General features: G+C 48.6%; 1 protein-coding gene and 1 long non-coding RNA gene across 3 annotated transcripts; both read right to left on the reverse strand.

The window, feature by feature from the left end:
- Window positions 1-15,119: 15,119 nt before the first annotated feature.
- LOC134943622 (uncharacterized) lies at window positions 15,120-23,842 on the reverse strand. The gene is made up of 4 exons (XM_063932365.1): window positions 23,467-23,842; window positions 23,251-23,376; window positions 22,083-23,176; window positions 15,120-15,193 (listed from the first exon to the last, which is right to left on the reverse strand). Exons 1-3 carry the CDS (start codon window positions 23,834-23,836, stop codon window positions 22,485-22,487), a joined length of 1,188 nt encoding a protein of 395 aa, XP_063788435.1. The 5' UTR covers window positions 23,837-23,842; the 3' UTR covers window positions 15,120-15,193; window positions 22,083-22,484.
- A 104-nt stretch (window positions 23,843-23,946) lies between these two features.
- On the reverse strand, window positions 23,947-37,908 carry LOC134943623 (uncharacterized). 2 transcript variants are annotated; one of them, XR_010181641.1, is made up of 3 exons: window positions 37,544-37,908; window positions 25,073-25,256; window positions 23,947-24,906 (listed from the first exon to the last, which is right to left on the reverse strand). It is a non-coding gene; the product is annotated as an uncharacterized LOC134943623 (long non-coding RNA). The 2 variants fall into 2 exon arrangements; XR_010181640.1 differs by having other exon boundaries at window positions 37,587-37,891.
- Between the last annotated feature and the right edge of the window lie 34,181 nt (window positions 37,909-72,089).

Below are 72,089 nucleotides of genomic sequence, written 5' to 3' on the forward strand. Positions count from 1 at the left end.
CTGTCTGCCGTAATGTGTAAAAAAGGGGACTGTCTGCCGTAATGTGTAAAAAAGGGGGAATGTCTGACATAATGTGTAAAAAGGGGGTGCTGTCTGCAGTAATGTGTAAAAAGGGGACGCTGTCTCCCGTAATGTGTAAAAAGGGGACGCTGTCTCCCGTAATGTGTAAAAAGGGGACGCTGTCTGACGTAAAAGTGTAAAAAGGGGACTGTCTGCCGTAATGTGTTTAAAGGGGACTGTCTGCCGTAATGTGTAAAAAAGGGGACTGTCTGCCGTAATGTGTAAAAAGGGGACTGTCTGCCGTAATGTGTAAAAAAGGGAGACTGTCTGCCGTAATGTGTAAAAAAGGGGACGCTGTCTGCCATAATGTGTAAAAAGGGGACTAAGTCTACCGTAATGTGTAAAAAGGGGAAGCGGTCTGCCATAATGTGTAAAAAGGGGAAGCGGTCTACCGTAATGTGTAAAAAGGGGAAGCGGTCTGCCGTAATGTGTAAAAAGGGGGACTGTCTCCCTTAATGTGTAAAAAGGGGACGCTGTCTGCCGTAAAGTGTAAAAAGGGGGACTGTCTGCCATAATGTGTAAAAAAAAAAAAAGGGAGACTGTCTGCCGTAATGTGTAAAAAGGGGGACTGTCTGCCGTAATGTGTAAAAAAGGGGACTCTGCCAAAAATGTGTAAAAAGGGGATGCTGTCTGCCGTAATGTGTAAAAGGTGGACTCTGCGGTAATGTGTAAAAAGGGGATGCTGTCTGCCGTAATGTGTAAAAAGGGCTCTACCTGGTGTAGTGGTGCTACTGTGTGGCGTAATTTGAATAATGGAGATTACTGTGCACCATAATATGAATTGGTATTATTTTGTGACCACACCCCTTCCCCATGAATCCATGCCCCTATATTTTTCCCGCACGCCTACAGCATGCACTGCCCCTATTGTACATAAAGGGAGGGGGGGGGGCGCGCTGATGCCATTTCTTGCACACAGCGATAAAATGTATAGTTACGGCGCTGTTGCTAGGTATCCATTTCCCTGGCCCTGAGCAGGTCACCCTCAACAGATCCTCACCAGCACAGTGCCCCTATTGCATCCAAATAATCTCCACATCCTAAATCTGGGACACATCCACATCCTAAACCTGAACGGATCCCGTCTGTATGTGTATCTCTACCCTGTCATGTCATACTGTACTTTGCATCCCTGAGTGCCGCTGAATATTGTGTGTGTGTGTGTGTATATATATATATATATATATATATATATATATATACACACACATACACCTGTGTGGCCAGCACGGGAGCATGCAAAGAATCCCTAATTTGGAGTTAGGGGTGAGGGGGTGGATTTGGACGGGATGAGAGGGTGGGACCCAAAGCATTTTGTTGCACCTGGGCCCACTGCTTGCTAGTTCCGCCACTGTATCTTTCCACTCCAGTCCCCTTACTGTGAATATTGGCCAAGCTAGATTTAAAGTCCAGGCAGTTAGAAAATCATTGTTTAATTTTTTTGATAGTGCAGGCATTTAGTTGTTAGTCTAATTATGTGTCATGCTGGTGCTGCACTGTTACTCTGCAGGCTGTACCCCACTGAGGTCACATAAATATAAGACGTGACTCTGCAGCGTCAGTTGTCATTTGCAACAAAAATTAAGTTAATAAGTAAAAAAAACATTTTTGTTGTTTGTACAACCTATGTGCACTGTCCCCCACAAGGTTACTTAAATATAAGCGGTGTGATGCCACAGTGTCCGTTGTCATGTGCAAAAACCGTTGTCGTGCACAGTCATCCACTGCGTTCACATAAATATAAGCAGTGTAAGTTGTCATTTGTGGAAAAAGCCCCCAAAAATGAAATAGTTCTTTTGTTTATACAACTGGTGTGTGTTCATTGATACGGATAACAACCAGACGAGAGAAGAGCAGGAGCAGCAACCAAATACTAGAGCTGTAGCTGCTGCCAGTCATGATATAGTACATCTATTAAAGGTAATCCAGGGGGCAGAACATTTAGGAAAGGGCACCTGAAGTCAAAATCTTTCAAAATGTTGAAAGTGGTAGAACTCTTTTGGACTGCATCTAAACCTGTTTTGAGGGGACAGATTATGGAATATATGGCCAGGAAATGCAAGAAAATATATGCTAAATTGGAGGAATTTAGTCATAACCTAGCCAAATCTTATGATAATCTATTATTGTATAATACCTCTGATATGCGTCACGTTTATCTTGACGCTAACCATGCTTATGATGCGTTGTGTACAGAACGCGCTCGGATTTCATATGATGTTCAACTGAATAAATATTTTCGGGGATACAAAAAAATCTGGCAGGCTATTAGCTAATTTGGTCCATACATATTCGGCCCCTTCTCATATTTTATAGTTGAGGGGTACTCCTTCTGGTTTGGTTACGGAGTCTCTTGCTATCTCAAACTTATTTCTAAACTATTACAAGCATTTGTATACTTCTCCTCCTGATTCTCCCATATTGGGTATGCAGTTTATAATTGCCGATACTGACAGAGGCGGAAAGAGACTACCTGATTACACCAGTAATAGAATTGGAACTGCAGTCTATCATTAAATCCTTTTTAAAAGGTAAATCTCCCGGACCTGATTGTTTCACAGCAGAGTACTATCAACTTCTATCATCTCATGCTACATTTGTTAACTTTATTCAATATCCTTTTAACTGGCCATTCCCCACCGCCTGGTTTTACTGAGGCAAGGATGGTTGTATTTCCTAAGCCAGGTAAGGATACGGCGTTTGTTCAGTCATATAGGCCTATCTCATTGCTGAACCAAGATCTTAAATTGTTCACAAAAGTGATAGCGCAATGCCTTCAAGGTATCCTTTCTTGAATATTACATCCCACACAAAATGGTTTTGTCAAGGGCCATACGTCTGTACATAATGTTCACATGTGGCTTGCAGCCATGATTCATAATAAGCAAATTGTTAATAAAAAGGCTATTGTGGTCAGCTGTGATGCGGACAAGGGGCCTAATTTGGAGTTGATCACAGCAGCAAATTTGTTAGCAGCTGGGCAAAACCATGGGGGTCTTCAGACCTGATCACACGCTATTTTTTTTTCCAGTTCTGCGATCAGGTCAGAACTGCGCATGCCTATGCACCGCAATGCGCAGGCACATCGCACGGGTTCAAAGCGGATCATTGCAGTGCGATGGGTTTTACAAAGAATCTGTCCGCACAGCCAATCGCAAGGTGACAGGAAGAAGGCGTTTGTGGGTGGCAACTGACCGTTTTATGGGAGTGGTTTGAAAAAATGTAGGCGTGTCCAAGTGTTTGCAGGGCAGGTGGCTGACGTCAATTCCGGCCCCGGACAGGCTGAAGTGATTGCAGCGGCTGAGTAAGTTGTGGGCAACTCAGAAACTGCACAAAGTTTTTTTGTACTGCTCGGCTACACATGTGATCACACACTTGCACAGCTAAAATACACTCCCCGGTGGGCGTCGCCTATGCGAACGCTGGACTGCAAAAAAATACTAGTGAGCGATCAGGTCTGAATTAGCCCCCATGTGCACTGGGTGGGGGGAGGGGCAGATGTAACATGTGCAGAGAGAGTTAGATTTGGATGGGGTGTGTTCAGACTGAAATCTAAAGCAAAAGTGTAAAATAAAGCAGCCAGTATTTACCGTGCATAGAAACAAAATAACCCACCCAAATCTAACTCTCTGCAAATGTTATATCTGCCACACCTACAGTGCACATGGTTTTGCCCAACTGCTAACAAATTTGCTGCTGCGATCAACTCTGAATTACCCCCATGGTCTTCGACAGGGTTTCCTGGTCACACATTTTGAGGGTGTTGCATGTTCAACAATTTGGTCCACAATGTACTAGTATACAGGCATTTAGAATGCTCTAATCTGACAACAGCTTTTCTTAACAATTAATATGGTTAACTCCCTTTGTTTGCGCTCCACAGAGGTAGTAAGCAGGGTTGTCCTCTTAACCATTGCTTTTTAATTTGGCTCTAGATTCTCTAATACATACTTTTGTTAGTGATACTGCCTGGAAAGGGATTTTAGTTGGTACACGTAGTTAAAATTTCTGTTTTTGCGGATGATCATCTCTTATATTTTAGTGAACCAAAATCATACCTTCCCTCTTTACTCAAAACACTGTCTGACTTTCGTGATATCTCGGGTTTTCTAATAAATTTTGATAAAACTGAAGCATTAGCTTTCTATGGAGATGCCAAACCAGGATGGAGGGGCAGTTTTTCTTTCAAACGGGCACAACATTTTTTGTCATATTTGGGTCTACGAATTTTTACCTCACCGGATAGTCTTTATGCCGCTAATATTCCATACTTTATTCAGCAAATGGTGGCATATTTTGATAGATGGAAACACCTTCCTATTTTATACTTGGGTTGCTGTCAATTATATAAGATTGTATCCTTTCCTCGTTTATTTTATATCCAGTTTAGATGTTGCCCTTTTTAATAACCCAAAGAGATAGTAAAACTATAGATGCAGGATTGACCAAGTTTGTATGGGCAGGCAAGTGTCCTAGAATATCTTTATTTAAATTACAACAATCACTAAATTTGGGTGGACTAAACGTCCCTTGTGTACAGGATTATTCATTGGCTGCTAATTACAGGTATGTTCTGGACTGGATAGGGGGTGGTGACCATTTTGTATATATGGACCTGGATCAAGCCTTTAGTACTACTTGCAATTTGATTTCTTTATTACATAAACCATATACCCATCTTCCCTTGATGGTGATAGAGAATCCCCTACTTTGTACACCTTGTGCGGCTTGGAGGATATCGAAGAAGCGACAAGGCCTTTCTGTTACTAAAACTTTATTTTCATCCTTGGTACATATCCATGCCTTTCAACATGGTGATTCTGCTGGGGTAGTTCGGTTTTGGCATCTCCGTGGTCTAAATATGGTACATCAATCTACAAATGAGGACTGCTCCGTGGTCTTGACACTGTCTCACTTCCCCCTTTTAAATTTCCCTTTATTTGTATACTTCCAACTTAGGAGTTATATAACAAAATTGTTGTCGTGCCTTGGCCCAGTGGACAAAAATAATCTGCTAGATGCCATAGTTTGGCAGGGATTTTTCTCATTTTTCTACATCCTTCCTATATATGCACACTAGACGAACACTGGATCTTGACAAGATTGACGTTGGTTTGGCTAAATGGAAATGTGTTTCCCGAAATTCTTTTAAAAACTATTATTGCTGCCTGTGTTGTTTTGAACAAAAAATTGGTTTCAGCCCCTTATGCTGAGATGCAATATAAATTACTACACAGGCCTTATAATACTCCAAAGCTTCGCTTTTTGACAGGGGCTTCCGACAACTTGAATTGTTTTAAATGTACTTCTCCAGGAGCTGATGTAGTTTATTGCATGTGGGATTTCACAGTAGTAATGGCCTTTTGGGCGGAGGTGCAATCCTTTCTCACTAATGATTTGCATATTTGCTTCACGATACATAAGGCTTGACGCTGTGGAATTATCACCCACCCTCTACTACCCCTCGTTTATCGAAAGGTACACGTCTTTTATTAGACAGAATTGCTGCTATGTCGAAAAAGTCTATTCTGTCACAATGGATCAAGTCTGATCCTATTCCATTATCCCTTATGACTGGTCGTCTCACATTCCTGTATCAGATGGATTGGATTGAATATTCATTGGATGCAGAATCTATAGCTCAAAAGTATTTTTTACATTTGGCTTCCCTATTTAATTACCTTACCTTTGTAAACTAGAGAAAATGTTCTTCAGGTTGTGCGCTTGATGACATGGTATAATATGGAGGTGGTAGAGAAAGGTGTTCCTCCTTTTTGATTGCTTATGATCTTTCAGCTTTTTCTCTGATTATTATACAATGCCTACTGTTGTTTTTCATTTTTTGACTCTCATTTTTGTGATCTTATATCTATTGTGTTCACCCAGTACAGATCTAAGCTATTGATTGTTGTACCTGCTTGGCCCCATGCTACATTTTTGTATGTTACTTGTTATTTTTGTTTGAATAAATATGTTTTAAAAAAAAAGGGGGTAGAGGTGTCACCTTAGAAAGCAACAAATCAGTGGCCAAAAAAAAGAACACTAAGGCTCCTACTGTGTTCACAAATTCCTGAGAAGAGCCTACAGTAGCAGTGGCCAACCCACTCTTTTTTCAAATGTGGCTCCCGACACTGGAGGCAAGGTGACCGCAAAAGATCCGGAAACAGCTGCGCTTCAGCCGGGCATGCAGCACTACGGGGACTGAGGGGACTACAGGTACCTTTGCACACACCACTGTAGGTTTGGAGCGGGGACTGCTGTACACCAGTGATGTGCGGTGTGGCGAGGCAGGTGAGGCAGAGCCTTTCCTGTCATACTAACATTTGTGCCAGAGTATATGAAAAATACAAAGAAAATGTTAGAAATATCTTCTTTGTATTATTCTAATCATTTTTATAGTCAAAACTCTGGAGTAAAAAGTCCATGGCACTTTCTACACATCTCTGATCTAGAATCAGCAAATTTCCAGGAGTTTATGCCTCTGCACCTATAAGTGGTACAAACAAAAACATAAAATTTGTACGCACATTTATTCTTTACCATTTTTTTTGTATTGGAGGAGGTAAAAGTTGATGGAGCCAAACATACATGCTAGCAGGAAGTTAACAGACCACTTGATTTTTTTCTAATCATTACTCTTTCTAGATTCCAATCATTCTCTTTTCCTGCAGATACAATAATTGCCAGCCAGGCAGAATGTCTTTAGCAGGAAGTAAACTGACCACTTGATTTTTTTCTAATCATTACTCTTTCTTGATTCCAATCATTCTCTTTTCCTGCAGACAATCCAAATTACAATGTTATTGATACATATCTTAGCTTTCTTATCTATACAACATTACAAGAAGAACACAATTGAGTTGCGTAAAAAGCTTGTAATATGTTGGCTTTGTTTTGTTTGAAAAACATTGTCAAAATGAATGTCAGTATTGTTGGGACATGTTTGTGTGTGTTAAAAATTAGTAAGAATGTTTTTACACATGATGCTGACACAAACAAATATGTACTTTTACAACAAAAAACAAAAAATGTGTATAATAATGTATATGTGTGGCAAACTGTGTATTTACTTACACATCATCAAGTTTACAGCATCAAACATTAGGAAATAAATAATTCCTGATTACAGTAAGTTTGTGTGTCTTAAATATGACGGTGAATCACACATAGGGACACATGTATTCCTCAAGGCTAACATATTATATGTTGAGGAGTGTTTTTTGGGAACACAGGTTCTCAAACTCGGCCCTCAGGAACCCACACAGTGCATGTTTTGCAGGTCTCCTCACAGAATCACAAGTGACATAATTAGCTCCACCTGTGAACCTTTTAACATATGTCTGTGAGTAATTCATACACCTGTGCTTCTACTGGGTTACGTGAAAAACATGCACTGTGTGTGGTCCTGAGGGCCGAGTTTGTGAACCTGTGCATTAGGACGTTACACACAATAATAAAGTGAAATACTAAATGGATGATGTGGGCTTGTAAGAAATTATCACTGCAAGTTTACGAACACTTATCCAGACTTAATGCATGCCACTCATAATCTGTTGTTTTGAGAATAAAAATACACACAATACACATGCGACATTTGTTTTTCATATAGCGAGGGTATGTTTGTATGTGTCAAGGAGACAGACACATTCTGAGTAATGGTTTTTGGGAAAAAAGGTAAAACATCTATTTATGATTACACAACAAATGAAATAAGCAAACCAAGCTTACCTTAGAAATAGCGATTGATGATCTCTTGCCTAACCTGCCTCCCTACGTCAGTACTCCAAGTATCACCAGATGTCTCTAATTCCTCTGCTTGATGGCTGCATTCTTCCTCCTCCTCCTTAACATGTGGCAGATGTTGTTGCAAACACATGTTATGAAGAAAGCAGCAGAACACAATTTGAGTCACCTTGGAGGGACTATACAACAAAAGGCCACCAGACTTATCCAGACACTGAAACCTAGATTTCAGCACACCAGAACATCTTTCTATCACATTCCGCATGGACTTATGTGCATGATTGTAATTGTGTTCAGCAGGGGTATCAGGTTGGGACAATGGAGTTAGAAGCCAAGAGAAACAGCTATATCCTTCATCACCTAAAAGACAGATATAGTAACGTGATTCATGTTAAGATACAGCAACACATAAGTAACACACTGTGGGGCAGATGTATTAACCTGTAGAAGGCATAAGGAAGTGAAAAACCAGTGATATGTGCAAGGTAATAAAGGCAGCAGACAATCTGTTCCTAAATGTTCATTTACATATTGGAGCTGATTGGCTGGTGCCTTTATCACCTTGCACAGATCACTGGTTTCTCACTTCCTTATGCCTTCTACAGGTTAATACATCTGCCCCTGTATTTGGACAAAGTATACGCAGGCCTACACATATCAAATTACATACCCAGCAGCCATCCATCTGGCATTTGTCCGTCCTCAAACTTATCAAAGAGGGATGACTGACTGAGGATGAAGGAGTCATGGCAGCCCCCAGGGTAACCAGCAACAACACTCATTATTTTGAGATTTGCATCACAAACCACCTGCACATTTGTGGAGTGTTCGAAATGGCGGTTTGTATATATGTGCTGCCTGCACCTAGGTGGTCTCAGCTGAATGTGTGTGCAATCTATGGCTCCAAGCACATTGGGCATGCCAGCCAGCTCATAGAAATCTACCCTGACGGCATGCCACTGAGACTCCTGGGTAGGGAAGCAGATTGAGGCCTCGATGTGGGGCTGCAAAACAGCCAACACCTGTGTGTATATTTTAAAGAACAATAAACATGAGATTTTAGGACAGAACCGGCCACCGAGAAATTAAAACAAACACAAAACAGAAGAGGTAGTTAGAGATACAGCACCTGTGTTAAGATTCTGGAAAATGAGGGCTGTGAGATTCCTATGACATCCCAAGACACAGCCTGAAAGCTACAAGTAGCCATAAAGTGCAACACAGCCAGGAGTTTGTGCAGGCCTGAGACAGAGCGAGAGCGTGCTGTCTCAGGGTCTAGGCCCAGTTTGACAAGGTCATACAGACGGAAAATGTTGTTACGATTTAGACGGAACATCTGTATGACCTTATCATCGGACAATCCTTTCAAGTTTAAACGCCCCCTAAAAAAACGAGGCCTGCGCAGCCTCCGCGGAACCTGTACAACCTGCTGACCATGTTCAGTTTCTTGGCCCTGGTTACTTACAGGCTGATGTCTGAGTCTGAGGAATCCCACAGCACACAAAAGATCACTGGCCCACAGTCCTGCTGCCATTTCTGAGTGTAGGTGTATTGAAATGGGCCTAACATCCTTTTATAAGCATCCTAATTCAGGTGGGAGTGATTTTTTACACATGTAAACACGACTGAAAAAAGTAGGTCTATTTTTTTTGCCGCTTTTTTTTACGAATCGCAAAAAAATATGACCGCATTTGAGCACTCAGAGACTAACACCCAAATACGAATGAATAGTGAATTCCCGTATTCTATGTAATAACAGCAGCGTTTGACCGATGGTCTATTCATTCGTATTTGTGAACGTTGTCATTCAAACCATTACGAATAGTCCAAACACTGCCGAGATTTGTGCTTAGTGAATTCCCGGATTGGGACTTAGAAAAAAAAACACAAATCGGACAAACTCGGATTCTTAGTAAATACTGGCCCTGGTCTGTTTACAGCCCCTCTGTTGACACAACAACAAATGGCCTTATCAGCCCTCAATGTCCAGAGCTTGCAAATCTCTGCTTTTGATGTAGGAATGTCATCTCAACTTTATGGTCTGCAGATCTCTCCTGGCCTGGACCTATTGGGGTCAAATACAGGATATTGCATGTCATCCATTTTGTTACATCTGGGCTGAAATAATACAAAATAATATATATACAGTCACTTGAAAACATTATTGGTGATTATTCCTGCAGGTAATCACCACACCTTAGATCACATATAATTTGTGATCCTCCTTTCTGTATTCAAACGTGACACATGGTGGCACATTTCTAGCATGCACACTGAGGCTTTCTTCTAACTCTTTGGACAGCATTACAGTATGTTTCTCTATTTTTTTTCATATGCTCTTTGGTGGAGAGACGGAACAAACAAACCCATTGTGAACATATTCTCAAAGATATACTATTTGAATTCAGATTCCATTGTGGCGACCAGATAAGGACTATTATGATGTATTTCATTTTTATCTGGCTCTGTTTACATGCAAAAGACTTATGAAAGCTAGCTAGGAGAGCCACATGTAAACACATGCTACATTGTCCTGGGATTATGTGCATGTAGAAAGACTGGTTAGAATAGGCTTTAAATAAAAGCCTGCTTTTTTGTTTCCTAAACTGCTCTAGTGCATTTTGATCCAAGCAGAGGAACAGTGAACATTTATTTATGGTAAACTCAATATATAATTTTTAGCTGGACAGACCTGCCTACATATAATGATACATTTCTTCCACATAACGGTGGAACTAAGGCCTGTGCTTTGTTTTTTACTGTTAGCTGAATACAGACGATTATTTCCTTCAATGACTCTGTTCACATTTCTTCTGCAAACAAGATGTGACTATTAAATAACAAGACTGTACTTGTAAAAAAACGTCATACTGAGTGAGTTAAAAGGGAGTGGGGGAACATTGACCTTGGACTATTCCAAAACGGTTTTGCAAGTTTCACCCCTCTCACAAAGACAGTTAGCTGTCACACAGCATTAGAAGAGGTTGTGTTTTTCCCATGAGTAAGAAAAATGCTTACTTCAAAAGTAGAGAAACGTGTTACCTTAAAAAATTTTGTTCAGTTTAACAAAATGCTTACCGAATCATTCCGTATGCCAGGCATGTCCAAACTGCGGCCCTCCAGCTGTTGTGTAACTACATATCCCAGCATGCCCTGACACAGTTTGGCTGTCAGAGAATGCTAAAGTTGTGTCAGGGCATGCTGGGATGTGTAGTTTCTCAACAGCTGGAAGGCCACTGTTTGGACATGCCTGCCGTGTGCTAACCGAGGTTTATGGAGCAGATTGTATGCCTGGTGCACGTGTGATTGAGTGACAAAAAGATTTAACGATGGTCATGAGGATGTCAAAGACGCCCCTGAAGTCCTTGCCATCGAACAAAAATGTGGAAAAATTTAGAAAATTGTGCAAACTGACTGTCAACTCAGCATCTGAATGGTAGCAGAAAAGGTAAGCTTCAATAAAAAAAACTGTTAGTCAAGTTTTGCATAAAGATCTTAACATGACAAAAGTTTGTGCTAAGATGGTTTCAATGCTTCTCACTGCCGAGCAGAAAGAAAATCGAAAGTGGCTTTGTACAGACACTCTGGAACAAATTCAAGCAGATTCACATTTTTTTTTAGATAAAGTTATTACCTGTGATGAAACATGGATCTTACAGTATGATCCTGAGACAAAATGCCAGTCCCTGCACTGGAAAACACCATCATCACCAAGAATGAAGAAAGCATGTCAAAGCAAATCCAAATTAAAAGCCATGTTGTTTCTTCAAGGGTGTTATTTTGGCAGTCGTGGCACCAGAAGGTGCAACAGTAAATCAAAATTATTACACAAATGTTCTAGAGACTTTGAGGGAAAGAATCAGAAGAAATAAGACATAGTTATATATCTTTCCTCCATCAGGACAATGCACCAGCCCACACTTTCTGAGAAGTAGTTTTTGGCCAAGAAACAGATTGCAGTACTAGAACACTCTCCATACTCGCCAGACCTTGCATCGTGGGATCTCTTTCTTTTCCTTAAAGTCAGCTCAGTACTCAAGGGAACCTGTTTTGCATCAGTTACTGAGGTAAAGAAGAAAACGACAGAGCTGTTGAGACGGGATGCAGTTATGTGACCGGCAGTCAGGGACTATTTCCACTCGTGAGTATCCATGACACCCATAGAGCAGGAATAGAACCTGCAGGGAGTGCAGCTCGCCAAAAACCTGGCATGGGGTTTGTTGCGCTCACCCCTCCCCCGCCAGCATTCAGCCACTGGGATCCCGTGGTCGGTAAGCTGACCGCCAGGATCCCCAGTGGCTGTAACGCATACCCGAACTGTTGAGATGGCTAACAGATAATGAGCTACAGCACAGCTTTGACCAGTGGAAAATAAGAATGCAGTTGTGTGAGCATGCAGGCGGGGAGCATCCATCTCATTATTTAATAGCCACCCTTTGTACTGTATAGGACCTACTTCAGAGATGTACGCAAATGCCTCCGCAGTTAATGTGTGAAAACATGCAAATGCTACTGCCATCTGGATTTACATTGAAGAGGCCCACCAGCAGCTTTGAAGATCCCAGTGGCTGTGTACAATGATTCAGTGTCAGTTGCAGATCAGTCAATTAATGAAGTTCTGAGTAGTCCTGTGGGTGTATAGCATGGCCTCAGGAAGTAAGTCGCTGGAGACATTGCAGCTGAGTTTGGGATCACAGTCAGGGCAGCCATCAGGGGCCTGGACAGAAAGGGGGCCCGGGTGGTAGTGGTGAGGATTAGTGGTAGCAGCAATCAGAATGAGCCAATCAGAGCTTTCGGACTGGCAGCCAATCAGAAGCTGCTATGGCCATTTTTCCAAAGCCCAATCACCAAATTCATAGGCGGCACCATTTCGGGCAACCCGTCGGTGCAGCACTGCTAATCCTACCTGCTTGTGACTTAGGCACTCTCATATCCCAGTTACAGCAGCCACAGTGATTAAATGAGGGAGGAGAGAGAGGACATCTTGTTGTGTTTAGCGGCGGCCTATGGAAGACCCGGCATTCAGGCGACTGGACGATAAGTCAGTAACCTCCCAGAGTGATGTCATCAACAATGGACCACTGCTGCCGGGGGCTTGGGGACCACGTGCAGCAGGAGCTGCTTATGGGAATGGGTTGGGATCGGGATCCCCAGGCACTTGAGATGCCAGCAGTCAGAATACCGAAAGCGGCATCCCAACACCAGGAAGATAAGTATGCTAACCCCCCTCTTCCACTCATCTACACCCCTAACCCTCTCTTCCCACAATTGCTCCCCCCCCACAGCCTAACTCTAACCTTCCTTCCCTCCCCCGCAGCCTATCCTTAACTCTCCCCGGTGGTGTCTAAACCTGTTTACCCCCCACCCCCCGGAGACTAAACCTAACCACAGCCTAACACCCCCCCCTCCTTCTCGCAGCCTAACCCTATCCCTCTGCCCTCAGCCAAAGCTAACCTCCCTCCCCTGCAGCATGACCATAAGGAGCCCCGGCAAACTCGCGTTTGGGATGCTGGCAGTTGGGATTTTGTCATCTGCATTTTGATATATGTCAGAATCCCAAAGTCTGCATTCTGACCAGTGTTGGGATTCTGGCATTTGTATTCTGAATGCCGGCATCCCCAATAACGGTATGCTGACCGGATTCCATGGGAACGGTATATGCAATTGCGGTCGAATTCCCGAAAATGTCGAAAAACGGGACATTTTCGCCCCCCCAAAAAATTCGACAATGCAATACAGTACTTTTCGCCAAAAAAACGGCCATTCCAAATTCGACTGAAGATTCAATTGAAGATTGTAAATTCGACAACAGTGCTTTTAGACAGTAAATTCGTAATTTTCAATCCGCCACACTTTGCTGGCGGAATCTAATAAAAAAATGTAAAAACATGTTTTTTTGTGTTTTTTTTTTATTGGTAATAGCATATCTATTTATATTAGAAAGGATTAGGTACTTGGTTTGTCTATTTTGGAGGCACAAGTATTATTTATATATTTTTAAAAATATATATATATTTTTTAAATGGAATGGTAAAAATCTGAAGAAAAAAAATGCGTGGGGTCCCCCCTCCTAAGCATAACCAGCCTCAGGCTCTTTGAGCCGGTCCTGGTTGCCAAAATACGGGGGGAAAAATGACAGGGGATCCCCCGTATTTTAACAACCAGCACCGGGCTCTGCGCCTGGTCCTGGTGCAAAAAATACGGGGGACAAAAAGAGTAGGGGTCCCCCATAAGTTTTGGACCAGCACCGGGCTCCACTAGCTGGACAGATAATGCCACAGCCGGTGGTCACTTTTATACAGCGCCCTGCGGCCGTGGCATTAAATATCCAACTAGTCACCCCTGGCCGGGGTACCCTGGAGGAGTGGGGACCCCTTCAATCAAGGGGTCCCCCCCAGCCACCCAAGGGCCAGGGGTGAAGCCCGAGGCTGTCCCCCCCCATCCAAGGGCTGCGGATGGGGGGCTGATAGCCTTGAGTAAAATGTAAGAATATTGTTTTGTTTTTTTGCAGAAGAACTACAAGTCCCAGCAAGCCTCCCCCGCAAGCCGGTACTTGGAGAACCACAAGTACCAGCATGCGGGGGGAAACGGGCCCGCTGGTACCTGTAGTTCTACTGCAAAAAAAAAAATACCCAAATAAAAACAGGACACAAACACCGTGAAAGTATAACTTTATTACATACATGCTGACACACATACTTACCTATGTTGACACGCCGACTCTGGCCTCGTCTCCAATGTCGACATCCGGGGTACCTGAAAATAAAATTATACTCACCTGATCCAGTGTCTGGTCTTTTATTATAATCCACGTACTTGGCAAAAAAACAAACCGCATTAACCCGAACCAGACGGACTGAAAGGGGTCCCATGTTTACACCTGGGACCCCTTTCCCCGAATGCAGAGACCCCCCCGTGACTCCTGTCACAGAAAGGTCCCTTCAGCCAATCAGGAAGCGCCATGCGTCTGAGCTGGCAGACAGCCCATCGCACAGCTCCCTCCATTAGTTTCAATGGTGGGAACTTTGCGGTCAGCGGAGGGGTTACCCGCGGTCAAATAGAAGGGTGACACTACCAATATCTGGAACCTCATACTATTCTCTTCCACAGGTCTTGCGGAGTATCCTTCCCAAGTGGCTTGAATCCTCATGGATGAAAAGGGACACGACAGTTCCCCTGCTGTACCATGGGCGACCTAACAATACCACTGCATCTCATATTTAACATTGTATTTACTAATAATTTAAATAAAAACCACAGAAAACTTCTCATTTTAAAAATTTATTGAAGAAATATATAAAATTGTATTTTATTTTTGAAATAAAAAATGAAATGTAATAAAACTAAAAAGTAGTTTGTTCTTCTTTACATTCTTTTCTTGTGTAGATATCTGTGGGGAAAAAAAACCATATTAAGTAAAGACTAGAGATGAGCGCCTGAAATTTTTCGGGTTTTGTGTTTTGGTTTTGGGTTCGGTTCCGCGGCCGTGTTTTGGGTTCGAACGCGTTTTGGCAAAACCTCACCGAATTTTTTTTGTCGGATTCGGGTGTGTTTTGGATTCGGGTGTTTTTTTCAAAAAACACTAAAAAACAGCTTAAATCATAGAATTTGGGGGTCATTTTGATCCCAAAGTATTATTAACCTCAAAAACCATAATTTACACTCATTTTCAGTCTATTCTGAATACCTCACACCTCACAATATTATTTTTAGTCCTAAAATTTGCACCGAGGTCGCTGTGTGAGTAAGATAAGCGACCCTAGTGGCCGACACAAACACCGGGCCCATCTAGGAGTGGCACTGCAGTGTCACGCAGGATGTCCCTTCCAAAAAACCCTCCCCAAACAGCACATGACGCAAAGAAAAAAAGAGGCGCAATGAGGTAGCTGTGTGAGTAAGATTAGCGACCCTAGTGGCCGACACAAACACCGGGCCCATCTAGGAGTGGCACTGCAGTGTCACGCAGGATGGCCCTTCCAAAAAACCCTCCCCAAACAGCACATGACGCAAAGAAAAAAAGAGGCGCAATGAGGTAGCTGACTGTGTGAGTAAGATTAGCGACCCTAGTGGCCGACACAAACACCGGGCCCATCTAGGAGTGGCACTGCAGTGTCACGCAGGATGTCCCTTCCAAAAAACCCTCCCCAATCAGCACATGATGCAAAGAAAAAGAAAAGAAAAAAGAGGTGCAAGATGGAATTGTCCTTGGGCCCTCCCACCCACCCTTATGTTGTATAAACAAAACAGGACATGCACACTTTAACCAACCCATCATTTCAGTGACAGGGTCTGCCACACGACTGTGACTGAAATGACGGGTTGGTTTGGACCCCCCCCAAAAAAGAAGCAATTAATCTCTCCTTGCACAAACTGGCTCTACAGAGGCAAGATGTCCACCTCATCTTCACCCTCCGATATATCACCGTGTACATCCCCCTCCTCACAGATTATCAATTCGTCCCCACTGGAATCCACCATCTCAGCTCCCTGTGTACTTTGTGGAGGCAATTGCTGCTGGTCAATGTCTCCGCGGAGGAATTGATTATAATTCATTTTAATGAACATCATCTTCTCCACATTTTCTGGATGTAACCTCGTACGCCGATTGCTGACAAGGTGAGCGGCGGCACTAAACACTCTTTCGGAGTACACACTTGTGGGAGGGCAACTTAGGTAGAATAAAGCCAGTTTGTGCAAGGGTCTCCAAATTGCCTCTTTTTCCTGCCAGTATAAGTACGGACTGTGTGACGTGCCTACTTGGATGCGGTCACTCATATAATCCTCCACCATTCTATCAATGTTGAGAGAATCATATGCAGTGACAGTAGACGACATGTCCGTAATCGTTGTCAGGTCCTTCAGTCCGGACCAGATGTCAGCATCAGCAGTCGCTCCAGACTGCCCTGCATCACCGCCAGCGGGTGGGCTCGGAATTCTGAGCCTTTTCCTCGCACCCCCAGTTGCGGGAGAATGTGAAGGAGGAGATGTTGACAGGTCGCGTTCCGCTTGACTTGACAATTTTGTCACCAGCAGGTCTTTCAACCCCAGCAGACCTGTGTCTGCCGGAAAGAGAGATCCAAGGTAGGCTTTAAATCTAGGATCGAGCACGGTGGCCAAAATGTAGTGCTCTGATTTCAACAGATTGACCACCCGTGAATCCTTGTTAAGCGAATTAAGGGCTGCATCCACAAGTCCCACATGCCTAGCGGAATCGCTCCCTTTTAGCTCCTTCTTCAATGCCTCCAGCTTCTTCTGCAAAAGCCTGATGAGGGGAATGACCTGACTCAGGCTGGCAGTGTCTGAACTGACTTCACGTGTGGCAAGTTCAAAGGGCATCAGAACCTTGCACAACGTTGAAATCATTCTCCACTGCACTTGAGACAGGTGCATTCCACCTACTATATCGTGCTCAATTGTATAGGCTTGAATGGCCTTTTGCTGCTCCTCCAACCTCTGAAGCATATAGAGGGTTGAATTCCACCTCGTTACCACTTCTTGCTTCAGATGATGGCAGGGCAGGTTCAGTAGTTTTTGGTGGTGCTCCAGTCTTCTGTACGTGGTGCCTGTACGCCGAAAGTGTCCCGCAATTTTTCTGGCCACCGACAGCATCTCTTGCACGCCCCTGTTGTTTTTTAAAAAATTCTGCACCACCAAATTCAAGGTATGTGCAAAACATGGGACGTGCTGGAATTTGCCCATATTTAATGCACACACAATATTGCTGGCGTTGTCCGATGCCACAAATCCACAGGAGAGTCCAATTGGGGTAAGCCATTCCGCGATGATCTTCCTCAGTTGCCGTAAGAGGTTTTCAGCTGTGTGCGTATTCTGGAAAGCGGTGATACAAAGCGTAGCCTGCCTAGGAAAGAGTTGGCGTTTGCGAGATGCTGCTACTGGTGCCGCCGCTGCTGTTCTTGCGGCGGGAGTCCATACATCTACCCAGTGGGCTGTCACAGTCATATAGTCCTGACCCTGCCCTGCTCCACTTGTCCACATGTCCGTGGTTAAGTGGACATTGGGTACAACTGCATTTTTTAGGACACTGGTGAGTCTTTTTCTGACGTCCGTGTACATTCTCGGTATCGCCTGCCTAGAGAAGTGGAACCTAGATGGTATTTGGTAACGGGGGCACACTGCCTCAATAAATTGTCTAGTTCCCTGTGAACTAACGGCGGATACCGGACGCACGTCTAACACCAACATAGTAGTCAAGGACTCAGTTATCCGCTTTGCAGTAGGATGACTGCTGTGATATTTCATCTTCCTCGCAAAGGACTGTTGAACAGTCAATTGCTTACTGGAAGTAGTACAAGTGGGCTTACGACTTCCCCTCTGGGATGACCATCGACTCCCAGCGGCAACAACAGCAGCAGTAGGCGTTACACGCAAGGATGCATCGGAGGAATCCCAGGCAGGAGAGGACTCGTCAGAATTGCCAGTGACATGGCCTGCAGGACTATTGGCATTCCTAGGGAAGGAGGAAATTGACACTGAGGGAGTTGGTGGGGTGGTTTGCGTGAGCTTGGTTACAAGAGGAAGGGATTTACTGGTCAGTGGACTGCTTCCGCTGTCACCCAAAGTTTTTGAACTTGTCACTGACTTATTATGAATGCGCTGCAGGTGACGTATAAGGGAGGATGTTCCGAGGTGGTTAACGTCCTTACCCCTACTTATTACAGCTTGACAAAGGGAACACACGGCTTGACACCTGTTGTCCGCATTTCTGGTGAAATACCTCCACACCGAAGAGCTGATTTTTTTGGTATTTTCACCTGGCATGTCAACGGCCATATTCCTCCCACGGACAACAGGTGTCTCCCCGGGTGCCTGACTTAAACAAACCACCTCACCATCAGAATCCTCCTGGTCAATTTCCTCCCCAGCGCCAGCAACACCCATATCCTCCTCATCCTGGTGTACTTCAACACTGACATCTTCAATCTGACTATCAGGAACTGGACTGCGGGTGCTCCTTCCAGCACTTGCAGGGGGCGTGCAAATGGTGGAAGGCGCATGCTCTTCACGTCCAGTGTTGGGAAGGTCAGGCATCGCAACCGACACAATTGGACTCTCCTTGTGGATTTGGGATTTCGAAGAATGCACAGTTCTTTGCTGTGCTGCTTTTGCCAGCTTGAGTCTTTTCATTTTTCTAGCGAGAGGCTGAGTGCTTCCATCCTCATGTGAAGCTGAACCACTAGCCATGAACATAGGCCAGGGCCTCAGCCGTTCCTTGCCACTCCGTGTGGTAAATGGCATATTGGCAAGTTTACGCTTCTCCTCCGACAATTTTATTTTAGGTTTTGGAGTCCTTTTTTTACTGATATTTGGTGTTTTGGATTTGACATGCTCTGTACTATGACATTGGGCATCGGCCTTGGCAGACGACGTTGCTGGCATTTCATCGTCTCGGCCATGACTAGTGGCAGCAGCTTCAGCACGAGGTGGAAGTGGATCTTGATCTTTCCCTAATTTTGGAACCTCAACATTTTTGTTCTCCATATTTTAATAGGCACAACTAAAAGGCACCTCAGGTAAACAATGGAGATGGATGGATTGGATACTAGTATACAATTATGGACGGGCTGCCGAGTGCCGACACAGAGGTAGCCACAGCCGTGAACTACCGCACTGTACTGTGTCTGCTGCTAATATATAGACTGGTTGATAAAGAGATAGTATACTCGTAACTAGTATGTATGTATAAAGAAAGAAAAAAAAACCACGGTTAGGTGGTATATACAATTATGGACGGGCTGCCGAGTGCCGACACAGAGGTAGCCACAGCCGTGAACTACCGCACTGTACTGTGTCTGCTGCTAATATAGACTGGTTGATAAAGAGATAGTATACTCGTAACTAGTATGTATGTATAAAGAAAGAAAAAAAAACCACGGTTAGGTGGTATATACAATTATGGACGGGCTGCCGAGTGCCGACACAGAGGTAGCCACAGCCGTGAACTACCGCACTGTACTGTGTCTGCTGCTAATATATAGACTGGTTGATAAAGAGATAGTATACTCGTAACTAGTATGTATGTATAAAGAAAGAAAAAAAAACCACGGTTAGGTGGTATATACAATTATGGACGGGCTGCCGAGTGCCGACACAGAGGTAGCCACAGCCGTGAACTACCGCACTGTACTGTGTCTGCTGCTAATATATAGACTGGTTGATAAAGAGATAGTATACTCGTAACTAGTATGTATGTATAAAGAAAGAAAAAAAAACCACGGTTAGGTGGTATATACAATTATGGACGGGCTGCCGAGTGCCGACACAGAGGTAGCCACAGCCGTGAACTACCGCACTGTACTGTGTCTGCTGCTAATATATAGACTGGTTGATAAAGAGATAGTATACTCGTAACTAGTATGTATGTATAAAGAAAGAAAAAAAAACCACGGTTAGGTGGTATATACAATTATGGACGGGCTGCCGAGTGCCGACACAGAGGTAGCCACAGCCGTGAACTACCGCACTGTACTGTGTCTGCTGCTAATATAGACTGGTTGATAAAGAGATAGTATACTCGTAACTAGTATGTATGTATAAAGAAAGAAAAAAAAAACACGGTTAGGTGGTATATACAATTATGGACGGGCTGCCGAGTGCCGACACAGAGGTAGCCACAGCCGTGAACTACCGCACTGTACTGTGTCTGCTGCTAATATATAGACTGGTTGATAAAGAGATAGTATACTACTAATATTATATATACTGGTGGTCAGGTCACTAGTCACACTGGCAGTGGCACTCCTGCAGCAAAAGTGTGCACTGTTTAATTTTAATATAATATTATGTACTCCTGGCTCCTGCTATAACCTATAACTGGCACTGCAGTAGTGCTCCCCAGTCTCCCCCACAATTATAAGCTGTGTGAGCTGAGCAGTCAGACAGATATATAATATATATAGATGATGCAGCACACTGGCCTGAGCCTGAGCAGTGCACACAGATATGGTATGTGACTGACTGAGTCACTGTGTGTATCGCTTTTTTCAGGCAGAGAACGGATATATTAAATAAACTGCACTGTGTGTCTGGTGGTCACTCACTATATAATATATTATGTACTCCTGGCTCCTGCTATAACCTATAACTGGCACTGCAGTAGTGCTCCCCAGTCTCCCCCACAATTATAAGCTGTGTGAGCTGAGCAGTCAGACAGATATATATAATATTATATATAGATAATAGATGATGCAGCACACTGGCCTGAGCCTGAGCAGTGCACACAGATATGGTATGTGACTGAGTCACTGTGTGCTGTGTATCGCTTTTTTCAGGCAGAGAACGGATTATAAATAAAACTGGTGGTCACTATCAGCAAAACTCTGCACTGTACTGAGTACTCCTAATGCTCCCCAAAATTAGTAAATCAAGTGTCTCTCTAATCTATTCTAAACGGAGAGGACGCCAGCCACGTCCTCTCCCTATCAATCTCAATGCACGTGTGAAAATGGCGGCGACGCGCGGCTCCTTATATAGAATCCGAGTCTCGCGATAGAATCCGAGCCTCGCGAGAATCCGACAGCGTCATGATGACGTTCGGGCGCGCTCGGGTTAACCGAGCAAGGCGGGAAGATCCGAGTCGCTCGGACCCGTGAAAAAAAACATGAAGTTCTGGCGGGTTCGGATTCAGAGAAACCGAACCCGCTCATCTCTAGTAAAGACACTAATGATGTCATGTTCACTCCTTTCCCAAGAACATTTGTGGAACCACACAGCCCAGCATGACCCATTGCTGGGCTGTGTGGTTCCACAAAGGCAGGCGGTCCAAAGTGGAATAGTGGTGTCAGCGGTCAGCACTTTGACACGCCTGCACTTGTGGAACCACACAGCCCAGCATGACCCATTGCTGGGCTGTGTGGTTCCACAAAGGCAGGCGGTCCAAAGTGGAATAGTGGTGTTAGTGGTCAGCACTTTGACACGCCTGCACTTGTGGAACCACACAGCCCAGCATGACCCATTGCTGGGCTGTGTGGTTCCACAAAGGCAGGCGGTCCAAAGTGGAATAGTGGTGTCAGTGGTCAGCACTTTGACACGCCTGCACTTGTGGAACCACACAGCCCAGCATGACCCATTGCTGGGCTGTGTGGTTCCACAAAGGCAGGCGGTCCAAAGTGGAATAGTGGTGTCAGTGGTCAGCACTTTGACACGCCTGCACTTGTGGAACCACACAGCCCAGCAGGACCCATTGCTGGGCTGTGTGGTTCCACAAGGGCAGGCGGTCCAAAGTTTCTTGAATATATACATTGAAACATGGCTTTACTCACCTTGGTACGCACAACACGAACTATGCCGTCCACTTCAATTTTCCACCCAATCCTATGAATAAGCCAAAAACAAACACTAGTGAATAGTAAATTCACACAACAGTGAAAGCCTATTGTACACCAATACAAAAAGGATTTTTTTGATAAAAAAAAAAAAGTGGTATCAGAATAGCTCTTTGGCCCATCATACATGTAGCCACAAGGAGCTTTCATCCGTTACCACACGCGCCCGCATACATGCCCGCGCATGTATGCCTAGACATAAAGCTCCTTGGTAGTACCCGGTCACGGGTGGGGGAGCCCAACACAAATATAAAACAATAGTAAGAAAAAAAAAATAATGGGAGGGGGAGAAAGGGATACATGAAAAACATAACAGTAAATAAAACAATGCGACCGGGCTTATGGTGGTTGTCTGTCCGGATACTCTTCTTCCTCCTGATGAGGCGTCGATGCCCTGGGCGGCTGGGGAGTGTGTTGACTTGGCCTCGGTGCCCGTGCGGGTGTAGATGTTGCGGCCGGTGTTGGTGGTGGAGACATCTGGTGGGTGGGGTACATCCCTGTATATCCTTGGTACAGCTGTGACTGTCTATACCAGGATGGTGGTGGAGGAAGGGAAGGAGGCGTCCATATCGCTTGTGATGACGGAAGTGGTGGATCACCAGCGTGTTGATGAGCTGGCTCTGGGAGCTTATCGTACATCATCTGCAGTGTGGTTGCGATGATCTGTTGGCTGGATGCCGAATGTCGTTGGCTCTCCGACATGTTGTCAGTGCTGTGTGCCAGGCATGATGTGTTTTCCACCAGCCGGTTGATGGATGTGGCCAGAATGTGAAGGATGTCCATAGTCTCCCTGTGATCTTCTCGTCTGGTCTTTTGCATTTCGGCCGTGCTGTCAGCATGAGCCTTTTGCATTTCAACCAGACTGTTTGCCATCTTCTCCATTGTCTTCTCAATGGCGTCCAGTCTGGTTTCAACGACACTCGTGTAAGTATCCTGGCGGGAAGTAATCTGGGATGCCAGGGTGTGTACCCTCTGAACATTTGAGGGATCCTGCCCTTCCTGTACGTCGGCCACCAATTGCATTTGTGCAGCTGAAAAGAAAATTAGAAATTATTATACACATTCATACATTTGTTTGAAGGCTCACAAGTCGATATTTACTTACACAGGGATGTAGAAACAGCAGGCTGCTGCACTTCCACCTCGTCATCCTCTGATGAATCCTGTAGGAGATCCGGCCTGTAGAAGTGACCAATCCCCGACGCAAGTCCTCTGCTGGTCCGTGGCACCTCTGTTTGCAATAGAATTTTTTTTTTTACGTTAATAAACTATACAAAACTGGTGCACCCCCCCACCCCCCCAAAAAAAAGTAAATACAAACCTTCTCCATCCTGAGGTGCCGCTGCTCCTGGAGCTTCGCTTGTCCTCAATTCTGGAGACTTTTCAAGGGTCCGGCTGGATACTTCTGCACGGCTGTCTTCAAACCCAAGAAAAGTCTCATCCGTTAACCCTGTAGACTCAAACAGTTCGGGTGATGGGTCCACAAGGGGGGTGGTCTTCAGTATGCCAACTGACGGGATCCCGGCGAACAGTATACCGGCGCCGGGATCCCGACAGCCGGCATACCGACACTTATTCTCCCTTGTGGGGGTCCATGCCCCCCCCTGGAGGGAGAATAAAATAGTGTGACGCGCGTAGCGCGACACCGTGCCCGTAGCGTGGCGAGAGCAGCGAGCCCGCAAGGGGCTCATTTGCGCTCGCCACACTGTCGGTAAGCCGGCGGTCGGGCTCCCAGCGCCGGTATGCTGGTCGCCGGGAGCCCGACCGCCGGCATATCGTAGTGAACCCCACAAGGGTAGTGTCTTGTTGAGGCTCTTCAGTCACAGTCCCAGAGCTCCTGGAGAGATGAGCTGGTGATGGCCTGCGCGCAGGAGCTGTAGTTTGGTGCCCATCTGGTGGTGTGGTCGCCGACGGTGTCTGGCGCACAGGTGACGTTCTGCGCGCTGATGTCAGGCGCGCAGGTGATGGTCTGCACGCTGACGACGTCTGGCGCGCAGGTGACTTTCTGTGCGATGACGATGTGTGGCGCACATGTGATGATCTGCGCGCTCCCGATGCTTGCTGCGCAGGTGATGGTCCGTGCGCTGCTGTCGATGCCTGCTGCGCAGGTGATGGTCTGCGCGCTGGCGATGTCCTGCGCGCAGGTGATGTCCTCTGGGCAGGCGTGTCTGTGGGGAAAAAAAACACATTAGCAAATACAAAAAAAAAAAAAAAAGATTTAGAACAGCTCATCTGAATGTATTCTTATGATCAGGCCTCCTTTTGTATTGCTTGTCTCCCGCCGTCTTCTGGGCGGTTCTTCCTCCTCTGGAAAGCCAGCAGGACGGCTAGAGTCCACACCTCCGTGAACTCCTTCGACCATGGCAGGGTTCATGCGCCTTCTAATAACGTTCTCCCAGGGTAGCCACTTCAGATTGAGATCCGGACCACCTCCCGTAGCTGTCTCATGTCGGCGCTGAATCCCCATCTTCTTCTTGGTCTGTCTGCGGCAATCACTGTACCGCTTCATGCAGTTTGTGGTGCTCCGGCGGTTTGAAGATACTGCAGTGACTTGTCTCGCGATGGCATCCCAGATGTTTCGCTTGGTCTTAGCTGCTGTGGTCTGTGCCCTTGGTCCATACAGAACGTCGTAGGACCTGTCGACGCCATCCACTAGGGCACAGTTTTCCGCCTCAGTGTATCTGGGTCCACGCGGCTTCTTCGGTCCTGCATCTTCACCAGAGGCTTCCTCCTCCGACTGCTCCTCTGGCTGGCTTCTTGCCTTTAGGGATTAAAAAAAAAAACATGCTTTTACTAAGATCGGTATGTACCTGTGAGTGTCAGTATCCCTGGCAGTGCGCAGATACCTGTAGGTGTGCATGGCAGTGCGCAAACTAGGGTGTGTCAAGTTGGATGGTATTGTGTATGCAGGTGTTGTCAGTATTTACTCTTTCTAGGCTTTCTTTTTCTTTGACTTCTCCATTTGGTCCCTTGACGACCGCGGCTGGTCACTGCATGCCTGGTCGGTCGTATCCTCCTCCTGGGTCGGCTCCCACTCCTCGTTGCTATGCAGGGAAATTTCTGAGGGGTGGGGGGAAGGGGGGGATCGGGCCTGCTTGTCCCTGGACATCTCTGTTGTAAAAAGAAAAAAATAAGAATTTACTTACCGATAATTCTATTTCTCATAGTCCGTAGTGGATGCTGGGAACTCCGTAAGGACCATGGGGATTAGCGGCTCCGCAGGAGACTGGGCACAAAAGTAAAAGCTTTAGGACTACCTGGTGTGCACTGGCTCCTCCCCCTATGACCCTCCTCCAAGCCTCAGTTAGGATACTGTGCCCGGACGAGCGTACACAATAAGGAAGGATTTTGAATCCCGGGTAAGACTCATACCAGCCACACCAATCACACCGTACAACCTGTGATCTGAACCCAGTTAACAGCATGATAACAGAGGAGCCTCTGAAAGATGGCTCACAACAATAATAACCCGATTTTTGTAACAATAACTATGTACAAGTATTGCAGACAATCCGCACTTGGGATGGGCGCCCAGCATCCACTACGGACTATGAGAAATAGAATTATCGGTAAGTAAATTCTTATTTTCTCTGACGTCCTAGTGGATGCTGGGAACTCCGTAAGGACCATGGGGATTATACCAAAGCTCCCAAACGGGCGGGAGAGTGCGGATGACTCTGCAGCACCGAATGAGAGAACTCAAGGTCCTCCTCAGCCAGGGTATCAAATTTGTAGAATTTAGCAAACGTGTTTGCCCCTGACCAAGTAGCTGCTCGGCAAAGTTGTAAAGCCGAGACCCCTCGGGCAGCCGCCCAAGATGAGCCCCCTTCCTTGTGGAATGGGCTTTTACAGATTTTGGCTGTGGCAGGCCTGCCACAGAATGTGCAAGCTGAATTGTACTACAAATCCAACGAGCAATAGTTTGCTTAGAAGCAGGAGCACCCAGCTTGTTGGGTGCATACAGGATAAACAGCGAGTCAGATTTCCTGACTCCAGCCGTCCTGGAAACATATATTTTCAGGGCCCTGACTACGTCCAGCAACTTGGAGTCCTCCAAGTCCCTAGTAGCCGCAGGCACCACAATAGGCTGGTTCAAGTGAAATGCTGAAACCACCTTAGGTAGAAATTGAGGACGAGTCCTCAATTCTGCCCTGTCCGTATGAAAAATTAGGTAAGGGCTTTTATAGGATAAAGCCGCCAATTCTGAGACACGCCTGGCTGAAGCCAGGGCTAACAACATTACCACTTTCCAAGTGAGATATTTTAAGTCCACAGTGGAGAGTGGTTTCAAACCAATGTGATTTTAGGAACCACAAAACTACATTGAGATCCCAAGGTGCCACTGGAGGCACAAAGGAGGCTGTATATGCAGTACCCCCTTGACAAACGTCTGAACTTCAGGAACTGAAGCCAGTTCTTTCTGGAAGAAAATCGACAGGGCCGAAATTTGAACCTTAATGGACCCTAATTTTAGGCCCACAGACAGTCCTGTTTGCTGGAAATGTAGGAAACGACCCAGTTGAAATTCCTCTGTAGGGGCCTTCCTGGCCTCGCACCACGCAACATATTTACGCCAAATACGGTGATAATGCTGCACGGTTACATCCTTCCTGGCTTTGATCAGGGTAGGGATGACTTCATCCGGAATGCCTTTTTCCTTCAGGATCCGGCGTTCAACTGCCATGCCGTCAAACGCAGCCGCGGTCAGTCTTGGAACAGACAGGGTCCCTGCTGAAGCAGGTCCTTTCTTAGAGGTAGAGGCCACGGGTCCTCTGTGAGCATCTCTTGAAGTTCCGGGTACCAAGTCCTTCTTGGCTAATCCGGAGCCACGAGTATAGTTCTTACTCCCCTCCTTCTTATGATCCTCAGTACTTTTGGTATGAGAGGAAGAGGAGGGAACACATACACTGACTGGTACACCCACGGTGTTACCAGAGCGTCCACAGCTATTGCCTGAGGGACCCTTGACCTGGCGCAATACCTGTCCAATTTTTGTTTAGGCGGGACGCCATCATGTCCACCTTTGGTTTTTCCCAATGGTTTACAATCATGTGGAAGACTTTTGGGTGAAGTCCCCCCTCTCCCGGGTGGAGGTCGTGCCTGCTGAGGAAGTCTGCTTCCCAGTTGTCCACTCCCGGAATGAACACTGCTGACAGTGCCATCACATGATTTTCCGCCCAGCGAAAAATCCTTGCAGCTTCTGCCATTGCCCTCCTGCTTCTTGTGCCGCCCTGTCTGTTTACGTGGGCGACTGCCGTGATATTGTCCGACTGGATCAGCACCGGCTGACCTTGAAGCAGAGGTCTTGCTTGAAGTGATGTCTCCAGGCTTGACCACAAGCCCTGGAAATTTTTTCCCTGTGTGACTGCTCCCCAGCCTCTCAGGCTGGCATCCGTGGTCACCAGGACCCAGTCCTGAATGCCGAATCTGCGGCCCTCTAGAAGATGAGCACTCTGCAACCACCACAGGAGAGACACCCTTGTCTTTGGTGACAGGGTTATCCGCTGATGCATCTGAAGATGCGATCCGGACCATTTGTCCAGCAGGTCCCACTGGAAAGTTCTTGCGTGGAATCTGCCGAATGGAATTGCTTCGTAGGAAGCCACCATTTTTCCCAGGACCCTTGTGCACTGATGCACTGACATTTGGCCTGGTTTTAGGAGGTTTCTGATTAGTTCGGATAACTCCCTGGCTTTCTCCTCCGGGAGAAAACACCTTTTTCCGGACTGTGTCCAGGATCATCCCTAGGAATAGAAGGCGTGTCGTCGGGATCAGCTGCGATTTTGGAACATTGAGAATCCAACCGTGCTGCCGCAGCACTCTCTGAGATAGTGCTACCCCGACTTCCAACTGTTCCCTGGATCTTGCCCTTATCAGGAGATCGTCCAAGTAAGGGATAACTCAAACTCCCTTCTTTCGAAGGAGTATCATCATTTCGGCCATTACCTTGGTAAAGACCCGGGGTGCCGTGGACAATCCAATTGGCAGCGTCTGAAACTGATAGTGACAGTTCTGTACCACAAACCTGAGGTACCCTTGGAGAAGGGTAAATTGGGACATGTAGGTAAGCATCTTTGATGTCCAGAGAGACCATATAGTCCCCTTCTTGCAGGTTTGCAATCACTGCTCTGAGTGACTCCATCTTGAATTTGAACCTTTGTATGTAAGTGTTCAAGGAGTTTAGATTTAAAAATGGTCTCACCGAGCCATCCGGCTTCGGTACCACAAATAGTGTGGAATAGTACCCCTTTCCCTGTTGCAGAAGGGGTACCTTGATTATCACCTGCTGGGAATACAGCCTGTGAATGGCTTGCAATACTGTCTCCCTGTCTGAGGGAGACGTCGGTAAAGCAGACTTTATGAAAACGGCGAGGGGGAGACGTCTCGAATTTCTTGAGACGGGCCCCCACCGTGCCTGAGACCGCTTGTAAAGCCCCAGCGTCATGCTGAGGACTGTGCGGAGGCGGGAGAGGGCTTTTGTTCCTGGGAATTTGCTGTTTGCTGCAGCCTTTTTCCTCTCCCTCTGCCACGGGGCAGAAATGAGGCGCCTTTTGCCCGCTTGTCTTATGGGTCCGAAAGGACTGCGCCTGACAATACGGCGTCTTCTTAGGTTGAGAAGCTACCTGGGGTAACAATGTGGATTTTCTAGTGGCCACCAGGTCTGTTAGACCTACCCCAAATAACTCCTCCCTTTTATAAGGCGATACTTCCATATGCCTTTTGGAATCATCATCACCTGACCACTGTCTTGTCCATAACCCTCTTCTGGCAGAAATGGACAGCGCACTTACTCTTGATGCCAGTCGGCAAATATCCCTCTGTGCATCACGCATATATAGAAATGCATCTTTTAAATGCTCTATAGTTAGTAATATACTGTCCCTATCTAGGGCATCAATATTGTCAGTCAGGGAATCCGACCAAGCCACCCCAGCACTGCACATCCAGGCTGAGGCGATTGCTGGTCGCAGTATCACACCCGTGTGAGTGTATATACATTTTAGGATATTTTACTGCTTTCTGTCAGCAGGTTACTTAAGGGCGGCCGTATCCGGGGACGGTAGTGCCACCTGTTTAGATAAGCGTGTGAGCGCTTTATTCACCCTAAGGGGTGTTTCCCAACGTGCCCTATCCTCTGGCGGGAAGGGGTATGATGCTAATAACTTTTTAGGAATTAACAGTTTTTATCGGGGGAAACCCACGCATCAGCACACACTTCATTTAATTCCTCAGATGCAGGAAAAACTACCGGCAGTTTTTTCTCACCCAACCTAATACCCTTTTTAGTGGTACTGGTATAATCAGAAATGTGTAAAAACATTTTCCATAGCCTCAATCATGTAACGTGTGGCCCTACTGGAAGTCACATTCGTCTCTAAATCGTCGACACTGGAGTCAGTATCAGTGTCGGCGTCTGTATCTGCCATCTGCGGTAACGGGCGTTTTAGAGCCCCCGATGGCTTTGAGACACCTGGACAGGCACAGGCTGAGTCGCCGGCTGTCTCATGTCATCAATCTTTTGTAAAGAGCCGACACTGTCACATAATTCCTTCCATAAGCTCATCCACTCAGGTGTCGACTCCCTAGGGAGTGACATCTCTGTTACAGGCAATTGCTCCGCCTCCACCTCATTTTCCTCCTCATACATGTCGACACAACGTACCGACACACAGCACACACACAGGGAATGCTCTGATAGAGGACAGGACCCCACTAGCCCTTTGGGGAGACAGAGGGAGAGTATGCCAGCACACACCAGAGCGCTATATATATATATACAGGGATAACCTTATATAAGTGTTTTTCCCCTTATAGCTGCTGTATTGTTATACTGTGCCTAATTAGTGCCCCCCTCTCTTTTTTAACCCCTTTCTGTAGTGTAGTAACTGCAGGGGAGAGCCAGGGAGCTTCCCTCCAACGGAGCTGTGAGAGAAAATGGCGCCAGTGTGCTGAGGAGATAGGCTCCGCCCCCTTCTCGGCGGCCTTTTCGCCCGTTTTTCTGTGGAATCTGGCAGGGGTTAAAATTCATCCATATAGCCCTGGGGGCTATATGTGATGTATTTTCGCCAGTCAAGGTGTTTTTATTGCTGCTCAGGGCGCCCCCCCCTAGCGCCCTGCACCCTCAGTGACCGAAGTGTGAAGTGTGCTGAGGAGCAATGGCGCACAGCTGCAGTGCTGTGCGCTACCTTGGTGAAGACAGGATGTCTTCTGCCGCCGATTTTTCCGGACCTCTTCTTGCTTCTGGCTCTGTAAGGGGGCCGGCGGCGCGGCTCTGGGACCGAGCTCCGAGGCTGGGCCTGTGTTCGGTCCCTCTGGAGCTAATGGTGTCCAGTAGCCTAAGAAGCCCAATCCACTCTGCACGCAGGTGAGTTCGCTTCTTCTCCCCTTAGTCCCTCGATGCAGTGAGCCTGTTGCCAGCAGGTCTCACTGAAAATAAAAAACCTAAAACTAAACTTTCACTAAGAAGCTCAGGAGAGCCCCTAGTGTGCACCCTTCTCGGCCGGGCACAAAAATCTAACTGAGGCTTGGAGGAGGGTCATAGGGGGAGGAGCCAGTGCACACCAGGTAGTCCTAAAGCTTTTACTTTTGTGCCCAGTCTCCTGCGGAGCCGCTAATCCCCATGGTCCTTACGGAGTTCCCAGCATCCACTAGGACGTCAGAGAAATATATATTTTTACAAATGTAACACATTACAAAATTACATGCAACCACACGTCATGCTGCTGGGACCCTAGTTCTCAAGCAGGAGCAAACACACACAAAAAAAAAAAAAAAACAGCCAAATAAGCCAAAACCCCCGTACAAGCATCCCTGCACATACTGGAGGTCAAAAATGGCTGACACACACAAAATGGCTGACACACACAAAATGGCTGACACACAAAATGGCTGACACACACAGTCACCCCAAACAAGCCAAAAAGCATCCCTGCACATGCTGGAGGTACACCAGTGCTAAAATAGGAGCAATAAAACATGTTTGGCAAACAAACGACATGACATGTCGACCGCATGGCCGACACAAACTTGCTCCAAGTCACCCCAAACAAGCCAAAAAGCATCCCTGCACATGCTGGAGGTACACCATTGCTAAAATAGGAGCAAAAAAACATGTTTGGCAAACAAACGACATGACATGTCGACCGCATGGCTGACAAACTTGCTCCAAGTCACCCCAAACAAGCCAAAAAGCATCCCTGCACATGCTGGAGGTACACCATTGCTAAAATAGGAGCAAAAAAACATGTTTGGCAAACAAACGACATGACATGTCGACCGCATGGCTGACAAACTTGCTCCAAGTCACCCCAAACAAGCCAAAAAGCATCCCTGCACATGCTGGAGGTACACCAGTGCTAAAATAGGATGAAAAAAACATGTTTGGCAAACAAACGACATGACATGTCGACCGCATGGCTGACAAACTTGCTCCAAGTCACCCCAAACAAGCCAAAAAGCATCCCTGCACATGCTGGAGGTACACCAGTGCTAAAATAGGAGCAGACCCACATGTGGTACTTACCTAAAAATGTAGAAATAGCTCCAAAAACGACTCTCCTCCGGGGTAACAGGTATCCTCTTATCTGTCCTGGATTAAAACCTGCTGGGTGTCCAAACGATACCACAGCAAACAACCAATTTGCTAGCTCTGCACCTCCACACACCTCCCTGCAGGTTCACAAAATGGCTGCTGAGCACGCCGCAAACAAGCCCTAATAAAGGGCTGCAAACGGCGGGAAGTCGAATTCAGGACGCCCACTACTCGACGATTGGTCCGTTATTCGACAAGGGGAGTGTCGAATGAGTTTTGTATTGCATATGGTGAATTCATGGTCCCGGCGGGAGGGCTGCGGCTGTCGAGTACAGTCGAATTTTAAAACGGACGAAAAAAAGGCGCAATTCGTCCGGAATTGCATATACCCCATAACATCTACTCCTGGCTCACATACTGCCTAAGAGCTGGGGCCCTGATTTTTGCTGGAGGAAAAAGACTTTACCAGCTGAAGTTGTAAGGTAGGGGCAGTTAGGGAAAGCAGTTCACCATCTCACTGGTCTAATACAATCATTGACACTGCAGTCACATCTACTATATAAAGGAGCTATAAGCATTTGTAATTCATTAGTGTTTTAACACTTTCTTTTTTTTGTAGGTGCCACTGCCATCTTTAGCGCTCTTTATCTTTTAATTATTATTATTATTATTATTATTCGAATTGAGCTGCTTTACATTTCAATATCATATTTACCACCCCTACAGCCCAAACTTTGTCAATTTTTACTGGTTTACGCACCAATTGATATTCCACTTCCACTGTAGCTCCACCAACATTATCCACTGCTCCTCCCACCTCTGTACCCTGAGAAAGCCCTGACTATTTTGTCAGTCCCAGGCACCACAATTTCTGATGCCAGCCCTAATCACAGTCACAGCCTCAAATACGCCCCCAAAATGATTGCCGAGGCCTGTGTTTTCTCCGCCACTCCTTCTTAGCTCCCCCAGATAATCATGGCTGTAAATCACTTTTATGATGGTTAGGGATACCCACAATTTTGAGTGAATGAGGCAATAGTGCAGGCCTGGCCAACCTGTGGCTCTCCAGCTGTTGTAAAACTACAAGGCCCATCATGCCTTGCCACTGTTTTGCTATTAGGGAATGCTAAAACTGTGGCAGGGCATGCTGGGATGTGTAGTTTCACAACATCTGGAGAGCCACAGGTTGGCCAGGCCTGCAATAGTGTATATGTAATAGCATGCGAGTTGCCGTTAGTCAGGTGATGTCAGTGATTTATCCACTAAACTAAACTGAAAATAAATAAAAAGCCATGCAGGTGCCTACCAATGTAGTACCAGTGCAGAAACAGTGCAAAACAATTTAAAAAATGTGACCAAAAGTGCTAGGTTAACCCGAGTTGCAGCTTTATGTGAAAGGGTCCCTGAAAAATAACCTTGGTCCATTGACCCAGGGATAAAACCCGGGTAATGAGCAGAGTTGGACCTGGGAAATGGGGCAGCGTGAACGGGAGACCCGGGTACCATTTACAGTATAGGGAAAGCTGGATCCCAAGCACTTGGAGATGATAATATCTTCAAGCATCAGCAGAACAGTTAACACTGCACCAATGTGCAGCATAAACAGGGTAAAAAGGGTCAGACGCGAGACAACTCCTTTCACATTGCGGTCAGGGCCGTCTTTTCGTATGGGCTCAATGGGCTCTTGTCCAAGGGCCCCAAGAGTATAAGGGCCCTAGGCTGATAGCTGAGGGTCTCCTCTTTCCAGGGGTACCAGATTTTTGAAAATCGTCCCTGGGGAACCGGAGATATCCGACTTTAAAGCAGTAGTCCCCATCCAAGCCTGTTAATTGTTCTTCCCAACCAGATATCTCGGGTTCTGTCTGACTTAGTTTTTCTGAGGGTATACTCCAAAAGCTGGGACTCTCCCCTTTCAGTGGACACTGGCAGCTTGTCTCTACTATGCCCAGAACCAGAGATATCAGCCTTCCAGCAGCTGGTCCCTGCTCCAGCTCCACACGCCTGGGATGCAGTTTTATATTTTCGTTGGTGGATTGCACTGGCTCCTGAAATCTGATACCCAAGTCCCCAGTACCTCCTGACAGGTGCCCCAGTACCTCCTGAAAGGTGTCCCCAGTACCTCCTGAAAGGTGGGACGCTCTAGTTTTTTTATCCCATTAAAGCTAAGAAATCCTATTTCCAGGAACTGGAAATATCTGCAGTCAAGCAAGCTGCCCTCCCACTGGAAAATGATGAATATTAAGCCCACTCCACTATCCACACCTCCCCTGTATATTAAACACCCCCTACCACCCTGGAAGTTATGTACCATGACCCCTTCATTCAGCCCAATGTCCCCTTCTACAGTTTAGTGTTCTCCCTCCCGTCCCATTTGTGCAGTAAAGGAGTAATTAGCAGAAATTACTGCTCCAGGTCCAACATGCTGAGCGAAAGATAGAACCCCCCCCCTACCCCCTGCGGGATATTGAAGCTGCCGCTGATAGAACCCCCCCACCCCTATCGCTGATGGGTGGGTAGGGACCCCAGTGCATTGCTGTGCCCAGGGGCCTACACTGCTGTTAAGACAGCTCTGATTGCGGTGCCGGCCCAGGATATTCCAGGATCAGTGCTGTTCATGCTGCACATATGTGCAGTGCTGGCACTTGGAGATGACATCATATCCTTGACCGATTAATGCGGCTCTCCCCATGTTGGGAGTGGGTCCCAGGTCGGATTTCTACTGTACCCTGCAAGGTACCCCAGGATTGATTACCAGGTGACTGTGCCCAGGTGTATCTGTTTCCACTGACCTAAATTCTGTGTTGTTGCGCATTCATGTGCAATAACCCAGGATTTTCAAATTAGTCGTAGCCATGTATTGTAAAAATATACATTCAATTAGCTAGAATAATAAATAAATTTATGGGTATAATAATTATATAATAATATAAATATCTTTAGTTTGTTTAATGTATATATATATATATATATATATTATAAGGGCACGGTCGTGCCCTTATATTAAGGCTGAATCGAACAAACGGAATTCTCCCATAGGGAACTTCTGAGATGGGGGCATGGTGTTTGAGGGGCTACACCTCAAAACTGATTGGACGTACTGAGCTCAAATTTGGCATGGGAGCGTAGAATCGTCACCTGCTGCTGCATGCCAAATTTCAGGGCAAAATAATAAAAAATGAGGAATTGGGAGTAACCTAAAGTTCCAACTGTCAGTTTTTTTCTGCCACTCCCTCAGTGGCTTTTTGACATGGTTTTCCTATAGAGTGAATGAGGAGATTTTTGGGAAGGCATAACTCAGGATAGAGGACGAATTAAGACTTGGGGTTTGTTTTATTAGATAGAGTATGTCCCAGTGTAGTGCCTTTTGGGGTTGTGGTTTTTGAGAAAGTTATAGGTTTTTTTTAATTAAGTAAAATATGCCCCATTATAAAGATAGGGCTTTTCAATTTGTTGCGGCTGCGCAGTGGCCGCCAGCAGGGGGTGTACAAACAGTAGCTTCAAATGGGTGTACAAATATGGCTGACATCTGCACAGAAGCGGACATCGGATCTGCGATCCTCCTCGCAGCCAGAACACTCTGCCGGTCCCCTCCTTAAATTGACGCTTGGCCAGCAATAAGGTATCCGGGGGGAGGGGGGAAAGGGGCAGTAAGTGAGCGGCGCGGGTGGCTCATTTATACACCGGGCGCCCTGTGCGGCGGTGTAATATTGCCCCCCGCCCCCGCCGCCGCGTGTGCTGACCTGGGAGGGGAATGCTGGCACAGGAGTGCAGACTACCTCTCTGGCTAATGGGTGATGAGAGGTATCTGCAGTGCATGAGCGGCTCCCCGGCCCTGCTGCTAGTACGGTGCAGGGGCGTAAGTTCAAACAAGTTGCCCGGAGGCGAATTAGACAATAGCGTGCCCCCTCCCTGCTCACACACAGCCACATATACACACACGCATACAAACATTGCCACAGAAGCAGACAGCCACATACTGTATATACATACACACAGTAAGCCACATACACACACACACACACACACACACACAGCCACATATACAGACAGCCTCCTCACCTATAGCAGATATGAATGAAAGGCATCTTCCAAGAGAACCTTTCTAAGCAGCATGAGCCATTTGGAGGGGGAATTGGCGGAAGAAGAAAGCTGGTGGGCTGCAGGAGACGGGCAGCAAGGCTGTCGGGAGGGTAGATGCTAGATTCAAGTGGTCTAAGGGACCTTTTACGTCAGGGGCAGGAGCTATGACACAAGGAGGAGGAGCTAGGCCAGCGGGATAGTTCCTCTACTATCTACACCACCAACTATTACCTTTAGTAACCCGGTGGCGAGCAAAGCGAGCATGCGAGGGTACTGTTCGGGTACCCTGTTCGGCCGTAGCTCCTCCCCCTGGTGACGTCAGAAGGTCCCTTCTCCCACTCCGATTTAGAACCAACCCTGTCGGGTGCCTGACACTATCGGCAAGCACCACTTTCTCCCAGCCACTGAGATTTTAGAATGATGCTGCTGGGCACTGCTACTGCAGCGTTGTCCATACACGTAGTGGCTGGTGCACAGAGACTGGAGGGAGCTCACCAGAGGCAATGTAAAAAGGTCAGGGTGCCCCTTTCTGAACTGGCGACTGACTTCATTGTCTCCAATACTTCCGTCACTGCACACAGCCACATATGCACAAACAGCCCCATACACGCACAGCCCCATATGCGGACATGCACAGCTCCATATGTGCACGCAATATCAAAGTGGGCTCTAAATTTATAAAAAGTAAATGTAATTATATTAATCACCATCTGATGGCTGCCCTCACAAAGTGGATCTGGGTATCCACCAGCCAATAGGTACTAGAAATAGATAAACTAAATAAAACAATAAACAGATTAAAAAAAAAAAATAGATATATAATGAAGGCGCACAATTGAATGGACAAATAAAAAAAAAACATTTCTAAAAAATTATAATAAGCAGCTGCTGGTTTGATTAGCAAACACTATTGTTTATTTATTAAAAACTGATATTTATTCTATGTGGGACACACAGTGCAATGATTTCCCACTTGTTGTTCATGTATGCGTTTGATAAATCACTCTTTTAATGAGCTATTTTTAGCAAACATCTTTTAATATAAATAAACTATAGTATTTTTTAATCAAACCAGCAGCTGCTTATTATTTTTTAGAAAAATTATTTTTTTATTTGTCCATACAATTGTGCGCCTTCATTATATATTTTTTTCTAGTAGCATATGTACACACGCACACAGCCTCATATATATATACACACGCACACACAACCCTATATACATACATACACACACACATGCATACATTCATACTGTACACACACACACAGCCCTATATACACACACACAGCCCCATATACATACATACATATATACTGCACACACACAGCCCTATATATATATATATATACACACACACACACAGCCCCATATATATATATATACATACATACAATATACATAAATACATAATGTTCACACACACACACACACACACACACACAAACACACAGCCCTATATACACACACACAGCCCCATATACATACATACATACTGTACACACACACAGCCCTATATACACACACACAGCCCCATATATATACATACATACATACATACATACTGTACACACACACAGCCCTATATACACACACACAGCCCCATATACATACATACATACTGTACACACACACAGCCCTATACACACACACAGCCCCATATACATACATACATACATACATACATACATACATACATACTGTACACACACACACACACAGCCCTATATACATACATACTATACACATATACAGAGTCCCATATATATATATATAAATGAAACATACAGTTAGTTCCCCAAACACTGCAGCCTCCGCTGTCGCTCCTCACCTGGAAGCCACCATCGACACCAACAGACTCCAGGACAGCTTGCACAGAGAGCAGACTGCGGAGGGAGTACTTCCCGCCCAGCATGAGGCACCCGGGAGAGGGGGGCGCGCGGCAGAGGAAGACAGAGCTTCCGGGAGACAGGCTGGGGGACTGTCAGGAGGCAGGCGCATTGCCGGACAGTCCCAGAAAACTCCGCCTCCGGCCCCGACAGCCGTTGTGGAGTCACACAGTGCTGCACTGCAGCGCTGCTCTAGATGGGATGCGATCAGCACATTACAAGTGGCTACCGCACAGACGCAAGACGTGGAGCTAACCAGAGGCAATCGAGACGGTCGGTCCGTGTGCCCCCTTCAGTGCTGGAGCCCGGCGGCGACCGACTCCATTGCCTCCGGAACTTCCGCCACTGGTACGGTGTGAGTGCGGCCAGGCAGAGGTGTCAGTGTGGAATCGCCAGCGAGTCACCCAGCGACCCGTCAGAGCAGCGGAGGAGGGATGCGGCGTCATACACCCAGCAGCAGCATCTCCGTCCTCACAGCCGCTGCCCGGACACCGCACACACAGCTGCTGCCCGCTCCTTGCTGCTGGACACTATTGGGGAGGGCCTGGCATGTGCCAGCGGCGGCTGCCCGGGGATATATACTGTGCACCGGTCCCTGGGCTGGGAGTCTCTGTGCTGCACTTGCACAGTGTGAGGAGGACACAGAGGGAAGGGGGTTTTATATCCACACACACAGGAGACACGCTGAACCGCACCATCAGGAGGATCCCACCACCACAGTCCAGAGAAGCCTGTGTGTGTGTGTGTGTGTGTCCGTGTCCGTGTCCGTGTCCCCTCCCCCTTCATCTCCTCCCCCCCCCTCCTCTCCCCCTCCCTGCTGTTTGTCCGGCCTCCCTCCCCTCCCCTCCCCTGCTGTGTGTCCGGCCACCCCCCCCGCCCGCCCGCCCCTGCTGTGTGTCCGCCCCCCCCCCCGCCCGCCCCTGCTGTGTGTCCGGCCACCCCCCCCCCCTCCTCCCCTGCTGTGTGTCCGGTCACCCTCCCCTCCCCTGCTGTGTGTCCGGCCACTCCCCCCTCCTCCCGCTGTGTCCGGCCACCCCCTACCACCTTCCCTCCCTGCCGTGTGTCCGGTCACCCTCCCCTCCCTGCCGTGTGTCCGGTCACCCTCCCCTCCCTGCTGTGTGTCCGGCCGCCCTCCCCTCCACTGCTGTGTGTCCGGCCACCCTCCCCTGCTGTGTGTCCGGCCACCCCCCCCTCCTCCCCTGCTGTGTGTCCGGCCACCCCCCCCTCCTCCCCTGCTGTGTCCGGCCACCCACCCTCCTCCCCTGCTGTGTGTCCGGCCACCCCCCCCTCCTCCCCTGCTGTGTGTCCGGCCACCCCCCCCCCTCCTCCCCTGCTGTGTGTCCGGCCACCCCCCCCCCTCCTCCCCTGCTGTGTGTCCGGCCACCCCCCCCCCCTCCTCCCCTGCTGTGTGTCCGGCCACCCCCCACTCCTCCCCTGCTGTGTGTCCGGCCACCCTCCCCCGCCCCTGCTGTGTGTCCGGCCACCCCCCCCTCCTCCCCTGCTGTGTGTCCGGCCACACCCCCCCCTCCTCCCGCTGTGTCCGGCCACCCCCTACCACCTTCCCTCCCTGCCGTGTGTCCGGTCACCCTCCCCTCCCTGCCGTGTGTCCGGTCGCCCTCCCCTCCCTGCTGTGTGTCCGGCCGCCCTCCCCTCCACTGCTGTGTGTCCGGCCACCCCCCCTCCTCCCGCTGTGTCCGGCCACCCCCTACCACCTTCCCTCCCTGCCGTGTGTCCGGTCACCCTCCCCTCCCTGCTGTGTGTCCGGCCGCCCTCCCCTCCCCTGCTGTGTGTCCAGCCACCCCCCCCCCTCCTCCTCCTCTCTGCTGTGTGTCCGGCCGCCCCCCCCCTTCCCTCCCTGCTGTGTGTCCGGCCACACCCCCCCCCTCCTCCCGCTGTGTCCGGCCACCCCCTACCACCTTCCCTCCCTGCCGTGTGTCCGGTCACCCTCCCCTCCCTGCCGTGTGTCCGGTCGCCCTCCCCTCCCTGCTGTGTGTCCGGCCGCCCTCCCCTCCACTGCTGTGTGTCCGGCCACCCCCCCTCCTCCCGCTGTGTCCGGCCACCCCCTACCACCTTCCCTCCCTGCCGTGTGTCCGGTCACCCTCCCCTCCCTGCTGTGTGTCCGGCCGCCCTCCCCTCCCCTGCTGTGTGTCCAGCCCCCCCCCCCTCCTCCTCCTCTCTGCTGTGTGTCCGGCCGCCCCCCCCCCTTCCCTCCCTGCTGTGTGTCCGGCCACCCCCCCTCCCTGCTGTGTGTCCTGCCACCCCCCCCCCTCCAGACACGCCTGACGCACACGCATATGCAGCGCCTGACACACACGCAGCACCTGACACACACAGACGCAGCACCTGACACTCACACGGACCTGACACACACGCACACACACGCAGCGCCTGACACACACACACAGACACGCAGCGCATTTGACACACACAGACACGCAGCGCATTTGACACACACAGACACGCAGCGCATTTGACACACACAGACACACAGCGCATTTGACACACACACACGCAGCACCTGACACACGCACACGCACACCTGACAGACGCACTCACACGCTGCACCTGACATACACACACGCAGCACCTGACACACACGCAGACACGCAGCACCTGACACGCACACACACAGCACCTGACACGCACACACGCAGCACCTGACACACACGCAGCACCTGGCACACACGCAGCACCTGGCACACGCAGCACCTGACACGCAGCGCCTGACACGCGCAGACACGCAGCGCCTGACACGCGCAGACACGCAGCGCCTGACACGCGCAGACACGCAGCGCCTGACACGCGCAGACACGCAGCGCCTGACACGCGCAGACACGCAGCGCCTGACACGCGCAGACACGCAGCACCTGACACGCGCAGACACGCAGCACCTGACACACACACACACAGACATGCAGCACCTGACACACACATGCAGCACCTGACAGACACACACACACAGACATGCAGCACCTGACACACCCACACACAGACATGCAGCACCTGACACACCCACACATATACAGACATGCAGCACCTGACACACCCACACACATACAGACATGCAGCAACTGACACACACACACACACACACACATACAGACATGCAGCACCTGACACACACACACACACACACACACATGCAGCACCTGACACACCCACACACATACAGACATGCAGCAACTGACACACCCACACACATACAGACATGCAGCAACTGACACACCCACACACATACAGACATGCAGCAACTGACACACACACATACAGATATGCAGCACCTGACACACACACACACACACACACACAGGCAGCACCTGTCACACAAATATACATGTGGCATTTGACGCACACACGCACAGCACCTGACACACAATCATATACACTCAGAGCATCTAACACACACATACACACGCAGCACCTGCCACTCACACATATATACACATGCAGCACCTGCCACTCCCACATACATGAACAGCACCTAACACACACATATATACATGCAGCACCTGACACACACATACACGCGCAGCACCTGACAGTCACACACATACAGATGCGACACCTGACACAAACACATACACGCTCAACACCTGACACCCACGTGGCAGCTGACGCATACAAATGCAGCACCTGAGATACACACATATACACGTGCAGCACCTGAGACACACACATACACGTACAGCACCTGACATACACACACACATGTATGTACAGGCGCGGCTCCAGGCACACACATACATACATACGTACGTACGTACGTACACACACGGCACTTGACACACACACGTACACGCGCGGCACCTGACACACACACGTACGTACACGTGTGGCACCTGACACACACACACACGTATGCACACGTGTGGCTCCTGACACACACACACACGCATGGCTCCTGACACACACACATGTACTTACACGCGTGGCTCCTGACAACCACACGCATGTACACGCGCGGCACCTGACACATACACGCGTGTACGTACACACATGCACAGCACCTGACATACACACATGTAGGTACGTGCCACCTGACACACACACGTACACGCACGACACTTGACACACACGTACGTGCACGCACGGCACTGACACGTACGTACGTACGTACGTACGTACGTACGTACGTACGTACGCGCACGGCACCTGACACACACGTACATACTAGTGATGAGTGGGTTCGGTTCGTCAGAATCCGAACCCCCGAACTTCACCCATTTTACAAGGGTATGAGGCAGGTTCGAACCTTCCCGCCTTGCTCGGCTAACCCGAGCGCGCCCTAACGTCATCATCCCGCTGTCGGATTCTCGCGAGATTCGGATGTCTGCATTCGTGGAAAGGGGTCCTATGTGTAAACATGGGACCCCTTTCAGTCCGTGTGGTCCGGGTGTTCGGTTTGTTGTTTTGCCAAGTACGTGGATTTAATCTGGAACCTGGATCAGGTGAGTATAATTATCTTTTATTTTCAGGTACCTGTGGATTCTACTTGGAGAAGAGGACCGACTGCTTCGTGTCAACATAGGTAAGTATGTGTGTGTCGGCAGGTGTGAAATAAAGTTTTACTTTCACGGTGTCTGTGTCCTGTTTTTATTTGGGTATTTTTTCCCCAGTAGAACTACAGGTACCAGCGGGCCCGTTTTTCTCCTGCATGCTGGTACTTGTGGTTCTCCAAGTACCAGCTTGCGGGGGAGGCTTGCTGGGACTTGTAGTACTACTGGAAAAAACAATATTCTTTCAATTTTCTCAAGGCTATCAGCCTCCCATCCGCAGCCCTTGGATGGGGGGGACAGCCTCGGGCTTCACCCCTGGCCCTTGGGTGGCTGGGGGGGGGGACCCCTTGATTGAAGGGGTCCCCACTCCCCCAGGGTACCCCGGCCAGGGGTGACTAGTTGGATATTTAATGCCACGGCAGCAGGGCACTGTATAAAAGTGACCCCCGGCTGTGGCATTATCTGTCCAGCTAGTGGAGCCCGATGCTGGTGTAAAAAATACGGGGGACCCCTACTCTTTTTGTCCCCCGTATTTTTTTGCACCAGCACCAGGCGCAGAGCCCGGTGCTGGTTTTAAAAATACGGGGGATCCCCTGTCCGTTTTTCCCCCGGATTTTTAGAACCAGGAGCGGCTCGAAGAGCCCGAGGCTGGTTATGCTTTGGAGGGGGGACACCACGCAATTTTTTTTCCGTTTTTTTCACATTCCATTTAAAAAAAAGAAAAAAATAATAATCTTTTAAAAAATATATAAATAATACTTGTGCCTCCAAAAAAGACAAACCAAGTACCTAATCCAGGCATTCCCAACCGCGGTCCTCAAGGCACACCAACAGTGCAGGTTTTAGTGATATCCAGGCTGCAGCACAGATGGTTAAATCAAAATAACTGAGCTACTAATTAAGTCACCTGTGCTGAAGCCTGGATATCACTAAAACCTGCACTGTTAGTGTGCCTTGAGGGCCGCGGTTGGGAATGCCTGACCTAATCCCTTCTAATATAAATAGATATGCTATTACCAAAAAAAAAAAAACAGCAAAAAAACAACGTTTTTAAAATTTTTTATTAGATTCCGCCAGCAAAGTGTGGTGGATTGAAAATGACGAATTTACTGTTTAAAAGCACTGTTGTCGAATTTACAAACTTCAATTGAATATACTTTTGTCGAATTGCCGCATTTGTACCATTGCAGAAAAGTAGAATTTGTCAAATGTCGAATTTAAAAAAAAATAGAATTTTGAAAGCCTGTAAGAATAGGCCCCGCCCCCTTCTTCACATCAGCCGTCCCCTTCTACCCCTGTACCTTGCTCTCTCCCGTCTGTAGGACTAGGCCCCGCCCCCTTCTTACCCTCCAGTGACTGCTCTCTCCTGACAAGTGGACCAGGCCTGCCCCCTACACGCTGCTGGTGTCTTCATTGTTACTTGGTCTGGAGCTCCGCTGGGGAGAGAACTCACGTGAGCTCATTAAGAATGAGGAACTGGGATGTTTTAATTTTATTGTGAGTAGTGTAGTGTGGTGATGTAGTATGTTGTATGGGGGGTATAGTGTAATTATGAAGTGCAGCATATGGGAGGGCTATAGCATAGTGATGTAGTGTGGCATATGGGGGGTGGTAGCGCATAGGCGTGCGCACAGGCACTCCCTAATGTCCAGCACCGCTGCACGCCACGCTTGCTGTAGCACAGTGATCGCTGAGTGTGTGATCGGTGGAGCCTAGCCTGCAGCTCATTTCCGTACCTCCCACCACCGCTGCGCCCGCCCCCCCCCTGCCTGCTGCTAATACTATGCTGAGTGCATTCGTCGGCGGCCTCACTGGGGGGACTGGCGTCACCTTGCAATGTGACGTGGTGATGTCCGCCCATGCTCTCCTCCCGCCCACCTGTGCTTTCCTCCCGCTGCGGTCTCTCAGTCCTAGTGTGCAGCGGCCGCCACACCACTGGCAGTGTTCCTCTAGGAGGGACTGGGAGCCGCCAGCAGACACATTCTGCTGAGACTTACTTGTCAGTGCGGGTTCCGGATGGCAGGCGGCGGGTGGGAGGGAGGGCAGACGGGGAGCAGGTGTCACAAGGAGTGTGTGGGTAACTAATTCACAATACTTCCGCTCAACGTGGCACTGCTGGTCCTTCATCTCCCATGTCTCTTCACCAGGTGGCGGGCGGCCTGGAAATGAAGTGATGTGTTGTGCAGCAGTCAGTGTGAAGTGACTGTGAGTAACACTGGTGGTGCTGATGATGCTGCTGCAGAATCGGGAAGCAATTAATTCATAAATATAATGTACTCTATCAGTGTATTATACATACATAAACATGTACATACGTGTATTTGTGTATACATGTTTATACATGAGTGTGTGTGTGTGTGTGTGTATATATATATATATATATATATATATATATATGACTTGGGGTTTGTTTTATTAGATAGAGCATGTCCCAGTGAAGTGCCTTTTGGGGTTGTGGTTTTTCAGAAAGTTACAGGGTTTTTTTAATTAAGAGAAATATGCCCCATTACAGAGATGGGGCATTTCAATTTTTTGCGCCTGCGCAGTGGCCGCCAGCAGGGGGTGTACTACAGGGCCTTCACTTGAGAGCCGCAATATGGCCGCCTTCTCCCCGGTTATTCTGTAAATAGGAAAATAACCTCACAGGTTCACATAGGGCAGAGTTGCCACTACTAGTGCAGGGCTGTAACATACAGTACTAAGGAAAAGCCATATTCTAAAGCGGCACGGTGACCTCACCCCTCTCAGAGACACCAGGGCGCAGCACACTGTATGGGGTACACTTGGTACACACACCTGTTAGCTCAGGGCAGCACTATAGGACCCTCCTGTAATGCTGTGCTGGCGGCGTGTAGTGATCAGGGCACTGGGAGACTGGCTGGCTGGTCTCCGTCTCTGCTGCCTATAGAACTTCCACCTCTGTTATATATCAGGGCTGCTCTCCTGTGTGTTCTCTTCCTCTCCTACCTCACACTGGAACTGGCCGCCCAGAGAACGAGAGGGCAGCGGCTGACAGAGAGGGTGCAGCAATCTGTGTGGGCAGAGCCCTTCACAGCAAGGTGTCCTTATGCTGTGCCCCGTGTAGTCACTGTGATCAATAAAGACTCTCACCCTGGTATGCTCTCTATTTATTATTTATTTTTTTACACTGCGGCATGCTCGAGGGAAGGGAGCAGGCACCCCCCCACCCCACCGCCACTACTCCGCCAGCATCACTGCAGTGCCGGTCAGTGTTCCGTCGGCAATGAGCAGTAGGCAGCCACCAGCAACAACAGTCAGGAAGCTGTTACTCCCGGCAGCAGTAGCGTCAAGCTGCAATTCAGCCAGCGGCACGATGATCCGGGAGACAGTGGCAGCACAGGGAAGCAGTACCCCCTCCAATCGCAGCACCAACCAGGAGACTGAGGCAGCAACCTACCCCCAGCAGCAGCACCACCCTGATGATAGGTAAGATGCATTTTGGTGTCACAAGAAGGTGGCCGGAGTAGTGGCTGGCTGTGGTCACACCCCGGGGAAAAGTGATAGTGATTTCAGTGTTCCCTTGAGCAGTGATTGGATGTGTAGCTGTATGGAGGCTATGTATGTATAGATGTGAGCGGCAGTGTGCGGATGTATGGGGGCGGCAGTGTGCGGTTGTAAGAGTGCGGCAGTGTGCGGTTGTAAGAGTGCGGCAGTGTGCGGTTGTAAGAGTGCGGCAGTGTGCGGTTGTAAGAGTGCGGCAGTGTGCGGATGGATGTAAGAGTGCGGCAGTGTGCGGATGGATGTATGAGAGCGGCAGTGTACGGCTGTATAACTGCGTCGGTATGCGGCTGTATAACCGCGTCGGTGTGCGGCTGTATGAGAGCAGCAGTGTGCGGATGTATGAGAGCGGGGTTGTACGGCTGTATGAGAGCGGCAGTGTGCGGATGTATGAGAGCGGCAGTGTGCGGATGTATGAGAGCGGCAGTGTGCGGATGTATGAGAGCGGCAGTGTGCGGATGTATGAGAGCGGCAGTGTGCGGCTGTATAACTGCGTTGGTGTGTGGATGTATGAGTGCGGTGGTGTGTGGATGTATGAGAGCGGCAGTGTGTGGATGTGTGAGAGCGGCAGTGTGCGGATGTGTGAGAGCGGCAGTGTGCGGATGTGTGAGAGCGGCAGTGTGCGGATGTATGAGAGCGGCAGTGTGCGGACGTATGAGAGCGGGGTTGTTCGGATGTATGAGAGCGGCAGTGTATGGATGTATGAGAGCAGCAGTGTACAGTTGTGTGAGAGCGGCAGTGTGCGGATGTATGAGAGCTGGGTTGTACGGATGTATGAGAGCGGCAGTGTGCGGATATATGAGAGCGGCAGTTTACAGCTGTATGAGAGCGGCGGTGTGCGGCTGTATGAGAGCGGCAGTGTGCGGATGTATGAGAGCGGCGGTGTGCGGATGTATGAGAGCGGCGGTGTGCGGATGTATGAGAGCGGCGGTGTGCGGATGTATGAGAGCGGCGGTGTGCGGATGTATGAGAGCGGCGGTGTGCGGATGTATGAGAGCGGCGGTGTGTGGATGTATGAGAGCGGCAGTGTATGGATGGCAGCGTCATAGGGAGGGATGTCAGAATGCTGTTATAGGATTCCTAATACAAAATGGAATCCCTATAGTGGGCGGGGCTGACACCATGGCACCACGTTGGGCTTGATGGGCAGGTAGTGCAGCAAGCACACCCAAATTGGCGTCTGACGTCGCCTGCAGTCCACACTGTTGTGAGGAGTCCGAGTTAATTTTGACTGTGTAGTGCACTCACAGAGGACCTACCGCCCGTCCCCTCCTCGCATCTGAGCAGCAGGTCAGGCTCTTATTTTCTTTTTAATCAGGAGAGGCCGAGTGAACTGTGAGCAGGGGGGCAGAGCTACATGGGACCCAGAGGGGCTGCTGTGCTGTCAGAGAGGGAGAGGAAGAGAGAGATGAAGCTACTGCAGATCCCCAGCTGATTGTGAGGTGCCGGGTTGAAGGGTGATGTGATCACCCTTCTCCCTCGCTGCCGCTGGGGACCGCATCTAGGCTTCCTCCATCGAGGGCACGCGGCGCAGCAGTGGGCAGCAAGTAATGAGTTTGTCTGACTCATACTGCTGCCTGTTGTGGACACCTCCGTCCGTACGGACTGGTGTACATGCCCAGCACAGAGGTGACAGTGTTGGTGGAAGTGCTGCCCGGCTCTGACCCTGCAGGCCTCCCTGATCTGGCTGCAGCCGCTGCTGCTGCGGCCTGAAACCCCTGCCGGTCCCCTCCATAGACTTCTGCCTGGCCAGCACTGAGGTACTAGGGGTAGCCCAGCTGCGGGAAGGGTATGTCTCTGGCTTTCTCTCCGGCAGGGGAAGGTGACAGCGGGGGAGGAAGCGTTGCCCACCTCAGACACTACAGGCCTCCCCGATCCAGCTGCGGCCACAGCTAATGCTGCCAGAACCCCCTGCTGCTCTCCTTTGTTGACTGCCGCATGGCCAGTGCTGAAGTACTGGGGGTAAGCCAGCTACGGGAAGAGTGTCTCTGCCTCGGGCTCTCTCTCTGGCTGGGGAAGGAAGGGCTGATTCTCTGGCACAACAGGGAGGGCTGGGCTGCAGGAACACAGCACTGGAAGAAACAGGAGGCCGAACTCATGACCAAAAAGTGAGCAGTGCCGTGATCAGCCCCCTGGTCTTTCCCTCTCTCTGGGTGCAGAGCTGTATTCTATAGAGAGAGCTGGGATGGGTAGAAGGGGAACGGCACCTGACACACACATACACGCGCAACACCTGACACACACACATATACACGTGCGGCACCTGACACACACACACACACACACACACACGTAGCATCAGACACAATAAAATAAACATGCAGCACCTGACACACACATACACACGCAGCACCTGACACACACACATATACACGCAGCACCTGACACACACACACATATACACGTAGCACCTGACACATACATATACACGCAGCACCTGACACATACATATACACGCACACCATTAGACACACTAATATACACACGCAGCACCTGACACACACATACACACGCAGCACCTTACTCACACACACATGTACACGCGCAGCACCTGACGCACACACATGTACACGCGCAGCACCTGACGCACACACATGTACACGCGCAGCACCTGACGCACACTCATGTACACGCGCAGCACCTGACGCACACTCGTGTACACGCTCAGCACCTGTTGCACACTCGTGTACATGCTCAGCACCTGTTGCACACTCGTGTGCACGCGCAGCACCTGACGCACACTCGTGTACACGCGCAGCACCTGACGCACACTCGTGTACACGCGCAGCACCTGACACACACACATATACACGTGCGGCACCTGACACACACACACACACGTAGCATCAGACACAATAAAATAAACATGCAGCACCTGACACACACATACACACGCAGCACCTGACATATACATATACACATGCGGCACCTGACACACACACACACATACACGTAGCACCTGACACATACATATACACGCACACCATCAGACACACTAATATACACACGCAGCACCTGACACACACATACACACGCAGCACCTTACTCACACACACATGTACACGCGCAGCACCTGACGCGCACACATGTACACGCGCAGCACCTGACGCACACACATGTACACGCGCAGCACCTGACGCACACACATGTACACGCGCAGCACCTGACGCACACACATGTACACGCGCAGCACCTGACGCACACACATGTACACGCGCAGCACCTGACGCACACACGTGTACACGCGCAGCACCTGACGCACACTCGTGTACACGTGCAGCACCTGACGCACACTCGTGTACACGCGCAGCACCTGACGCACACTCGTGTACACGCGCAGCACCTGACGCACACTCGTGTGCACGCGCAGCACCTGACGCACACACATATACACGTGCGGCACCTGACACACACACGTAGCATCAGACACAATAAAATAAACATGCAGCACCTGACACACACATACACGTGCGGCACCTGACACACACACACGTAGCATCAGACACATAAGATAAACATGCAGCACCTGACACACATATACACACGCAGCACCTGACACACACATATACACGTGCGGCACCTGACACACACACACGTAGCATCAGACACAATAAAATAAACATGCAGCACCTGACACACACATACACGTGCGGCACCTGACACACACACGTAGCATCAGACACAATAAGATAAACATGCAGCACCTGACACACATACACACGCAGCACCTGACACACACACATATACACATGCGGCACCTGACACACACACATATACACGCAGCACCTGACACATACATATACACGCACACCATCAGACACACTAATATACACACGCAGCACCTGACACACGCATACACACGCAGCACCTGACACACACATACACACGCAGCACCTTACTCACACACACATGTACACGCGCAGCACCTGACGCACACACATGTACACGCGCAGCACCTGACGCACACACGTGTACACGCGCAGCACCTGACGCACACTCGTGTACACGCGCAGCACCTGACGCAAACTCGTGTACACGCGCAGCACCAGACGCACACTCGTGTACATGCGCAGCACCTGACGCACACTCGTGTACACGCGCAGCACCTGACGCACACTCGTGTACACGCGCAGCACCTGACGCACACTCGTGTACACGCGCAGCACCTGACGCACACTCGTGTACACGCGCAGCACTTGACACACACACATATACACGTGCGGCACCTGACACACACGTAGCATCAGACACAATAAAATAAACATGCAGCACCTGACACACACATACACGTGCGGCACCTGACACACACACACGTAGCATCAGACACAATAAGATAAACATGCAGCACCTGACACACATATACACACGCAGCACCTGACACACACACATATACACGCAGCACCTGACACATACATATACACGCACACCATCAGACACACTAATATACACACGCAGCACCTGACACACACATACACACGCAGCACCTTACTCACACACACATGTACACGCGCAGCACCTGAAGCAACACACATGTACACGCGCAGCACCTGACGCACACACATGTACACGCGCAGCACCTGACGCACACTCATGTACACGCGCAGCACCTGACGCACACTCGTGTACACGCGCAGCACCTGACGCACACTCGTGTACACGCTCAGCACCTGACGCACACTCGTGTGCACGCGCAGCACCTGACACACTCGTGTACACGCGCAGCACCTGACGCACACTCGTGTACACGCGCAGCACCTGACGCACACTCATGTACACGCGCAGCACCTGACGCACACTCATGTACACGCGCAGCACCTGACGCACACTCATGTACACGCGCAGCACCTGACGCACACTCATGTACACGCGCAGCACCTGACGCACACTCATGTACACGCGCAGCACCTGACGCACACTCATGTACACGCGCAGCACCTGACGCACACTCATGTACACGCGCAGCACCTGACGCACGCAGCACCTGACACAGACATACGTATTCATGCACAGCACCAGACATACACTTGTACACACACGGAGCACCTGATACACACACATATACACCCGCAACACCTGACACGCACACACACACACACACACACAGGACCTGACACACACATACACAGGCAGCACCTGACACCACGCACTCACACGTACAAGCAATGCATTTCACGCCTACCTCCAGCCTCAGTCACAGGCTGCTGCCGCCTACCCCCCTCCCTGCATCAGCTGCAAAGGCAGCAAAATATTTTGACCAAAGTCTAAAGGCCCATACACATTAAACAATGTCGATCTGTGAGCGACATCGTCTAATGTTTCCCCCTCCCGGGCCGGCGGCCGACTGTACACACTGAGCGATATGACCGCTCATATCGCTCAGTGACGTCACGCCCCCGCCAGCCCTGCACGAAGGCCGTGGACGACAGTCCACATCCTTCATGCATGCCCTACCGACAGCGACGATCGTTGCCGACCCGCGGGGCCGCGCATTCGTTCGTCGCTGGCAGCATACACACTTAACGATAAAACGAGCAATGTCGCTCAAGGAGGGGGAAAATGAGCGACGTCGCTCATTAAATCGTTAAGTGTGTACGGACTTTAAACAATTCGGTTTGGTAAATAAAATAATTTTGCACAGAATAGTGATGTTATACGAACATTTTCATTAAACATTTAAAAAATCAAATGTTTATTCTTACAGTGAAATTTTACATTTCTGAATAAAAAAAATAAATTTAAAAAAAGCGATGAAATTCCATAGACAAAAAACCTTACGGTTTCACATGTCCCATTAAGGCTTCTTAGACATGATCAAAATTTCAGAAACCTGTTGTAACTCTTCCACTCAAACTCCAAAAAGCAATGAAATTCCGATCATTAAGGCTGACACCTTAATGGACGTGTTCCTTGCGCAATACAGATATGGTATGCCATCACAGCCTGTGGGTAAGTGCAGATTCAGCACTCTCACAGAGTGACATTGCTGTCACTCACACAATGGTGGAGCTGCTAATTCACAGATTTGTGTGCTCATTGGAATACACACATGCAGTCTATGCAACTGAAGGTCTGAGCGGAAGACAAAGCTGCTCGGATGAGGTAAGAGTGTTGTTGGTTGGAGGGAGGAGACAGCATTGTGGATGGGGGAACAAAAGTGTGTGGCTAGAGGGAAGACTAAGCAGCACTAATGGGGGGGACAAAGAAACACGGGATAATTCAGACTGCAGCGATCGCAGTCTGAATTAGTTTGTGGGGTGCGAATGCACAATGGCTGCACTGTGCGTGCGTACCCGGGAGCGCAGCGGGGGGAGGGGAGGGCCTGACATGCTGGGCGGACTAGCCCTGTGCTGGGCGTCACATTGCATGTCAGAGTAAATGATTGTAGATGTGCTAAATTTGGCACATCTACAATCAACTGAGCAGCACTGAGCAGCACAGAGAGAAGGAAACGGTGGTACAGACAAGGCACAGGTGGGGAAAGGCAGATGGTACAGATAAATTAGTACAGACTAGCACAGATGGGAGAACACAGCAGTAGGGATTGGGGAAGACAGAGCAGCATGGGGGTGTAGGGGAAGTAAGTGTAGATGCATAGACCGTAGATGTGGTATTATAGTTTTAGCAATTAACCAAGATGTTTGAGGGAGCTAAATGTGTATTCTAAATGAGATGGATGTATGGAGTTAGAAGGATGTTGTAACAAGGTGGGATTGTTGTGACTGAATGGGATGGTTGTGAGGACTGTGTGGGATGGGAGCACCACATAACTGCTCAGACCTTCAGTTGCATAGACTGCATGTGTGTATTCCAATGAGCACACAAATCTGTGAATTAGCAGCTCCACCATTGTGTGAGTGACAGCAATGTCACTCTGTGAGAGTGCTGAATCTGCACTTACCCACAGGCTGTGATGGCATACCATATCTGTATTGCGCAAGGAACACGTCCATTAAGGTGTCAGCCTTAATGATCGGAATTTCATTGCTTTTTGGAGTTTGAGTGGAAGAGTTACAACAGGTTTCTGAAATTTCGATCATGTCTAAGAAGCCTTAATGGGACATGTGAAACCGTAAGGTTTTTTGTCTATGGAATATATATATAGTTAAAAATGATAAATATATTTTAATATATGCAAATTAATATGTATAGTGGCTGCCTAGGTGACTGGTAGAGGAGCTGTGCTGTACATTCAAAACCTGAAGTCAATAAAGTTATGCTGCACGAGATAGGCACTCAACTGTCATGTTAGACTTACCATGACAGTTGAGATGTGATAGCCTGCAGGGGCGGCAAAGCGGGGCTCTCGCGCTGACTGTGTGGCAGTATAGTAATAGCCTGCATGAGCGGGAAAGGCAGATCCATCATGCTGACCGAGCTGATCGTGAGGTGGAGAGACTAATTGGCGGGGACAGATGAAAGGGGCCAATAGGAGCCTGCTGTATAGCACGAGTTGGTCTACATAGAAACATAAAAGAGTACTCCTCGGCGCTTACAGTCAGACTGGAGATCCCTCGGTGAGCACACAGTCACTGGCTGCTACCCGCTGTTTAAGAGCTGTAACACAGGTGGGGATAGCACTAGGGCTGTAGCCAGCACCGAGCAGCTGCAAGTGCATGGGTGCATATTCCGGTGGTGCTGTTGAAGTCCCTCCTGCTGCTGCTCGCCTGCGGTAAACATTGAGCAAGCAGAGAGGAGACGGATACTGCTGCCTGGTATGCAAGCTTAAGGGGTAGCGCCATTCAAGCCTCACCTGCCGCCTCTCAGATGGGTGTGGTATAGCTCATAGACAGCTAAAAGATAGACAGTCATTAGTTAGACACTATATGGTCGACAGTTAAAAGTCAGACAGGGTCAAAAGTCAGACAGGGTCATAAGATAGACACAAAAACATTGTTTCTCTAACGTCCTAAGTGGATGCTGGGGACTCCGTCAGGACCATGGGGAATAGCGGCTCCGCAGGAGACAGGGCACAAAAATAAAGCTTTAGGATTAGGTGGTGTGTACTGGCTCCTCCCCCTATGACCCTCCTCCAAGCCTCAGTTAGGTTTTTGTGCCCGTCCGAGCAGGGTGCAATCTAGGTGGCTCTCCTAAAGAGCTGCTTAGAAAAAGTTTTTAGGTTTTTTATTTTCAGTGAGTCCTGCTGGCAACAGGCTCACTGCATCGAGGGACTTAGGGGAGAGAATTTCAACTCACCTGCGTGCAGGATGGATTGGATTCTTAGGCTACTGGACACCATTAGCTCCAGAGGGAGTCGGAACACAGGTCTCACCCTGGGGTTCGTCCCGGAGCCGCGCCGCCGACCCCCCTTACAGATGCTGAAGATTGAAGGTCCGGAAACAGGCGGCAGAAGGCTCTTCAGTCTTCATGAAGGTAGCGCACAGCACTGCAGCTGTGCGCCATTGTTGTCACACACTTCACACCAAGCGGTCACGGAGGGTGCAGGGCGCTGCTGGGGGCGCCCTGGGCAGCAATATTTAATACCTTTATGGCAAAAGAATACATCACATATAGCCATTGAGGCTATATGTATGTATTTAACCCATGCCAGTTATCTAAAACTACGGGAGAAAAGCCCGCCGAAATAGGGGGCGGAGCTTATTCTCCTCAGCACACAGCGCCATTTTCCTGCTCAGCTCCGCTGTGAGGAAGGCTCCCAGGACTCTCCCCTGCACTGCACTACAGAAACAGGGTAAAACAGAGAGGGGGGGCATTTTTTTTGGCGATATTTTGATATATTTAAGCTGCTATAAAGAACAACACTTATATAAGGTTGTTCCCATATATATTATAGCGCTTGGGTGTGTGCTGGCAAACTCTCCCTCTGTCTCCCCAAAGGGCTAGTGGGGTCCTGTCTTCGATAAGAGCATTCCCTGTGTGTCGGTACGTGTGTGTCGACATGTATGAGGACGATGTTGGTGTGGAGGCAGAGCAATTGCCGATAATGGTGATGTCACCCCCCAGGGAGTCGACACCGGAATGGATGGCTTTGTTTATGGAATTACGTGATAATGTCAGCACATTACAAAAATCAGTTGACGACATGAGACGGCCGGCAAACCAGTTAGTACCTGCCCAGGCGTCTCAGACACCATCAGGGGCTGTAAAGCGCCCTTTACCTCAGTCGGTCGACACAGACCCAGACACAGACACTGAATCTAGTGTCGACGGTGATGAAACAAACGTATTTTCAAGTAGGGCCACACGTTATATGATCACGGCAATGAAGGAGGCTTTGCATATCTCTGATACTGCAAGTACCACAAAAAGGGGTATTATGTGGGGGGTGAAAAAACTACCTGTAGTTTTTCCTGAATCAGAGGAATTAAATGATGTATGTGATGAAGCGTGGGTTAACCCAGATAGAAAAATGCTAATTTCAAAAAAGTTATTAGCATTATACCCTTTCCCGCCAGAGGTTAGGGCGCGCTGGGAAACACCCCCTAGGGTGGATAAGGCGCTCACACGCTTATCAAAACAAGTGGCGTTACCGTCTCCCGATACGGCCGCCCTCAGGGATCCAGCTGATAGGAGAATGGAAACTACCCTAAAAAGTATATACACACATACTGGTGTTCTGCGACCAGCCATCGCCTCAGCCTGGATGTGCAGTGCTGGGGTCGTCTGGTTGGATTCCCTGACTGAAAATATTGATACCCTGGATAGGGACAGTATTTTATTGACTATAGAGCAATTAAAGGATGCTTTCCTTTATATGCGAGATGCTCAGAGAGATATTTGCACTCTGGCATCGAGAGTAAATGCGATGTCCATATCTGCCAGAAGGAGTTTATGGACGCGACAGTGGTCAGGTGATGCGGATTCCAAACGACATATGGAAGTATTGCCGTATAAAGGGGAGGAATTATTTGGCGTCGGTCTATCGGATCTGGTGGCCACGGCAACTGCCGGAAAATCCACCTTTTTACCTCAGACCCCCTCCCAACAGAAAAAGACACCGTCTTTTCAGCCGCAGTCCTTTCGGTCCTATAAGAACAAGCGGACAAAAGGACAGTCATATCTGCCTCGGGGCAGAGGAAGGGGTAAGAGAGGGCAGCAAGCAGCCCCTGCCCAGGAACAGAAGCCCTCCCAGGGTTCTGCAAAGCCCTCAGCATGACGCTGGGGCCTTACAAGCGGACTCAGGAGCGGTGGGGGGTCGACTCAAGAATTTCAGCGCACAGTGGGCTTGCTCACAGGTGGACCCCTGGATTCTGCAGGTAGTATCTCAGGGTTACAGGTTGGAATTCGAGAAGTCTCCCCCTCGCCGGTTCCTAAAGTCTGCTTTGCCAACGTCTCCCTCAGACAGGGCGACGGTATTGGAAGCCATTCACAAGCTGTTTTCTCAGCAGGTGATAGTCAAGGTACCCCTCCTACAACAGGGAAAGGGGTATTACTCCACGCTATTTGTGGTACCGAAGCCGGACGGCTCGGTAAGACCTATTCTAAATCTGAAATCTTTGAACCTGTACATACAAAAATTCAAGTTCAAGATGGAGTCACTCAGAGCAGTGATAGCGAATCTGGAAGAAGGGGACTTTATGGTGTCCCTGGACATAAAGGATGCTTACCTACATGTCCCAATTTGCCCTTCACATCAAGGGTACCTCAGGTTCGTGGTGCAAAACTGTCATTATCAGTTTCAGACGCTGCCATTTGGATTGTCCACGGCACCTCGTGTCTTTACCAAGGTAATGGCCGAAATGATGATTCTTCTGCGAAGAAGAGGCGTATTAATTATCCCTTACTTGGACGATCTCCTGATAAGGGCAAGGTCCAGAGAACAGCTGGAGGACGGAGTAGCACTAACCCAACTAGTGCTGCAACAACACGGGTGGATTCTGAATTTTCCAAAATCTCAGTTGACCCCGACGACACGTCTGCTGTTCCTGGGAATGATTCTGGACACGGTTCAGAAAAAGGTGTTTCTTCCGGAGGAGAAAGCCAGGGAGTTATCCGAACTTGTCAGGAACCTCCTAAAACCAGGGAAAGTGTCTGTGCATCAATGCACAAGAGTCCTGGGAAAGATGGTGGCTTCTTACGAAGCGATTCCATTCGGCAGATTCCACGCACGAACTTTTCAGTGGGATCTGCTGGACAAATGGTCCGGATCGCATCTGCAGATGCATCAGCGGATAACCTTATCGCCACGGACAAGGGTGTCTCTTCTGTGGTGGTTGCAGAGTGCTCATCTGTTAGAGGGCCGCAGATTCGGCATACAGGACTGGGTCCTGGTGACCACGGATGCCAGTCTAAGAGGCTGGGTAGCGGTCACACAGGGAAGAAACTTCCAGGGAGTATGGTCAAGCCTGGAGATGTCTCTTCACATAAATATACTGGAGCTAAGAGCGATTTACAATGCTCTAAGTCTGGCAAAACCCCTGCTTCAGGGTCAGCCGGTGTTGTTCCAGTCGGACAACATCACGGCAGTCGCCCACGTAAACAGACAGGGCGGCACAAGAAGCAGGACAGCAATGGCAGAAGCTGCAAGGATTCTTCGCTGGGCGGAAGATCATGTGATAGCACTGTCAGCAGTATTCATTCCGGGAGTGGACAACTGGGAAGCAGACTTCCTCAGCAGACACGATCTACACCCGGGAGAGTGGGGACTTCATCCAGAAGTCTTCCACATGATTGTGAACCGTTGGGAAAAACCAATGGTGGATATGATGGCGTCCCGCCTCAACAAAAAACTGGACAGGTATTGCGCCAGGTCAAGAGACCCTCAGGCAATAGCTGTGGACGCTCTGGTAACACCGTGGGTGTTCCAGTCAGTGTATGTGTTCCCTCCTCTGCCTCTCATACCAAAGGTACTGAGAATTATACGGCAAAAGGGAGTAAGAACGATACTAGTGGCTCCGGATTGGCCAAGAAGAACTTGGTACCCGGAACTTCAAGAGATGCTCACGGAGGATCCGTGGCCTCTACCTCTAAGACCGGACCTGCTTCAGCAGGGACCGTGTCTATTCCAAGACTTACCGCGGCTGCGTTTGACGGCATGGCGGTTGAACGCCGAATTCTAAGGGAAAAAGGCATTCCGGAAGAGGTCATTCCTACACTGGTAAAAGCCAGGAAGGAGGTGACTGCACAACATTATCACCGCATTTGGAGAAAATATGTTGCGTGGTGCGAGGCCAGGAAGGCCCCCACGGAGGAATTTCAACTGGGTCGATTCCTACATTTCCTGCAAACAGGATTGTCTATGGGCCTCAAATTGGGGTCCATTAAGGTTCAAATTTCGGCCCTGTCGATTTTCTTCCAAAAAGAATTGGCTTCAGTTCCTGAAGTCCAGACTTTTGTAAAAGGAGTACTACATATACAGCCCCCGGTTGTGCCCCCAGTGGCACCGTGGGATCTTAATGTAGTCTTGGATTTTCTCAAATCCCATTGGTTTGAGCCGCTCAAATCGGTGGAGTTGAAGTATCTTACATGGAAAGTAACCATGCTACTGGCCCTGGCTTCAGCCAGGAGAGTATCAGAATTGGCGGCTTTATCATATAAGAGCCCATATCTGATTTTCCATACGGACAGGGCAGAACTGCGGACACGTCCTCATTTTCTGCCTAAGGTGGTGTCAGCGTTTCACCTGAACCAGCCTATTGTGGTGCCTGCGGCTACTAACGATTTGGAGGATTCCAAGTTGTTGGACGTGGTCCGGGCATTGAAAATATATATTTCAAGAACGGCGGGAGTCAGAAAGTCTGACACTGTTTATATTGTATGCACCTAACAAGATGGGTGCTCCTGCTTCTAAGCAGACGATTGCTCGTTGGATTTGTAGCACAATTCAACTTGCACATTCTGTGGCAGGCTTGCCACAACCTAAATCTGTCAAGGCCCATTCCACAAGGAAAGTGGGCTCATCCTGGGCGGCTGCCCGGGGGGTCTCGGCATTACAACTCTGCCGAGCTGCTACTTGGTCAGGGGCAAACACATTTGCAAAATTCTACAAATTTGATACCCTGGCTGAGGAGGACCTTGAGTTCTCTCATTCGGTGCTGCAGAGTCATCCGCACTCTCCCGCCCGTTTGGGAGCTTTGGTATAATCCCCATGGTCCTGACGGAGTCCCCAGCATCCACTTAGGACGTTAGAGAAAATAAGAATTTACTTACCGATAATTCTATTTCTCGTAGTCCGTAGTGGATGCTGGGCGCCCATCCCAAGTGCGGATTGTCTGCAATACTTGTACATAGTTATTGTTACAAACAAATTCGGGTTGTTATTGTTGTGAGCCGTCTGTTCAGAGGCTCCTACGTTTGTCATACTGTTAACTGGGTTCAGATCACAAGTTATACGGTGTGATTGGTGTGGCTGGTATGAGTCTTACCCGGGATTCAATATCCTTCCTTATTGTGTACGCTCGTCCGGGCACAGTATCCTAACTGAGGCTTGGAGGAGGGTCATAGGGGGAGGAGCCAGTACACACCACCTAATCCTAAAGCTTTATTTTTGTGCCCTGTCTCCTGCGGAGCCGCTATTCCCCATGGTCCTGACGGAGTCCCCAGCATCCACTACGGACTACGAGAAATAGAATTATCGGTAAGTAAATTCTTATTTTTTTTTTGTGTTTTTAAAAATTTTTAACCCAAATTTGGTGAAATTCATTCTCTCACGGGCTCGGTGTCTCGCTTCGCTCACCACAACTTTACTAAAAGGTAATAGTTTGTGATATGGATAAAAAATTAGACAAAAGATGTAAAAAACACAGAAAAACAAAAAAAGTTTTTATTTGTGTCTGACTTTTGACGGTCTGAGTTTTGACCCTGCCTGACTTTTGACTGTCTGACTTTTGACTGTAGACAATATAGTGTCTTACTAATGACTGTCTATCTTTTAACTGTCTGTCTATAGACAGGAACCCCTCTCAGATCTGCTGTAAACATTGAGAGGGTGGCTGGGGCTGGCGACACTGCCTATTAATGCACAAGAACAGAAGCTGGGCACATCATAAAGGTATCTCTACCTCCTGCTGTCGCTCGCCTGCTGTAAACATATAGGAGGAGAATAGAGAGAGCCTTAGATGTTAATGCCCATTCCAGTTGGTCCACCACATGCAGAAAGTCAGAAGTATTCCAGTGTAGAGTGACTGTGGTGCCAGGTGAAGGAAGAAAGTTGAGGGAGAGGCAGCCATACCAGCTCTGCATATTGTAAAGCCACTCCAGAGAGGGACAGAGCAGAGAGTCCAGATAGTCGTTGGATGGGTGAGAACTAAAAACTTACACTCACCTGCAATACCTATAGACATTAAAGCTAGAAGTATTCTGCCAATGCACAAGGAACATTGACATTTCTCTATCGTCCTAGTGGATGCTGGGGTTCCTGAAAGGACCATGGGGAATAGCGGCTCCGCAGGAGACAGGGCACAAAAAGTAAAGCTTTTTCCGATCAGGTGGTGTGCACTGGCTCCTCCCCCTATGACCCTCCTCCAGACTCCAGTTAGATTTTTGTGCCCGGCCGAGAAGGGTGCAATCTAGGTGGCTCTCCTAAAGAGCTGCTTAGAGAAAGTTTAGCTAGGTTTTTTATTTTACAGTGATTCCTGCTGGCAACAGGATCACTGCAGCGAGGGACTGAGGGGAGAAGGAGTCAACTCACCTGCGTGCAGGATGGATTGGTTTCTTGGCTACTGGACATCAAGCTCCAGAGGGACGATCACAGGTACAGCCTGGATGGTCACCGGAGCCACGCCGCCGGCCCCCTTGCAGATGCTGAAATCAGAAGAGGTCCAGAATCGGCGGCTGAAGACTCCTGCAGTCTTCTAAAGGTAGCGCACAGCACTGCAGCTGTGCGCCATTTTCCTCTCAGCACACTTCACACGGCAGTCACTGAGGGTGCAGGGCGCTGGGAGGGGGGCGCCCTGGGAGGCAAATGAGTACCTATAAAGGCTAAAAATACCTCACATATAGCCCTAGAGGCTATATGGAGATATTTAACCCCTGCCTAATTTTTCTAAATAGCGGGAGACGAGCCCGCCGGAAAAGGGGCGGGGCCTATCTCCTCAGCACACGGCGCCATTTCCTCTCACAGCTCCGCTGGTCAGGACGGCTCCCAAGTCTCTCCCCTGCACTGCACTACAGAAACAGGGTAAAACAGAGAGGGGGGGGCACATTTATGGCGATATTTTGATATAACAAAGCAGCTATAAGGGAGCACTTATTATAAGGCTATCCCTGATATATATATAGCGCTTTTGGTGTGTGCTGGCAAACTCTCCCTCTGTCTCCCCAAAGGGCTAGTGGGTCCTGTCTTCGTTAGGAGCATTCCCTGTGTGTCTGCTGTGTGTCGGTACGTGTGTGTCGACATGTATGAGGACGATATTGGTGTGGAGGCGGAGCAATTGCCAAATATGAGGATGTCACCCCCTAGGGAGTCGACACCAGAATGGATGCCTTTATTTATGGAACTACGGGATAGTGTCAACACGCTAAAGCAGTCGTTTGACGACATGAGACGGCCGGACAATCAATTAGTACCTGTCCAGGCGACTCAAACACCGTCAGGGGCTGTGAAACGCCCTTTGCCTCAGTCGGTCGACACAGACCCAGACACAGGCGATGACTCCAGTGGTGACGGTGACGAATCAACCGTATTTTCCAGTAGGGCCACACGTTATATGATTTTGGCAATGAAGGAGGCGTTACATTTAGCTGATACTACAGGTACCACTAAACAGGGTATTATGTGGGGTATGAAAAAACTACCTATAGTTTTTCCTGAATCAGAAGAACTAAATGACGTGTGTAATGAAGCGTGGGTTGCCCCTGATAAAAAGCTGATAATTTCAAAGAAATTATTGGCATTATACCCTTTCCCGCCAGAGGTTAGGGAGCGCTGGGAAACACCTCCTAGGGTGGACAAGGCGCTAACACGCTTATCTAAACAAGTGGCGTTACCCTCTCCTGAGACGGCCGCACTTAAAGATCCATCAGATAGGAGGATGGAAAATATCCAAAAAAGTATATACACACATGCAGGTGTTATACTACGACCAGCTGTAGCGACTGCCTGGATGGGCAGTGCGGGGGTAGTTTGGTCAGAATCCCTGATTGAAAATATTGATACCCTGGACAGGGACAATATTTTACTGTCGTTAGAACAAATAAAGGATGCATTTCTTTATATGCGTGATGCACAGAGGGATATATGCACACTGGCATCACGGGTAAGTGCTATGTCCATTTCGGCCAGAAGAGCTTTATGGACGCGACAGTGGACAGGCGATGCGGATTCAAAACGGCATATGGAAGTTTTGCCGTATAAAGGGGAGGAGTTATTTGGAGTCGGTCTATCAGATTTGGTGGCCACGGCTACAGCCGGGAAATCCACCTTTCTACCTCAAGTCACTCCCCAACAGAAAAAGGCACCGACTTTTCAACCGCAGCCCTTTCGTTCCTTTAAAAATAAGAGAGCAAAGGGCTATTCATATCTGCCACGAGGCAAAGGTCGAGGGAAGAGACAGCAACACGCAGCTCCTTCCCAGGATCAGAAGCCCTCCCCGGCTTCTACAAAAGCCTCAGCATGACGCTGGGGCTTCTCAAGCGGACTCGGGGACCGTGGGGGGTCGTCTCAAAAATTACAGCGCGCAGTGGGCTCACTCGCAAGTAGATCCCTGGATCCTGCAGATAATATCTCAGGGATACAGGTTGGAATTAGAGACAGATCCACCTCGCCGTTTCCTGAAGTCTGCTTTACCAACGTCCCCTTCCGAAAGGGAGACGGTGTTGGAAGCCATTCACAAGCTGTACTCTCAGCAGGTGATAGTCAAGGTACCTCTTCTGCAACAAGGGAAGGGGTATTATTCCACTCTTTTTGTGGTACCGAAGCCGGATGGCTCGGTAAGGCCTATTCTAAATCTGAAGTCCTTGAACCTGTACATAAAGAAGTTCAAGTTCAAAATGGAGTCACTCAGAGCAGTGATAGCGAACCTGGAAGAAGGGGACTTTATGGTATCCTTGGACATCAAGGATGCGTATCTCCACGTTCCAATTTACCCCTCACACCAGGGGTACCTCAGGTTCGTTGTACAAAACTGTCACTATCAGTTTCAGACGCTGCCGTTCGGATTGTCCACGGCACCTCGGATCTTTACAAAGGTAATGGCCGAGATGATGATTCTTCTTCGAAGAAAAGGCGTATTAATTATCCCATACTTGGACGATCTCCTAATAAGGGCGAGGTCCAGAGAACAGCTAGAGATGGGATTAGCACTGTCTCAGGAAGTGCTAAAACAGCACGGGTGGATTCTGAATATTCCAAAATCCCAGTTAATGCCGACAACTCGTCTGCTGTTCCTAGGGATGATTCTGGACACGGTTCAGAAAAAGGTTTTTCTCCCGGAGGAAAAAGCCAAGGAGTTATCCGAGCTTGTCAGGAACCTCCTAAAACCAGGAAAGGTGTCTGTACATCAATGCACAAGAGTCCTGGGAAAAATGGTGGCTTCTTACGAAGCAATTCCATTCGGCAGATTCCACGCAAGAATTTTCCAAAGGGATCTGTTGAACAAATGGTCAGGGTCGCATCTTCAGATGCACCTGCGGATAACCCTGTCTCCAAGGACAAGGGTGTCTCTTCTGTGGTGGTTGCAGAGTGCTCATCTATTGGAGGGCCGCAGATTCGGCATACAGGATTGGATCCTGGTGACCACGGACGCCAGCCTGAGAGGCTGGGGAGCAGTCACACAAGGAAGAAACTTCCAGGGAGTATGGACGAGCCTGGAAACGTCTCTTCACATAAACATTCTGGAACTAAGAGCAATATACAATGCTCTAAGCCAGGCAGAACCTCTGCTTCAGGGAAAACCGGTGTTGATCCAGTCGGACAACATCACGGCAGTCGCCCATGTGAACAGACAGGGCGGCACAAGAAGCAGGAGTGCAATGGCAGAAGCTGCAAGGATTCTTCGCTGGGCAGAGAATCATGTGATAGCACTGTCAGCAGTGTTCATCCCGGGAGTGGACAACTGGGAAGCAGACTTCCTCAGCAGACACGATCTTCACCCGGGAGAGTGGGGACTTCATCCAGAAGTCTTCCACATGCTGGTAACCCGTTGGGAAAGACCAATGGTGGACATGATGGCGTCTCGCCTCAACAAAAAACTGGACAGGTATTGCGCCAGGTCAAGAGATCCGCAGGCAATAGCTGTGGACGCGCTGGTAACGCCTTGGGTGTACCAGTCGGTGTATGTGTTTCCTCCTCTGCCTTTCATACCAAAAGTATTGAGAATTATACGGCAAAGAGGCGTAAGAACGATACTAGTGGTTCCGGATTGGCCAAGAAGGACTTGGTACCCGGAACTTCAAGAGATGATCACGGAAGATCCGTGGCCTCTACCTCTAAGGAGGGACTTGCTTCAGCAGGGTCCCTGTCTGTTTCAAGACTTACCGCGGCTGCGTTTGACGGCATGGCGGTTGAACGCCGGATCCTAAAGGAAAAAGGCATGCCGGAAGAAGTCATTCCTACTTTGATTAAAGCAAGGAAGGAAGTAACCGTGCAACATTATCACCGAATTTGGCGAAAATATGTTGCGTGGTGCGAAGATCGGAGTGCTCCGACGGAGGAATTTCAACTGGGTCGATTCCTACATTTCCTGCAATCAGGATTGTCAATGGGTCTCAAATTGGGATCTATTAAGGTTCAAATTTCGGCCCTGTCGATTTTCTTTCAAAAAGAATTGGCTTCAGTCCCTGAAGTCCAGACCTTTGTTAAGGGAGTGCTGCATATACAGCCTCCTGTGGTGCCTCCAGTGGCACCGTGGGATCTCAATGTGGTTTTGGATTTCCTAAAATCTCATTGGTTTGAACCACTAAAAAAGGTGGATTTGAAATATCTCACATGGAAAGTGACCATGCTTCTAGCCCTGGCTTCTGCCAGGAGAGCGTCAGAATTGGCAGCTTTATCTTACAAAAGCCCATATCTGATTTTCCATTCGGACAGGGCAGAACTGCGGACTCGTCCGCATTTTCTCCCTAAGGTGGTGTCAGCATTTCATCTGAACCAGCCTATTGTAGTGCCTGCGGCTACAAGTGACTTGGAGGACTCCAAGTTACTGGACGTTGTCAGAGCATTAAAAATATATATTGCAAGGACAGCTGGAGTCAGAAAATCTGACTCGTTGTTTATATTGTATGCACCCAACAAGATGGGTGCTCCGGCGTCTAAGCAGACGATTGCTCGTTGGATCTGTAGCACAATCCAACTTGCACATTCTGTGGCAGGCCTGCCACAGCCTAAATCTGTAAAGGCCCACTCCACAAGGAAGGTGGGCTCATCTTGGGCGGCTGCCCGAGGGGTCTCGGCATTACAACTTTGCCGAGCAGCTACGTGGTCAGGGGAGAACACGTTTGTAAAATTTTACAAATTTGATACTCTGGCTAAGGAGGACCTGGAGTTCTCTCATTCGGTGCTGCAGAGTCATCCGCACTCTCCCGCCCGTTTGGGAGCTTTGGTATAATCCCCATGGTCCTTTCAGGAACCCCAGCATCCACTAGGACGATAGAGAAAATAAGATTTTACTTACCGATAAATCTATTTCTCGGAGTCCGTAGTGGATGCTGGGCGCCCATCCCAAGTGCGGATTATCTGCATAAATTGTACATAGTTATTGTTAACTAATTCGGGTTATTGTTGAAGGAAGCCATCTTTCAGAGGCTCCGCTGTTATCATACTGTTAACTGGGTTTAGATCACAAGTTGTACGGTGTGATTGGTGTGGCTGGTATGAGTCTTACCCGGGATTCAAAATCCTCCCTTATTGTGTACGCTCGTCCGGGCACAGTACCTAACTGGAGTCTGGAGGAGGGTCATAGGGGGAGGAGCCAGTGCACACCACCTGATCGGAAAAAGCTTTACTTTTTGTGCCCTGTCTCCTGCGGAGCCGCTATTCCCCATGGTCCTTTCAGGAACCCCAGCATCCACTACGGACTCCGAGAAATAGATTTATCGGTAAGTAAAATCTTATTTTAATTGGCTGCCGTTTAATGACTGTCAAGCGCTAGTACAAGGAAAGTAATAAGCCAAATTCATAGTGCAGGAATATCTGGCATCAAGCTTAATTTAAGGAGTGACTTTTCAGCTACTGCACAGATAGCAGAGTCATCAGGAGTGTACTGCCAGACAAGCTTAACAAGACTTTGGTAACACCAAGAGACACATTAATAGTATCAGTTCTGTCTGGCTAAACAAGTAACTTTAGAATCTGGGAACACTGCCAGACTCTACATATATTGGATACAAAAGTAAAAGATACAATATTGAAACACGTACCCTGTGGAAACCTCGCACACAGCATAAAATATTCAACTGGAGCATATAGGAATACAGTCAATGTCAGTATACCTACCTCCCTAACAACTATGGAAAGGATTCAGCGTGTAAACTTACTTATTTAAACAGCAGCATAAGGCACCAGGATATGCACTTATAATTACGTATACTCATAGGATATCTTGAATTGAGTTCAGTTATTACAAACACAATACATAGAAATGTGGTATAACTAGAGCTCAGTCCTGTTTCAACATAAATGTCCAATAATTGTCCAATAGAAGAACCTTTTAAAACGTATCTTATAGAGGTCAATGGAAAACTTGTACAGAGAGTGTCGACTTCTGTTCTTCACTCCATACAATTCCTTTTGGTGGAGAATATACCTCAAACAAGATTACAATGAAGGTGCTATAGTGTAGTATGTCTACAATGAAATGGTATCACCCACGTGGATATATAAAGGTAGGAACGGTGGAAAGAACTGCGTACCGAAACTCACATAATATATAAGTGTATGACTCCCATAAAGGTATCTTTAGCCACCAGTCACCAATGTGTGAATGAACCAATCGTGAACACACCTTTACACAATGATCCCAATATGAGGACGTACCGTACTCACATAACTAATGACAGAGGTACTCCCATAAAGGTATCTTTAACCACCAATCACCGATAGTGTAAAATGGCCAAAACGTGGACACACCTTCATACAGTAATCCCTACAAAGGGACGTACCGTACTCACATGACACATAGCAGTTATAATCCCATAACGGTTTCTTTATTTTCGTCCTCCAGATATATATTACTTATATTTCTCTAACGTCCTAAGTGGATGCTGGGGACTCCGTAAGGACCATGGGGAATAGCGGCTCCGCAGGAGACTGGGCACATCTAAAGAAAGCTTTAGGACTATCTGGTGTGCACTGGCTCCTCCCCCTATGACCCTCCTCCAAGCCTCAGTTAGATCTCTGTGCCCGAACGAGAAGGGTGCACACTAGGGGCTCTCCTGAGCTTCTTAGTGAAAGTTTTAGATTAGGTTTTTTATTTTCAGTGAGACCTGCTGGCAACAGGCTCACTGCATCGAGGGACTAAGGGGAGAAGAAGCGAACTCACCTGCGTGCAGAGTGGATTGGGCTTCTTAGGCTACTGGACATTAGCTCCAGAGGGACGATCACAGGCCCAGCTTGGATGGGTCCCAGAGCCGCGCCGCCGGCCCCCTTACAGAGCCAGAAGGCAGAAGAGGTCCGGAAAATCGGCGGCAGAAGACGTCCTGTCTTCAACAAGGTAGCGCACAGCACTGCAGCTGTGCGCCATTGCTCTCAGCACACTTCACACTTCGGTCACTGAGGGTGCAGGGCGCTGGGGGGGGTCGCCCTGAGACGCAATAAAAACACCTTGGATGGCAAAAAAAATGCATCACATATAGCTCCTGGGCTATATGGATGCATTTAACCCCTGCCAGAATCCATAAAAAAGCAGGAGAAAAGTCCGCGAAAAAGGGGCGGAGCCTATCTCCTCAGCACACTGGCGCCATTTTCCCTCACAGCTCCGTTGGAGGGAAGCTCCCTGTCTCTCCCCTGCAGTCACTACACTACAGAAAGGGTTAAAAAAAGAGAGGGGGGCACTAATTAGGCGCAGTATTAACTATACAGCAGCTATAAGGGGAAAAACACTTATATAAGGTTATCCCTGTATATATATAGCGCTCTGGTGTGTGCTGGCAAACTCTCCCTCTGTCTCCCCAAAGGGCTAGTGGGGTCCTGTCCTCTATCAGAGCATTCCCTGTGTGTGTGCTGTATGTCGGTACTTTTGTGTCGACATGTATGAGGAGAAAAATGATGTGGAGACGGAGCAGATTGCCTGTAATAGTGATGTCACCCCCTAGGGGGTCGACACCTGAGTGGATGAACTGTTGGAAGGAATTACGTGACAGTGTCAGCTCTGTATAAAAGACAGTGGTTGACATGAGACAGCCGGCTACTCAGCTTGTGCCTGTCCAGACGTCTCATAGGCCGTCAGGGGCTCTAAAGCGCCCGTTACCTCAGATGGCAGATATAGACGCCGACACGGATACTGACTCCAGTGTCGACGGTGAAGAGACGAATGTGACTTCCAGTAGGGCCACACGTTACATGATTGAGGCAATGAAAAATGTTTTACACATTTCTGATAATACGAGTACCACCAAAAAAGGGGTATTATGTTCGGTGAGGAAAAACTACCTGTAGTTTTCCTGAATCTGAGAAATTAAATGAGGTGTGTGATGATGCGTGGGTTTCCCCCGATAACAACGGATAATTTCTAAAATGTTATTGGCATTATATCCTTTCCCGCCAGAGGTTAGGGTGCGTTGGGAAATACCCCCTAGGGGGGATAAAGCGCTCACACGCTTGTAAGGGCTCTACCTTCGCCTGAGATGGCCGCCCTTAAGGATCCTGCTGATAGAAAGCAGGAGGGTATCCTAAAAGGTATTTACACACATACTGGTGTTATACTGCGACCAGCAATCGCCTCAGCCTGGATGTGCAGTGCTGGGTTGGCGTGGTCGGATTCCCTGACTGAAAATATTGATACCCTAGATAGGGACAGTATATTTTTGCCTATAGAGCATTTAAAAGATGCATTTTTATATATGCGTGATGCACAGCGGAATATTTGCCGACTGGCATCAAGTCTAAGCGCGTTGTCCATTTCTACCAGTAGAGGGTTATGGACACGTCAGTGGTCAGGTGATGCGTATTCCAAATGGCATTTGGAAGTATTGCCTTATTAAAGGGAGGAGTTATTTGGGGTCGGTCTTTCAGACCTGGTGGCCACGGCAACAGCTGGGAATTCCACGTTTGTACCCCAGGTCGCCTCTCAACATGAGAAGACGCCGTATTATCAGGCGCAGTCTTTTCGTGGACAAGCGGGCAAAAGGTTCCTCATTTCTGCCCCGTGACAGAGGGAGAGGAAAAAGGCTGCAGAAATCAGCCAGTTCCCAGGAACAGAAACCCTCTCCCGCCTCTGCCAAGCCCTCAGTATACGCTGGGGCTTTACAAGCAGAATCAGGCACGGTGGGGGGCCCGTCTCAATGAATTTCAGCGCGCAGTGGGCTCACTCGCAAGTAGACCCCTGGATCCTTCAGGTGATATCTCTGGGGTACAAATTAGAATTCGAGACGTCTCCCCCTCGCCGTTTCCTAAAGTCGGCTTTACCGATGTCTCCTTCTGACAGGGAGACAGTTTTGGAAGCCATTCACAAGCTGTATTCCCAGCAGGTGATAATCAAGATACCCCTCCTGCAACAGGGAACGGGGTATTATTCCACACTGTTGTGGTACCGAAGCCGGACGGCTCGGTGAGACCGATTCTAAATCTAAAATCTTTGAACACTTACATACAGAGGTTCAAATTCAAGATTGAGTCACTCAGAGCAGTGATTGCGAACCTGGAAGAAGGGAACTACATGATGTCTCGGGACATCAAGGATGCTTACCTTCATGTCAAAATTTACCCTTCTCACCAAGGGTACCTCAGGTTTATGGTACAGAACTGTCACTATCAGTTCAGACGCTGCCGTATGGATGGTACACGGCACCCCGGGTCTTTACCAAGGTAATGGCCGAAATGATGATATTCCTTCGAAGAAAGTGAATTTTAGTTATCCCTTCCTTGGACAATTCCCTAATAAGGGTAAGATCCAGGGAACAGTTGGAGGTCGGTGTAGCACTATCTCAGGTAGTGTTGCGGCAGCACGATTGGATTCTCAATATTCCAAAATCGCACCTGGTTCCGACGACGTGTCTTCTGTTCCTAGGGATGATCCTGGACACAGTCCAGAAAAAGGTGTTTCTCCCGGAGGAGAAAGCCAGGGAGTTATCCGAGCTAGTCAGGAACCTCCTAAAACCGAGCCAAGTCTCAGTGCATCAATGCACAAGGGTTCTGGGTAAAATGGTGGCTTCCTACGAAGCAATCCCATTCGGCAGATTCCACGCAAGAACTTTCCAGTGGGACCTGCTGGACAAATGGTCCGGATCGCATCTTCAGATGCATCAGCGGATAACCCTGTCACCAAGGACAAGGGTGTCCCTCCTGTGGTGGTTGCAGAGTGCTCATCTTCTAGAGGGCCGCAGATTAGGCATTCAGGACTGGGTCCTGGTGACCACTGATGCCAGCCTGCAAGGCTGGGGAGCAGTCACACAGGGAAGGAATATCCAGGGCTTATGGTCAAGCCTGGAGACATCACTTCACATAAATATCCTGAAGCTAAGGGACATTTACAATGCTCTAAGCTTAGCAAGACCTCTGCTTCAAGGTCAGCCGGTGTTGATCCAGTCGGACAACATCACGGTAGTCACCCACGTAAACAGACATTGTGACACAAGAAGCAGGAGGGCAATGGCAGAAGCTGCAAGGATTCTTCGCTGGGCGGAAAATCATGTGATAGCACTGTCAGCAGTATTCATTCCGGGAGTGGACAACTGGGAAGCAGACTTCCTCAGCACGACCTCCACCCGGGAGAGTGGGGACTTCACCCAGAAGTCTTCCACATGATTAAAAACTCGACAGGTATTGCGCCAGGTCCAGGGACCCTCAGGCAATAAGCTGTAGACGCTCTGGTAACACCGTGGGTGTACCAGTCAGGGTATGTGTTCCCTCCTCTGCCTCTCATACCCAAGGTACTGAGATTGATAAGATGGAGAGGAGTAAGCACTATATTCGTGGTTCCGGATTGGCCAAGAAGGACTTGGTAACCGGAACTTCAAGAGATGCTCACGGAGGATCCGTGGCCTCTACCTCTAAGAAGGGACCTGCTCCAGCAAGGACCCTGTCTGTTCCAAGACTTACCGCGGCTGCGTTTGACGGCATGGCGGTTGAACGCCGGATCCTGAAGGAAAAAAGGCATTCCGGATGAAGTCATCCCTATCCTGATCAAAGCCAGGAAGGATGTAACCGCAAAAACATTATCACCGCAATTGGCGAAAATATGTTGCGTGGTGCGAGGCCAGTAAGGCCCGACGGAGGAAATTCAACTGGGTCGATTCCTACATTTCCTGCAAACAGGAGTGTCTATGGGCCTGAAATTGGGGTCCATTAAGGTTCAAATTTCGGCCCTGTCAATTTTCTTCCAAAAAGAACTAGCTTCAGTCCCTGAAGTTCAGACGTTTGTAAAAGGGGTACTGCATATACAGCCTCCTTTTGTGCCTCCAGTGGCACTTTGGGATCTCAATGTAGTTTTGGGTTCCAAAAGTCACATTGGTTTGAACCACTTAAATCTGTGGAGTTAAAATATCTCACATGGAAAGTGGTCATGCTGTTGGCCCTGGCCTGGGCCAGGCGCGTGTCAGAATTGGCGGCTTTATCCTGAAAAAGCCCTTATCTGATTTTCCATTCGGACAGGGCGGAATTGAGGACTCGTCCTCAGTTTCTCCCCAAGGTGGTTTCAGCGTCTCACCTGAACCAACCTATTGGTGGTGCCTGCGGCTACTAGGGACTTGGAGGCCTCCAAGTTGCTAGACGTTGTCAGTGCCCTGAAAACATATGTTTCCAGGACGGCTGGAGTCAGGAAATCTGACTCGCTGTTTATCCTGTGTGCACCCAACAAACTGGGTGCTCCTGCTTCTAAGCAGACTATTGCTCTTTGGATTTGTAGTACAATTCAGCTTGCACATTCTGTGGCAGGCCTGCCACAGCCAAAAATCTGTAAATGCCCACTCCACAAGGAAGGTGGGCTCATCTTGGGCGGCTGCCCGAGGGGTCTCGGCTTTACAACTTTGCCGAGCAGCTACTTGGTCAGGAGCAAATACGTTTGTAAAATTCTACAAAATTGATATCCTGGCTGAGGAGGACCTGGAGTTCTCTCATTTGGTGCTGCAGAGTCATCCGCACTCTCCCGCCCGTTTGGGAGCTTTGGTATAATCCCCATGGTCCTTACGGAGTCCCCAGCATCCACTTAGGACGTTAGAGAAAATAAGAATTTACTTACCGATAATTCTATTTCTCATAGTCCGTAGTGGATGCTGGGCGCCCATCCCAAGTGCGGATTGTCTGCAATACTTGTACATAGTTATTGTTACAAAAATAGGGTTATTATTGTTGTGAGCCATCTTTCAGAGGCTCCTCTGTTATCATGCTGTTAACTGGGTTCAGATCACAGGTTATACGGTGTGATTGGTGTGGCTGGTATG

Source organism: Pseudophryne corroboree, chromosome 7, assembly GCF_028390025.1.
Source record: "Pseudophryne corroboree isolate aPseCor3 chromosome 7, aPseCor3.hap2, whole genome shotgun sequence".
Classification (NCBI taxonomy): Eukaryota; Metazoa; Chordata; class Amphibia; order Anura; family Myobatrachidae; genus Pseudophryne; species Pseudophryne corroboree.

Excerpts from the sequence above, each read along its gene's own strand:
- LOC134943622 (XM_063932365.1), bottom strand. The coding sequence starts at position 23,836 with ATGAGCCCCTTGCGGGCTCGCTGCTCTCGCCACGCTACGGGCACGGTG. Across the intron at positions 23,377-23,466 it reads GGCACCTCAGGATGGAGAAG|AGGTGCCACGGACCAGCAGA; the intron begins GTTTGTATTTAC and ends TATTGCAAACAG. Across the intron at positions 23,177-23,250 it reads TGCTGTTTCTACATCCCTGT|CTGCACAAATGCAATTGGTG; the intron begins GTAAGTAAATAT and ends TTTTCTTTTCAG.